General features: G+C 46.3%; 3 protein-coding genes across 3 annotated transcripts; all 3 read left to right on the plus strand.

Annotated features, from left to right (window-relative positions):
• Positions 1–10,377: 10,377 nt before the first annotated feature.
• LOC128297281 (uncharacterized) lies at positions 10,378–18,263 on the plus strand. Its single transcript, XM_053032903.1, has 2 exons — positions 10,378–10,819; positions 17,824–18,263. Exons 1-2 carry the CDS (start codon positions 10,418–10,420, stop codon positions 18,244–18,246), a joined length of 825 nt encoding a protein of 274 aa, XP_052888863.1. The 5' UTR covers positions 10,378–10,417; the 3' UTR covers positions 18,247–18,263.
• Positions 18,264–36,729: 18,466 nt separating this feature from the next.
• Positions 36,730–44,971, plus strand: LOC128297291 (histone H3-like). Its single transcript, XM_053032914.1, has 2 exons — positions 36,730–37,171; positions 44,548–44,971. Exons 1-2 carry the CDS (start codon positions 36,770–36,772, stop codon positions 44,956–44,958), a joined length of 813 nt encoding a protein of 270 aa, XP_052888874.1. The 5' UTR covers positions 36,730–36,769; the 3' UTR covers positions 44,959–44,971.
• A 12,739-nt stretch (positions 44,972–57,710) lies between these two features.
• On the plus strand, positions 57,711–65,966 carry LOC128297301 (histone H3-like). Its single transcript, XM_053032925.1, has 2 exons — positions 57,711–58,152; positions 65,541–65,966. The coding sequence occupies exons 1-2, from the start codon at positions 57,751–57,753 to the stop codon at positions 65,946–65,948; spliced, it is 810 nt and encodes a 269-aa protein (XP_052888885.1). The 5' UTR covers positions 57,711–57,750; the 3' UTR covers positions 65,949–65,966.
• Positions 65,967–72,089: the final 6,123 nt, after the last annotated feature.

Here is a 72,089-nt window from a genome sequence, read left to right on the forward strand (position 1 = left end):
CTACTGCAGCTCTCGGCCACGCATGCTTAGTGCGTGGACAAATACACTGATTGTTTTAAGGTGCTAGCTGTAGACACCTGTTCTCTTGGACACCTGTCCGCTGAATGATAGCATCGATCTGAATGAAAATTTACTTACTTACTTAATTTATTTACTTGATTGATGTTTGAACAATTATTATAACATTTGTGTGAGTTTTAGCGTTACAACGCTTTTCAAGCACTAGTACATATTTTGCCAGGAGGCAATGAGATGATAGCTAAAATAATTTAGTGATTGTTTAACAATGATTGTTGGCTTTTAAACGTAACCTAAACTTAATGCTACCTTATTACTAACTTAAAGCTAACTATGTACATTAATTTAGAAGCTCACGTATGAGCTGATATTTGGATGAGTTACATTTTGATTCCAGGCGCTCCCAGAATATTTCGCAAGTGTCTTTTAGTGAACGAGTTCTACTTAATGAATATAATATGGCACGAGATGTTCGGCGAGGTAGACTAAGCGTTAAACGTAGGATCCTATTTAATGCTACTTGTAGCTTTTTAATGTTAGATTTCGAGCAGGTACTCCAAACAGGTATGGCATAAGTTGCCACAGGTAGCACAATCTGTTTGTAGATGGCAATTTTGTTACCTGTGCACAGCCTTGATTTGTTGTTCACTAGCGGGAACAGCATTTTCAGTAAAACAGCAATCCGGTTAGCGATGTTTGAAGTATGATGATGAAACAGCATTTTGTTGTCAAATGTGACGCCTAGATATCGAACGTCTGACAGCCACGGAATGGGTGCTGTTCCTATTGTGATGTGATGTCCCTCTGGTTTTAGTAGACGCTTGTAGGGACGATGCGGGAAGATGATTGCTTGCGTCTTGGCCTCGTTGATTTTTATTTTCCAATCAGAGGCATACTTTTGGAACACATCGAGAGAACGCTGAGCACGGGCTCTGATGTGGATTAGTGTTCTTCCATTGGTGGCAATCGCTGTATCGTCAGCATATAAAAATAGTTGGGCACCATCCGGCAGACGCGGAAGATCGGCTGTGTATAGAAGATACAACAGCGGACCCAAAATGCTGCCTTGAGGTACGCCTGCAGGAATGTTGTGGACGTCTGAAGAGGTGGCCCCAAGGACAACCTGGAATGTCCGGCACTGAAGATAGTTTTGCAGAAGCTTGACTAGATGAGTCGGAAGTCCTGACAAGAGTAGCTTGTGGACAAGTCCATCATGCCACACGTTGTCAAACGCCTTCTCAACGTCAAGCAGCACAACAGCGGTGGATGTAGAGAACCTTTTGTTGCCTTTGATGGTTTTCGCAAGTCGTAGGAGCTGAGTGGTGGTAGAATGTCCGGAACGGAAGCCGAACTGCTCAGGTGGCAGGAGCTGGAGATCCTCGACGGCATCGCGTAATCTCCAGTATAAAACTTTCTCGAACAATTTGCCCAGAGCACTGAGCAGGCTAATTGGTCGATAGCTGGTGGGTGATGTTGGATCCTTACCTGGTTTGAGAATCGGGATCACCTTTGCGCATTTCCATGCCTGCGGGAAGTAGGAGAGCTCCATGCAGCAGTTAAAGATGTTGACTAGAAGATCAAGAGCTTGATGTTCAAGGTTTTTGATGAGGATGTTGAGGATGCAATCGAAACCCGGAGCCTTCATGTTTTTCATGCTTCTCAACGCATCCTTGAGTTGTCCGGCGGTGAATCGGTCACCCGTAGCTATGGGTGAATGACTACTGTTGAGCCGATTGATGTTGGCAGTTACCTCGTCGTCGAACGGGCTGGGCATGGAGAGCCCAATTTTGTGAACGTCTGCGAACTGCTGGGCAAGAGTGTTGGCCTTTTCTGCAGGAGTAATTAGCAGCGAGTTTCCTACGGAGGCCAAAGATGGAACAGGCCTCGGCTTCTTGCGAAGTACTTTAGCTACCTTCCAAAAGGAGCTCTCGTGTGGCAGGAATCGCTGGATCATCTTGTTGAAATTGTTGTTTCGAATCTCCTGTACCCGTACATGGATGAGACGAGAGATACAAGCTGCTTCGGTCTTCAGAAGAGAATCTCCGGAACGTTGGTATTGTCGTCTCAGCTGGTTTCGATGCGAGATGAGTTGACGCGTGTGATCGTCCAGGACGAGCACCTGACCGCGCACAGTCACCTCCGGAACACAAGCAGCTTCTGCAGATTTGATGGCTCCTTCAAGTCTGGCAATAGCTGCATCGATGCCTTCTCGTGATGGTTCTACATCGCTGGTGATGATGAGCTCGTCGACCAAACGGCCGAAGCGATTCCAGTCGACAAGGTGGTAGTTCTTCTTCCGTGCAGGGGGAACTAAGGTGGTGTTTAGGTCCACTTCTGTGATCACGGGGAAGTGGTCGGAATTCAGCTCATCAATGGTGGTGGGTTTCCGGATCAGCACATTGGTGAGGAATAGATCGATGGTGGATGATCCATTACGATAGATATACGTCGGACTGTCCGGAAACTCGACAATAAAATTGCCGTGTTGTGCGACGTTGGTAAGCGATATGCCGTTGGTGTTGCTACGCTTGTTGCTCCACAGGAAGTGTCGAGCGTTGAGGTCACCCCCGATCACTGTACGAGTAGGGCCGGTTGTGATGGTGTGGACGTCATGCCGGAATAGAGCCGCATCGGAACCGTTGCACTGGCGAGGGCAGTAGGCTGCAATGATGTCCAATAGTCCAGCACTGGTGGTAAGCTGGACTCCGATTGCCTCTATGACGGAAGTGTTGAGATGTGGGAGTAGCGTGTGCTGAATTCGTTTCCGAACAGCAATCGCGACACCGCCGCCGTGGTTGTTGGGCCGGTCCAACCGATGAATGGTGTAGTTGCCGAGGAAGAAACCTAGCTCAGGCTTGAGGAAGGTCTCCACGATGAGCGCTACGTCGATGTTGTGTCGCACCAGAAAGTCGCTGAGGGGGATCTGCTTAGCCCTGACGGACTGAGCATTCCAGGTGACTAAACGGAGATTACTGAAGGAAATGCCCGATGAGCTCGACCAGCACGTCCAGTTTTTCTTCGATGTTGCGGCAAGCCTTGAACTTTGGAACATACTTAACAATAATGCTAAGTAGTTCCTTTTCATTCTCCATGGAGACGGCGGGTGTTGGCTCAACTCGCTGAGCATTCTTGAGGCGCTGAGCCAGGGTCATCTGTGAACCAGATGGGCCAGCGGAATCCTGTGTCGACGCGGTACTGCGAGAAGCAGAGGGCAGGGTCGTGACAGGAGCTGAAGAGCGAGCTGGAGCTTTTGTTTTTGACGATTGAACTGGTGGCCAGTGTGATGACTGTTGTAGCTGCTGTTGCTGCTGCTTCTGTTGGTGTTGCTGCGACTGATGCTGCTGCTGCTGCGGCTGATGATTTTTTAGAGGATTGCGGAACCGGTTGAAAACCTGTTGCCTCATCTCTTTGTATTGTGCACGACGAGGGCACGACGGGTCGTTGGCGCGGTGTGGTCCTTTACAATTGACGCATGTAAACTGCGGGACCTCCTTCTGTGTTAAGGATGGACAGGAGTCCGATTGATGCTCGGCAGAGCACATGGCACATCGCGGCTTCATGTGGCAGTGGCGGGTGCCATGCCCGAAGCTCTGACAGCGAAGGCACTGCGTCAATCCTTGTTTGCCGCCACGGTAAGCTTCCCAGCGGACGATGACCTGCTGAATACTGCGGACAGTACTCAGCTTGGCGAGGGAGCAGGTCCCACGCTTGAAGTTGACGAGATACAGCTTGGATTGGATGCTCTCGTCACGCCGTTTCATTTGAAAAACACCCAGCACTTCCAGCTTGTAAATGCTGCGAAGTTCTTCAGTGATCTCATTCAGATCCATGTCCGGTAGGCCACGGATGACAGCCTTATAAGGGCGTTCGTTACGCGGAGCGTATGAGTAATACTCCGCTTTGGTGGCATCCAGGTAGCTCAAGACGCCTTCCAGCTCGGATTGGGACCGAGCAATGATGTTGGTGCCGACACCACTGAGCTTAAAGCCCGGTGTGAGGCCACGGGATTGCAGTTCTGGACGCAGAACTGCGATGGGGATGCTCTTCACGACCACTGGAGGTGGTTTGCGGGTAGCCTCCGGGGCAGAAGGTTGAGTAGCCTGCATAGACACAGAGCTGGATGCTGCAGCTGATGCGGGTTTGGTCTTTTGGCTCTTCTTCGAGAGTTCTGATAGAACAAAACTCTCATCCGATGACGAATCGCTCGATTCGTCGTAGGCCTCCTTCGGGCGCTTCGTTTCCAACTTCGTCGTTTGTCCATCGGAATCCGTCCGAGGACGTTTCTTCTTTACGCGGCTCTTTTTCTTCGACATGGCAATGCCGGAGAAAACCGCGTACACTTGGGCACTAGCGCACGATACAACAGGTGTTGTGCTCTCGCTCTCTTTGTAATGTAAGTGTTTACTCTCACTCTTACTGTTTCTACTGCAGCTCTCGGCCACGCATGCTTAGTGCGTGGACAAATACACTGATTGTTTTAAGGTGCTAGCTGTAGACACCTGTTCTCTTGGACACCTGTCCGCTGAATGATAGCATCGATCTGATGATAGAGAACTACGATTCTCAGGTTCGTTTATATTCCGGTTTTCGGATCACTCTCGGGTATTCGACTTGAGTGCGTGCAGGCAGCATAACTCGGGGTATTTAATCGCACACTGGCTCAATTTTTACTCAGAATACAAGCACTCTCCGAACAGTGAGCATCGTTGCGAACGCACTCTCATCTAAACCGAAGCTATCAACAATGTCTGGCCGTGGCAAGGGAGGCAAAGTGAAGGGAAAGGCAAAGTCCCGCTCGAACCGTGCCGGTCTGCAGTTCCCGGTTGGCCGTATCCATCGTCTGCTCCGCAAAGGCAACTATGCCGAGCGCGTCGTATTTGGCCGCCGTGATGGAATACTTGGCCGCAGAAGTGTTGGAGTTGGCAGGAAACGCTGCCCGAGACAACAAGAAAACGCGCATCATCCCGCGTCATCTGCAGCTGGCCATCCGCAACGACGAGGAATTGAACAAGCTGTTGTCCGGCGTCACCATTGCCCAAGGTGGTGTGCTGCCCAACATTCAGGCCGTGCTGCTGCCAAAGAAGACTGAGAAGAAGGCTTAAGGCTTCTCCCAATCTCTCTGCAAACCCCCCCAAAACAAACCGTCCTTTTCAGGGCGACAAATCGATTTACATAAAAGATGTTTGTTCGACCATCTCTTCTGAGCTGAAATCAAACCGGCGCAGCATTACCTAATCGGAGGTAAATCCAGTGAAAAAACACAAGCAATCGCAATATGCGGGAAACCCCCTGAGAAACGTCATCACTTTTCGTGTTTTAAAATTATTGGCCGGAGGTAGACTCCTCTGACCGTGTTGGTGGTACCGAGCAATGGATGAAAAGCTAAAAGCAGTGCCCCACCAGCAGCCTACCTGCTATCGTACCTGGAATGACCGATCCTACGAAGGAAAAATAACTTCCACTTTCCACTCAAAAGGAGCCCTGTGCAGGTACCGTACCTGGTCGAGGGTCTGAAGCGCAACAATTGTTAAGAAAATTCCCAATGCGAATGAAACAAATTAGCCCACGAATGGGCACCGAATATTTCAGTCTATTTTTAGCCCACCTGTATGCAGCCCTAATGGCAGACATTTCTTATTTTCTAAATAAACACGACGCCTACTGCGATGCATCGGGCTGAACGCTTAACGCTGATCACTACACCATCGACCCTAGCAACGAAACCCCAAACCATGCATGCAAATGAATATGGAACACAATCCTACCTTCAGTAGTGCGCAGCGCACGGCTTCACGCGCTCCTTTCAAGCAATTGCGGTGCACTCATTACAGTATTTTCACCACACACCAAGTCACTTCACTACACCGCCCCTGCTTATCTGATCTTTGCAGCAGCAGCAGCAACAACAACAACAACAACTTTGTTTTTTAAAAGAGTATTTTTTTAGCGAACCCCGCGGAGGATTTCGCTGCCCCACGCACTGGGCGCCGTCGCGGTTCGTGCATCGTTTCATGCACGCATTTCACCAGCAAAAGCCGCCTTTTTGGCGGTAATCCTGCGCAGGATGGGTCGACGCACCACGCACCGAAACACCGTCACGATTTGGATTGTCCATCGTCCTTTCCGCACACACGCATACGCACATTGCACCAGCAGTAGCAACAACAGCTATGTTTATAAAAACAATTATTTTTGGGGCGAACCCCGTGGAGGATTTCGCTGCCCCTCCGCCCGACGCACTGGGCGAGGCACCGTCGCGATTAACGCACCGTCCCGCGAAGCGCTTTTCGCACATTCACACACACACACGCGCGTTTCTTCCGCCATTTTACCACCCGCACTTTTTAATGCCAATCCTGCGCAGGATTAGCCGTACGCGCACTGCTTCTTACCTCTCTGTCTCTCGACTAAGCGTCGCACTCTTTGTTCATGCTCGACATGCTCGATGTTGCTGGTTCGCGAAGGACGACAAAATGAGCCGGCGCCATTTTGAAATTGGCCCCTGTTCAACACTACTTTTAACACTACACGCACTTACACACACTAATACATCCGGATTGACGACGCGCGCGGACCAACTGTTCCAGTTGGCTGTTCGACGAGGACTGTGCCGAGCTCGGGACATTCGGTTACTAATTACCTTCAGCATACGAACGAGAGTGCCGAAAGTGGATCTCTCTCGCTAACTACCTCCGCTACTACTACTTTTCGAGCAAATGTGGTTCTATCTCACTACTCTCGCTACACAATCGCACACAATCGTTTCAAAGCACGAAGCAATTTGAAGTCGCCAAACATTTTTGCAATTCCACTACAGACATATCCATTTGCGTATGCTATTATCACCGTACAATCAGTGAAAGCAACGAAGGATACATATGTGAATTCAGAATAGACACAGTATATGCGTACAAAAATGCAGGATTGGTGGTACATTGCATGTTAGATCTTAAAACAGAAACATATTTCGCTAGTTAGTACGACACGTAGGTGCAGAAATAGGTGCGCTGCTTAAAACTAGCCGGCCAGACACACGAACGAAGCGTGCGCTCTTCCTTTGTGTGTTGCATCGGTGACCGAAATTTCTGCGAATTGTCAATCGATGCTCCCTCTCGCTCGCACACTCGTTGGCGACAGGAGGAGACTCGTTTTAGTGGAAATTTTCACCTAACGGTACCGATCACCGTGTACGCGGTCACATTTCCGGATAATTTTTGGCACGAGCTCAGCATGCACACACACACACACACACACACACACACACACACACACACACACACACACACACACACACACACACACAGGATTACGTGCGAGAAGGAAAAAACCGACCTTTGATTTGAATACGCATGGCAACGCGAGCCCCCACCCATTTTGGAAATATTTAATCTCTATACTTCCACTAATTTACGCATTACGTTTTGTAACATTTTCAGATATTTTTTTTTTCAGGCTAGCTAATCGGCCCGGTTACAGGGCTATGCAACAGAATTTTGTTGTGTACGCAAACTCAAAGATGTTTTAAAAAGAGGTTTTCTTCACAATTGGAGGATGTTGTTAATTTTATTTTATTTAGTTTAATAAATTATCAAATTTCTCACCTCGGGCCCCTTTGGCTCTCATAAAAACCTATTTGGCAAAGCATATTCCAAGTCGCTTTGAGCTTTTGTTGTTGTTATTAGTTTTAACAGACCTTGAGCCTTGATGACTTCGTTCTTCTCTTAGTCTGATATATATATATATATATATATATTGATCTTAGTGGTTGATAAGTCCCGAACCTTGGTCATTTATCACGAATGAAATGTATCGTAAAAATATACGTCACGTCGTGTTTGCGTGCAGCTCCCATCTGGATCATATGCAACATATCATTTTAACATGAGTATTCTAAATTACAATGAAGCACTTCTTAATATTTTTGCGTCAGCTCCCCAGTTGCTTGCTATGCATTTATGCTTTTCGTAGGCATCGCACATAATTTCGTCGAAAGTCGACGTCTTTCACAATGACCGAGATAAAAGCAACTGATTGGATATATCTAAGGTTAAGTAGCCATCCACATTCAGGTACCACAGATTTCCCATGTTTTTTTTTCTAACTTTTTCCTCACAGACAGTATATTTGAGTCATGTATTTCCAGTAACAGACACACACATGTTTAAATTTCATAAGGTGCCATTTAATCAGATGTAGCGGCGCCAGTCTTCTTTAGATAGGACCGGTACAAAATTACAACCCAACCAATCCCTCGTTCCCAGGAACAACTATCCAGGTTGCGGGTAAATAAAGTTAAAAGGCCCAGAATTTGCTGGCCAATATCTCTTGATGTTGTGCTTGTGTCATGGGTTATTGAAATACAGAGGATTTGAAAAAAATATTGACCCTACTAAAAATCTTCTCGGTTACCTGGTTTGATAAAAATTTCTCTATTTAAACTGAGAAGTAAACAACATAGCACAACAACAGCAATTACTCCTGAAACAATCTCGCATTTCTTTTAGTGAAAAATAAAACATGAAAAATTGCAGCGAATCAAGCAGTAAACTTTAACTTTAAAATATTTATAAGTTACTGTAAAGCATGGTATTGTTTTAGAAAATAATGCTGCTATTTTCGTGGATTCAACGACCATTTCTGGTCTTCCTTGATTTGTATTCAGTCGTCGTCGATAGTGAGTCGCTCACTTGGCACTTGGAAGCGTTGGAGCGGCCCGGTGGTTTGATGGTAGCGACCCTAGCGATCTTCATACGATCGGACCTGACAAAAATCCCATCCGGATCAATCACCCGTACTCAGGACTGACTATCCAGCTTCGGGTAAATAAAGATACAGAAAACCAGAAATGGCAGGTTCAGACCTCTTAGAAGAAGTGAGTGCTGGGTACGGGGGTACGGCTCGAATAGGTCGTTTAAGAAACCGTTCACCGTTCTGTATCACCGACCAAAATTAAAATCTTTTTGAAAATCTTGTAAAGGATCCGACTGAAAATGCAAGAAAACGCGCGAATACCCAAGGACAACACATAAAAACATTCACAAATTGCGCGTCTGTGGACGTCGATCCGTGTAAAAAACTTCCATTTGGTAAAATCATAGTATGCATGGAAAAATAAATTGTTGGCGATGGAATCATAGAAGACGTTGAAAGATAGCAGTTTAAAGAAGAGCTGGGAAATCAAAACGCTCCACTTAAAAAAATGATCCAAGGGTGTTGGAAATAATGTTACCATGGAAACGTTATGAGTCGCCTCCAACTAAAATTTGTATAGCGATAATTTTCAGATAATTCTTCTATTTTTCGGATGAAATAAATTAAGCTCGCTGCCCAAATGCGTGAAATATTTAATGTTTGTTTTAAAAAAGACTAGCAATTGTGTGAAATGCTTCACAATTGGTTTTAAAACGGTCAATGTTTTAGCTTTGCAATAAAATGACTACATAATACAGTTGAATTTCGGATTCTTGTGCCATCACACACATTCCCGAACACCGTAGCACGTTCATCATGCTGCGGAGTATTGACGCACTCACAGTAGCTGAACCGTCCTCAGGATCGACGCGATGCTCATCGCTTCTTCTTCTTCTTCTTGGCTTCGAAGACGCTCGGCTGCGTGATACGTTTACCTCGGGACACAGTTGTACCCCATAGACGGTAGATGAGGCTAAGGATTCGACTCACAACCTTACGTTGAACGACACACTTCATAGCGATCGGAATCATAGGAAAGAATATTTTGATGCAAAGAATGTGTGGTCCTGATAAGGACCGTTTGTTGAGATGAGCGTCGAACGTGCGTCGGCTGGCGGGTTTAACCTCCGAAACCGTACAGAGTGCGACCCTGGCGCTTCAGCGCGTACACTACGTCCATCGCGGTGACGGTTTTGCGCTTGGCGTGTTCGGTATAGGTGACCGCATCGCGGATAACATTCTCCAGGAACACTTTCAGCACGCCACGCGTTTCTTCGTAGATGAGACCGGAGATACGCTTCACTCCTCCACGGCGGGCCAGACGGCGGATGGCCGGCTTGGTGATGCCCTGGATGTTGTCGCGCAGCACTTTGCGATGACGCTTGGCTCCACCTTTACCCAGACCTTTGCCTCCTTTTCCTCGTCCAGTCATTTCGATGTCGATGCGTACCGTGTGTACCAACCGTACTGTGCAAGAGTTCACGAGTAACAATAAGGCTACGCACAATGTTTCGCTCTTTTATACACTTACCCGCAGCACACGCACACGCTCTCACACCACTGGTACACGATCGGATCGGAGTATGTGTGTGCGTGGAGCGAGGTTATAAAAATGACGATCTGGCCTCGCATACCCACATTCCGAACCTATCGTCGACACAACACAGACGTCTTTACGTTCCACTAATAAAACCGCCGAACCAGTGAAATGGCCCGTACGAAGCAAACTGCCCGTAAGTCGACCGGAGGTAAGGCTCCGCGCAAGCAGCTGGCCACCAAGGCTGCTCGCAAGAGTGCCCCGGCCACCGGAGGAGTGAAGAAGCCGCATCGTTACCGTCCGGGAACCGTAGCCCTGCGTGAGATCCGTCGCTACCAGAAATCGACCGAGCTGCTGATCCGCAAGCTGCCCTTCCAGCGTCTGGTGCGTGAAATTGCCCAGGACTTCAAGACCGATCTGCGCTTCCAGAGCTCGGCCGTGATGGCCCTGCAGGAGGCCAGCGAGGCGTACCTTGTCGGCCTGTTCGAGGACACCAACTTGTGCGCCATTCATGCGAAGCGCGTCACCATCATGCCGAAAGACATTCAGCTGGCTCGTCGCATCCGCGGAGAGCGTGCCTAAATTTTCGCCCGTATCCCCCCCCGGGGCTCCTCTTCCATCGATCGTCGAGGGGCTTCACTCAAACGGTCCTTCTCAGGACCACCACAAATGTTAACCAAAAAGATATGTGTCGATTTGTCCGTACCTTCTTCCGTCCGTAGTGGCTCGTTAGTGGTGATGGTATTGAAACAATTTCGTATGCGTTTATGTCGCCCGTTCGGTGCAGAGAGCCCGTGACCGTATCCGGGTACAACAAAAGCTGCGTGTGTCGAAAAAACGTTTGTTTACGCGATGAGCAACACACCATCTTCACACGACAGGATCGACTTTCTGTCCGACGGGTAAATAAAGCCAAAGAAAGCCAGCAATGGCAGGTCTGGACGGCCGGTTAAGCAAAATGAAATAAGGGGCAGCCCAGAAAGTCAAAAGACGCGTTTTCGATTGACCGTTTGGCGATCGATCGTCAGATGTGCTTCCGATGCTGTTACACTGTGCGAGACACGGAACATTCTTCTTCTCGTGCCAACTCGTGTTTTGTACCCGCGCCCCTTTGCTTTCCGCTCACGGGTTCACATGAACGCGTCGAAAATTATGCTTTATTTTATTTAAACTTTAATCTTTTGCCCACCGTGTGAGAGGGAATGTCAAGCAGAAATATATCTTTCGTATGGATGCGTTTTGTGGTCCTGAAAAGGACCGGTTTGGGTAGATGCGAACGAACTGCGCTTCGACGCTTCGAATTACTTCGAGCTGGTGTACTTGGTGACAGCCTTCGTGCCTTCGGACACGGCGTGCTTGGCCAGCTCACCGGGCAGGAGCAGACGGACGGCCGTTTGGATTTCGCGGGACGTGATCGTCGAACGCTTGTTGTAGTGCGCCAAGCGGGATGCTTCGGCAGCGATGCGCTCGAAAATGTCGTTCACGAAGCTGTTCATGATGCTCATCGCCTTGGACGAAATGCCGGTGTCCGGGTGGACTTGCTTCAACACCTTGTAGATGTAGATAGCGTAGCTTTCCTTGCGGGTCTTCCTTTTCTTCTTCTTGTCCGACTTGGAGATATTTTTCTGGGCTTTGCCAGACTTCTTCGCGGCTTTTCCACTGGTTTTCGGGGCCATTTTGCTTCGATTCACGCACTGATGCTCACTAACGGAGAGTCAAAACCTTTCTGATAGAGAACTACGATTCTCAGGTTCGTTTATATTCCGGTTTTCGGATCACTCTCGGGTATTCGACTTGAGTGCGTGCAGGCAGCATAACTCGGGGTATTTAATCGCACACTGGCTCAATTTTTACTCAGAATACAAGCACTCTCCGAACAGTGAGCATCGTTGCGAACGCACTCTCATCTAAACCGAAGCTATCAACAATGTCTGGCCGTGGCAAGGGAGGCAAAGTGAAGGGAAAGGCAAAGTCCCGCTCGAACCGTGCCGGTCTGCAGTTCCCGGTTGGCCGTATCCATCGTCTGCTCCGCAAAGGCAACTATGCCGAGCGCGTCGGTGCTGGTGCACCGGTGTATTTGGCCGCCGTGATGGAATACTTGGCCGCAGAAGTGTTGGAGTTGGCAGGAAACGCTGCCCGAGACAACAAGAAAACGCGCATCATCCCGCGTCATCTGCAGCTGGCCATCCGCAACGACGAGGAATTCAACAAGCTGTTGTCCGGCGTCACCATTGCCCAAGGTGGTGTGCTGCCCAACATTCAGGCCGTGCTGCTGCCAAAGAAGACTGAGAAGAAGGCTTAAGGCTTCTCCCAATCTCTCTGCAAACCCCCCCAAAACAAACCGTCCTTTTCAGGGCGACAAATCGATTTACATAAAAGATGTTTGTTCGACCATCTCTTCTGAGCTGAAATCAAACCGGCGCAGCATTACCTAATCGGAGGTAAATCCAGTGAAAAAACACAAGCAATCGCAATATGCGGGAAACCCCCTGAGAAACGTCATCACTTTTCGTGTTTTAAAATTATTGGCCGGAGGTAGACTCCTCTGACCGTGTTGGTGGTACCGAGCAATGGATGAAAAGCTAAAAGCAGTGCCCCACCAGCAGCCTACCTGCTATCGTACCTGGAATGACCGATCCTACGAAGGAAAAATAACTTCCACTTTCCACTCAAAAGGAGCCCTGTGCAGGTACCGTACCTGGTCGAGGGTCTGAAGCGCAACAATTGTTAAGAAAATTCCCAATGCGAATGAAACAAATTAGCCCACGAATGGGCACCGAATATTTCAGTCTATTTTTAGCCCACCTGTATGCAGCCCTAATGGCAGACATTTCTTATTTTCTAAATAAACACGACGCCTACTGCGATGCATCGGGCTGAACGCTTAACGCTGATCACTACACCATCGACCCTAGCAACGAAACCCCAAACCATGCATGCAAATGAATATGGAACACAATCCTACCTTCAGTAGTGCGCAGCGCACGGCTTCACGCGCTCCTTTCAAGCAATTGCGGTGCACTCATTACAGTATTTTCACCACACACCAAGTCACTTCACTACACCGCCCCTGCTTATCTGATCTTTGCAGCAGCAGCAGCAACAACAACAACAACAACTTTGTTTTTTAAAAGAGTATTTTTTTAGCGAACCCCGCGGAGGATTTCGCTGCCCCACGCACTGGGCGCCGTCGCGGTTCGTGCATCGTTTCATGCACGCATTTCACCAGCAAAAGCCGCCTTTTTGGCGGTAATCCTGCGCAGGATGGGTCGACGCACCACGCACCGAAACACCGTCACGATTTGGATTGTCCATCGTCCTTTCCGCACACACGCATACGCACATTGCACCAGCAGTAGCAACAACAGCTATGTTTATAAAAACAATTATTTTTGGGGCGAACCCCGTGGAGGATTTCGCTGCCCCTCCGCCCGACGCACTGGGCGAGGCACCGTCGCGATTAACGCACCGTCCCGCGAAGCGCTTTTCGCACATTCACACACACACACGCGCGTTTCTTCCGCCATTTTACCACCCGCACTTTTTAATGCCAATCCTGCGCAGGATTAGCCGTACGCGCACTGCTTCTTACCTCTCTGTCTCTCGACTAAGCGTCGCACTCTTTGTTCATGCTCGACATGCTCGATGTTGCTGGTTCGCGAAGGACGACAAAATGAGCCGGCGCCATTTTGAAATTGGCCCCTGTTCAACACTACTTTTAACACTACACGCACTTACACACACTAATACATCCGGATTGACGACGCGCGCGGACCAACTGTTCCAGTTGGCTGTTCGACGAGGACTGTGCCGAGCTCGGGACATTCGGTTACTAATTACCTTCAGCATACGAACGAGAGTGCCGAAAGTGGATCTCTCTCGCTAACTACCTCCGCTACTACTACTTTTCGAGCAAATGTGGTTCTATCTCACTACTCTCGCTACACAATCGCACACAATCGTTTCAAAGCACGAAGCAATTTGAAGTCGCCAAACATTTTTGCAATTCCACTACAGACATATCCATTTGCGTATGCTATTATCACCGTACAATCAGTGAAAGCAACGAAGGATACATATGTGAATTCAGAATAGACACAGTATATGCGTACAAAAATGCAGGATTGGTGGTACATTGCATGTTAGATCTTAAAACAGAAACATATTTCGCTAGTTAGTACGACACGTAGGTGCAGAAATAGGTGCGCTGCTTAAAACTAGCCGGCCAGACACACGAACGAAGCGTGCGCTCTTCCTTTGTGTGTTGCATCGGTGACCGAAATTTCTGCGAATTGTCAATCGATGCTCCCTCTCGCTCGCACACTCGTTGGCGACAGGAGGAGACTCGTTTTAGTGGAAATTTTCACCTAACGGTACCGATCACCGTGTACGCGGTCACATTTCCGGATAATTTTTGGCACGAGCTCAGCATGCACACACACACACACACACACACACACACACACACACACACACACACACACACAGGATTACGTGCGAGAAGGAAAAAACCGACCTTTGATTTGAATACGCATGGCAACGCGAGCCCCCACCCATTTTGGAAATATTTAATCTCTATACTTCCACTAATTTACGCATTACGTTTTGTAACATTTTCAGATATTTTTTTTTTCAGGCTAGCTAATCGGCCCGGTTACAGGGCTATGCAACAGAATTTTGTTGTGTACGCAAACTCAAAGATGTTTTAAAAAGAGGTTTTCTTCACAATTGGAGGATGTTGTTAATTTTATTTTATTTAGTTTAATAAATTATCAAATTTCTCACCTCGGGCCCCTTTGGCTCTCATAAAAACCTATTTGGCAAAGCATATTCCAAGTCGCTTTGAGCTTTTGTTGTTGTTATTAGTTTTAACAGACCTTGAGCCTTGATGACTTCGTTCTTCTCTTAGTCTGATATATATATATATATATATATATATATTGATCTTAGTGGTTGATAAGTCCCGAACCTTGGTCATTTATCACGAATGAAATGTATCGTAAAAATATACGTCACGTCGTGTTTGCGTGCAGCTCCCATCTGGATCATATGCAACATATCATTTTAACATGAGTATTCTAAATTACAATGAAGCACTTCTTAATATTTTTGCGTCAGCTCCCCAGTTGCTTGCTATGCATTTATGCTTTTCGTAGGCATCGCACATAATTTCGTCGAAAGTCGACGTCTTTCACAATGACCGAGATAAAAGCAACTGATTGGATATATCTAAGGTTAAGTAGCCATCCACATTCAGGTACCACAGATTTCCCATGTTTTTTTTTCTAACTTTTTCCTCACAGACAGTATATTTGAGTCATGTATTTCCAGTAACAGACACACACATGTTTAAATTTCATAAGGTGCCATTTAATCAGATGTAGCGGCGCCAGTCTTCTTTAGATAGGACCGGTACAAAATTACAACCCAACCAATCCCTCGTTCCCAGGAACAACTATCCAGGTTGCGGGTAAATAAAGTTAAAAGGCCCAGAATTTGCTGGCCAATATCTCTTGATGTTGTGCTTGTGTCATGGGTTATTGAAATACAGAGGATTTGAAAAAAATATTGACCCTACTAAAAATCTTCTCGGTTACCTGGTTTGATCAAAATTTCTCTATTTAAACTGAGAAGTGTAAACAACATAGCACAACAACAGCAATTACTCCTGAAACAATCTCGCATTTCTTTTAGTGAAAAATAAAACATGAAAAATTGCAGCGAATCAAGCAGTAAACTTTAACTTTAAAATATTTATAAGTTACTGTAAAGCATGGTATTGTTTTAGAAAATAATGCTGCTATTTTCGTGGATTCAACGACCATTTCTGGTCTTCCTTGATTTGTATTCAGTCGTCGTCGATAGTGAGTCGCTCACTTGGCACTTGGAAGCGTTGGAGCGGCCCGGTGGTTTGATGGTAGCGACCCTAGCGATCTTCATACGATCGGACCTGACAAAAATCCCATCCGGATCAATCACCCGTACTCAGGACTGACTATCCAGCTTCGGGTAAATAAAGATACAGAAAACCAGAAATGGCAGGTTCAGACCTCTTAGAAGAAGTGAGTGCTGGGTACGGGGGTACGGCTCGAATAGGTCGTTTAAGAAACCGTTCACCGTTCTGTATCACCGACCAAAATTAAAATCTTTTTGAAAATCTTGTAAAGGATCCGACTGAAAATGCAAGAAAACGCGCGAATACCCAAGGACAACACATAAAAACATTCACAAATTGCGCGTCTGTGGACGTCGATCCGTGTAAAAAACTTCCATTTGGTAAAATCATAGTATGCATGGAAAAATAAATTGTTGGCGATGGAATCATAGAAGACGTTGAAAGATAGCAGTTTAAAGAAGAGCTGGGAAATCAAAACGCTCCACTTAAAAAAATGATCCAAGGGTGTTGGAAATAATGTTACCATGGAAACGTTATGAGTCGCCTCCAACTAAAATTTGTATAGCGATAATTTTCAGATAATTCTTCTATTTTTCGGATGAAATAAATTAAGCTCGCTGCCCAAATGCGTGAAATATTTAATGTTTGTTTTAAAAAAGACTAGCAATTGTGTGAAATGCTTCACAATTGGTTTTAAAACGGTCAATGTTTTAGCTTTGCAATAAAATGACTACATAATACAGTTGAATTTCGGATTCTTGTGCCATCACACACATTCCCGAACACCGTAGCACGTTCATCATGCTGCGGAGTATTGACGCACTCACAGTAGCTGAACCGTCCTCAGGATCGACGCGATGCTCATCGCTTCTTCTTCTTCTTCTTGGCTTCGAAGACGCTCGGCTGCGTGATACGTTTACCTCGGGACACAGTTGTACCCCATAGACGGTAGATGAGGCTAAGGATTCGACTCACAACCTTACGTTGAACGACACACTTCATAGCGATCGGAATCATAGGAAAGAATATTTTGATGCAAAGAATGTGTGGTCCTGATAAGGACCGTTTGTTGAGATGAGCGTCGAACGTGCGTCGGCTGGCGGGTTTAACCTCCGAAACCGTACAGAGTGCGACCCTGGCGCTTCAGCGCGTACACTACGTCCATCGCGGTGACGGTTTTGCGCTTGGCGTGTTCGGTATAGGTGACCGCATCGCGGATAACATTCTCCAGGAACACTTTCAGCACGCCACGCGTTTCTTCGTAGATGAGACCGGAGATACGCTTCACTCCTCCACGGCGGGCCAGACGGCGGATGGCCGGCTTGGTGATGCCCTGGATGTTGTCGCGCAGCACTTTGCGATGACGCTTGGCTCCACCTTTACCCAGACCTTTGCCTCCTTTTCCTCGTCCAGTCATTTCGATGTCGATGCGTACCGTGTGTACCAACCGTACTGTGCAAGAGTTCACGAGTAACAATAAGGCTACGCACAATGTTTCGCTCTTTTATACACTTACCCGCAGCACACTCACACGCTCTCACACCACTGGTACACGATCGGATCGGAGTATGTGTGTGCGTGGAGCGAGGTTATAAAAATGACGATCTGGCCTCGCATACCCACATTCCGAACCTATCGTCGACACAACACAGACGTCTTTACGTTCCACTAATAAAACCGCCGAACCAGTGAAATGGCCCGTACGAAGCAAACTGCCCGTAAGTCGACCGGAGGTAAGGCTCCGCGCAAGCAGCTGGCCACCAAGGCTGCTCGCAAGAGTGCCCCGGCCACCGGAGGAGTGAAGAAGCCGCATCGTTACCGTCCGGGAACCGTAGCCCTGCGTGAGATCCGTCGCTACCAGAAATCGACCGAGCTGCTGATCCGCAAGCTGCCCTTCCAGCGTCTGGTGCGTGAAATTGCCCAGGACTTCAAGACCGATCTGCGCTTCCAGAGCTCGGCCGTGATGGCCCTGCAGGAGGCCAGCGAGGCGTACCTTGTCGGCCTGTTCGAGGACACCAACTTGTGCGCCATTCATGCGAAGCGCGTCACCATCATGCCGAAAGACATTCAGCTGGCTCGTCGCATCCGCGGAGAGCGTGCCTAAATTTTCGCCCGTATCCCCCCCCGGGGCTCCTCTTCCATCGATCGTCGAGGGGCTTCACTCAAACGGTCCTTCTCAGGACCACCACAAATGTTAACCAAAAAGATATGTGTCGATTTGTCCGTACCTTCTTCCGTCCGTAGTGGCTCGTTAGTGGTGATGGTATTGAAACAATTTCGTATGCGTTTATGTCGCCCGTTCGGTGCAGAGAGCCCGTGACCGTATCCGGGTACAACAAAAGCTGCGTGTGTCGAAAAAACGTTTGTTTACGCGATGAGCAACACACCATCTTCACACGACAGGATCGACTTTCTGTCCGACGGGTAAATAAAGCCAAAGAAAGCCAGCAATGGCAGGTCTGGACGGCCGGTTAAGCAAAATGAAATAAGGGGCAGCCCAGAAAGTCAAAAGACGCGTTTTCGATTGACCGTTTGGCGATCGATCGTCAGAAGATGTGCTTCCGATGCTGTTACACTGTGCGAGACACGGAACATTCTTCTTCTCGTGCCAACTCGTGTTTTGTACCCGCGCCCCTTTGCTTTCCGCTCACGGGTTCACATGAACGCGTCGAAAATTATGCTTTATTTTATTTAAACTTTAATCTTTTGCCCACCGTGTGAGAGGGAATGTCAAGCAGAAATATATCTTTCGTATGGATGCGTTTTGTGGTCCTGAAAAGGACCGGTTTGGGTAGATGCGAACGAACTGCGCTTCGACGCTTCGAATTACTTCGAGCTGGTGTACTTGGTGACAGCCTTCGTGCCTTCGGACACGGCGTGCTTGGCCAGCTCACCGGGCAGGAGCAGACGGACGGCCGTTTGGATTTCGCGGGACGTGATCGTCGAACGCTTGTTGTAGTGCGCCAAGCGGGATGCTTCGGCAGCGATGCGCTCGAAAATGTCGTTCACGAAGCTGTTCATGATGCTCATCGCCTTGGACGAAATGCCGGTGTCCGGGTGGACTTGCTTCAACACCTTGTAGATGTAGATAGCGTAGCTTTCCTTGCGGGTCTTCCTTTTCTTCTTCTTGTCCGACTTGGAGATATTTTTCTGGGCTTTGCCAGACTTCTTCGCGGCTTTTCCACTGGTTTTCGGGGCCATTTTGCTTCGATTCACGCACTGATGCTCACTAACGGAGAGTCAAAACCTTTCTGATAGAGAACTACGATTCTCAGGTTCGTTTATATTCCGGTTTTCGGATCACTCTCGGGTATTCGACTTGAGTGCGTGCAGGCAGCATAACTCGGGGTATTTAATCGCACACTGGCTCAATTTTTACTCAGAATACAAGCACTCTCCGAACAGTGAGCATCGTTGCGAACGCACTCTCATCTAAACCGAAGCTATCAACAATGTCTGGCCGTGGCAAGGGAGGCAAAGTGAAGGGAAAGGCAAAGTCCCGCTCGAACCGTGCCGGTCTGCAGTTCCCGGTTGGCCGTATCCATCGTCTGCTCCGCAAAGGCAACTATGCCGAGCGCGTCGGTGCTGGTGCACCGGTGTATTTGGCCGCCGTGATGTGGCCGCTGAAGTGTTGGAGTTGGCAGGAAACGCTGCCCGAGACAACAAGAAAACGCGCATCATCCCGCGTCATCTGCAGCTGGCCATCCGCAACGACGAGGAATTGAACAAGCTGTTGTCCGGCGTCACCATTGCCCAAGGTGGTGTGCTGCCCAACATTCAGGCCGTGCTGCTGCCAAAGAAGACTGAGAAGAAGGCTTAAGGCTTCTCCCAATCTCTCTGCAAACCCCCCCAAAACAAACCGTCCTTTTCAGGGCGACAAATCGATTTACATAAAAGATGTTTGTTCGACCATCTCTTCTGAGCTGAAATCAAACCGGCGCAGCATTACCTAATCGGAGGTAAATCCAGTGAAAAAACACAAGCAATCGCAATATGCGGGAAACCCCCTGAGAAACGTCATCACTTTTCGTGTTTTAAAATTATTGGCCGGAGGTAGACTCCTCTGACCGTGTTGGTGGTACCGAGCAATGGATGAAAAGCTAAAAGCAGTGCCCCACCAGCAGCCTACCTGCTATCGTACCTGGAATGACCGATCCTACGAAGGAAAAATAACTTCCACTTTCCACTCAAAAGGAGCCCTGTGCAGGTACCGTACCTGGTCGAGGGTCTGAAGCGCAACAATTGTTAAGAAAATTCCCAATGCGAATGAAACAAATTAGCCCACGAATGGGCACCGAATATTTCAGTCTATTTTTAGCCCACCTGTATGCAGCCCTAATGGCAGACATTTCTTATTTTCTAAATAAACACGACGCCTACTGCGATGCATCGGGCTGAACGCTTAACGCTGATCACTACACCATCGACCCTAGCAACGAAACCCCAAACCATGCATGCAAATGAATATGGAACACAATCCTACCTTCAGTAGTGCGCAGCGCACGGCTTCACGCGCTCCTTTCAAGCAATTGCGGTGCACTCATTACAGTATTTTCACCACACACCAAGTCACTTCACTACACCGCCCCTGCTTATCTGATCTTTGCAGCAGCAGCAGCAACAACAACAACAACAACTTTGTTTTTTAAAAGAGTATTTTTTTAGCGAACCCCGCGGAGGATTTCGCTGCCCCACGCACTGGGCGCCGTCGCGGTTCGTGCATCGTTTCATGCACGCATTTCACCAGCAAAAGCCGCCTTTTTGGCGGTAATCCTGCGCAGGATGGGTCGACGCACCACGCACCGAAACACCGTCACGATTTGGATTGTCCATCGTCCTTTCCGCACACACGCATACGCACATTGCACCAGCAGTAGCAACAACAGCTATGTTTATAAAAACAATTATTTTTGGGGCGAACCCCGTGGAGGATTTCGCTGCCCCTCCGCCCGACGCACTGGGCGAGGCACCGTCGCGATTAACGCACCGTCCCGCGAAGCGCTTTTCGCACATTCACACACACACACGCGCGTTTCTTCCGCCATTTTACCACCCGCACTTTTTAATGCCAATCCTGCGCAGGATTAGCCGTACGCGCACTGCTTCTTACCTCTCTGTCTCTCGACTAAGCGTCGCACTCTTTGTTCATGCTCGACATGCTCGATGTTGCTGGTTCGCGAAGGACGACAAAATGAGCCGGCGCCATTTTGAAATTGGCCCCTGTTCAACACTACTTTTAACACTACACGCACTTACACACACTAATACATCCGGATTGACGACGCGCGCGGACCAACTGTTCCAGTTGGCTGTTCGACGAGGACTGTGCCGAGCTCGGGACATTCGGTTACTAATTACCTTCAGCATACGAACGAGAGTGCCGAAAGTGGATCTCTCTCGCTAACTACCTCCGCTACTACTACTTTTCGAGCAAATGTGGTTCTATCTCACTACTCTCGCTACACAATCGCACACAATCGTTTCAAAGCACGAAGCAATTTGAAGTCGCCAAACATTTTTGCAATTCCACTACAGACATATCCATTTGCGTATGCTATTATCACCGTACAATCAGTGAAAGCAACGAAGGATACATATGTGAATTCAGAATAGACACAGTATATGCGTACAAAAATGCAGGATTGGTGGTACATTGCATGTTAGATCTTAAAACAGAAACATATTTCGCTAGTTAGTACGACACGTAGGTGCAGAAATAGGTGCGCTGCTTAAAACTAGCCGGCCAGACACACGAACGAAGCGTGCGCTCTTCCTTTGTGTGTTGCATCGGTGACCGAAATTTCTGCGAATTGTCAATCGATGCTCCCTCTCGCTCGCACACTCGTTGGCGACAGGAGGAGACTCGTTTTAGTGGAAATTTTCACCTAACGGTACCGATCACCGTGTACGCGGTCACATTTCCGGATAATTTTTGGCACGAGCTCAGCATGCACACACACACACACACACACACACACACACACACAGGATTACGTGCGAGAAGGAAAAAACCGACCTTTGATTTGAATACGCATGGCAACGCGAGCCCCCACCCATTTTGGAAATATTTAATCTCTATACTTCCACTAATTTACGCATTACGTTTTGTAACATTTTCAGATATTTTTTTTTTCAGGCTAGCTAATCGGCCCGGTTACAGGGCTATGCAACAGAATTTTGTTGTGTACGCAAACTCAAAGATGTTTTAAAAAGAGGTTTTCTTCACAATTGGAGGATGTTGTTAATTTTATTTTATTTAGTTTAATAAATTATCAAATTTCTCACCTCGGGCCCCTTTGGCTCTCATAAAAACCTATTTGGCAAAGCATATTCCAAGTCGCTTTGAGCTTTTGTTGTTGTTATTAGTTTTAACAGACCTTGAGCCTTGATGACTTCGTTCTTCTCTTAGTCTGATATATATATATATATATATATATATATTGATCTTAGTGGTTGATAAGTCCCGAACCTTGGTCATTTATCACGAATGAAATGTATCGTAAAAATATACGTCACGTCGTGTTTGCGTGCAGCTCCCATCTGGATCATATGCAACATATCATTTTAACATGAGTATTCTAAATTACAATGAAGCACTTCTTAATATTTTTGCGTCAGCTCCCCAGTTGCTTGCTATGCATTTATGCTTTTCGTAGGCATCGCACATAATTTCGTCGAAAGTCGACGTCTTTCACAATCAGATAAAAGCAACTGATTGGATATATCTAAGGTTAAGTAGCCATCCACATTCAGGTACCACAGATTTCCCATGTTTTTTTTCTAACTTTTTCCTCACAGACAGTATATTTGAGTCATGTATTTCCAGTAACAGACACACACATGTTTAAATTTCATAAGGTGCCATTTAATCAGATGTAGCGGCGCCAGTCTTCTTTAGATAGGACCGGTACAAAATTACAACCCAACCAATCCCTCGTTCCCAGGAACAACTATGCAGGTTGCGGGTAAATAAAGTTAAAAGGCCCAGAATTTGCTGGCCAATATCTCTTGATGTTGTGCTTGTGTCATGGGTTATTGAAATACAGAGGATTTGAAAAAAATATTGACCCTACTAAAAATCTTCTCGGTTACCTGGTTTGATAAAAATTTCTCTATTTAAACTGAGAAGTAAACAACATAGCACAACAACAGCAATTACTCCTGAAACAATCTCGCATTTCTTTTAGTGAAAAATAAAACATGAAAAATTGCAGCGAATCAAGCAGTAAACTTTAACTTTAAAATATTTATAAGTTACTGTAAAGCATGGTATTGTTTTAGAAAATAATGCTGCTATTTTCGTGGATTCAACGACCATTTCTGGTCTTCCTTGATTTGTATTCATCAGGATAGTGAGTCGCTCACTTGGCACTTGGAAGCGTTGGAGCGGCCCGGTGGTTTGATGGTAGCGACCCTAGCGATCTTCATACGATCGGACCTGACAAAAATCCCATCCGGATCAATCACCCGTACTCAGGACTGACTATCCAGCTTCGGGTAAATAAAGATACAGAAAACCAGAAATGGCAGGTTCAGACCTCTTAGAAGAAGTGAGTGCTGGGTACGGGGGTACGGCTCGAATAGGTCGTTTAAGAAACCGTTCACCGTTCTGTATCACCGACCAAAATTAAAATCTTTTTGAAAATCTTGTAAAGGATCCGACTGAAAATGCAAGAAAACGCGCGAATACCCAAGGACAACACATAAAAACATTCACAAATTGCGCGTCTGTGGACGTCGATCCGTGTAAAAAACTTCCATTTGGTAAAATCATAGTATGCATGGAAAAATAAATTGTTGGCGATGGAATCATAGAAGACGTTGAAAGATAGCAGTTTAAAGAAGAGCTGGGAAATCAAAACGCTCCACTTAAAAAAATGATCCAAGGGTGTTGGAAATAATGTTACCATGGAAACGTTATGAGTCGCCTCCAACTAAAATTTGTATAGCGATAATTTTCAGATAATTCTTCTATTTTTCGGATGAAATAAATTAAGCTCGCTGCCCAAATGCGTGAAATATTTAATGTTTGTTTTAAAAAAGACTAGCAATTGTGTGAAATGCTTCACAATTGGTTTTAAAACGGTCAATGTTTTAGCTTTGCAATAAAATGACTACATAATACAGTTGAATTTCGGATTCTTGTGCCATCACACACATTCCCGAACACCGTAGCACGTTCATCATGCTGCGGAGTATTGACGCACTCACAGTAGCTGAACCGTCCTCAGGATCGACGCGATGCTCATCGCTTCTTCTTCTTGGCTTCGAAGACGCTCGGCTGCGTGATACGTTTACCTCGGGACACAGTTGTACCCCATAGACGGTAGATGAGGCTAAGGATTCGACTCACAACCTTACGTTGAACGACACACTTCATAGCGATCGGAATCATAGGAAAGAATATTTTGATGCAAAGAATGTGTGGTCCTGATAAGGACCGTTTGTTGAGATGAGCGTCGAACGTGCGTCGGCTGGCGGGTTTAACCTCCGAAACCGTACAGAGTGCGACCCTGGCGCTTCAGCGCGTACACTACGTCCATCGCGGTGACGGTTTTGCGCTTGGCGTGTTCGGTATAGGTGACCGCATCGCGGATAACATTCTCCAGGAACACTTTCAGCACGCCACGCGTTTCTTCGTAGATGAGACCGGAGATACGCTTCACTCCTCCACGGCGGGCCAGACGGCGGATGGCCGGCTTGGTGATGCCCTGGATGTTGTCGCGCAGCACTTTGCGATGACGCTTGGCTCCACCTTTACCCAGACCTTTGCCTCCTTTTCCTCGTCCAGTCATTTCGATGTCGATGCGTACCGTGTGTACCAACCGTACTGTGCAAGAGTTCACGAGTAACAATAAGGCTACGCACAATGTTTCGCTCTTTTATACACTTACCCGCAGCACACGCACACGCTCTCACACCACTGGTACACGATCGGATCGGAGTATGTGTGTGCGTGGAGCGAGGTTATAAAAATGACGATCTGGCCTCGCATACCCACATTCCGAACCTATCGTCGACACAACACAGACGTCTTTACGTTCCACTAATAAAACCGCCGAACCAGTGAAATGGCCCGTACGAAGCAAACTGCCCGTAAGTCGACCGGAGGTCAGTCTTGGTTTGGATTCCGACGCGGACAGACGTAGTTTGCTAACCGAATCCCTCGTGCAGACAATTACTTCCATTGTTCCCCAAAGTGCGCAGAAGGAGAAGCAGCGCAGAGAGCAATAAGCATAGAGCGCAGAAGGAGAAGTAGCGTAGAGAGCAATAAGCATAGGAGTGAGACGCTGTTTCCGACTTCCGGTCACGGATTGAAGTGTATTGGTGAGTGGTAGGCATAGCGTGGAGATTTTTGTATTGTGTGAATTCGTGGAAGACATTCATTTACCTGATTGAAACGAAAGAATATACTCAGGGTCCTACCTATGTCAGGACCCCCCGCTCCCTCCTGGGATCCTCCCCCTGCCATGAGCAGGAGGGAAAGACAAGTTCCAACATGGTTAGACGGGGAAAGCGGAGAGCTAAAATTTTTAGTTCTCGAGGCTTGTGAGGGTTCGTTGCTACCGCGTAATCCATTCATTATTGGAAAGAGCATTTCAAACGCAACTGGTCCTCTTAAAGAACCAGGTCAGTTTTTGAACAATGGGGAAAAAATCCTCCTTAAAACGCGTAATTCCTCCCAATACATGAAGCTTCAAACACTCTCAGAATTGATCGACGGAACGAAAATTAAAATCACACCCCACACCACGTTAAACTCTGTTCAATGCGTCATTTTCTCTCCCGATCTTAACGAACTTTCGGAACAAGATATCCTGGATAACCTTAAAGATCAGAAAGTCACATTCGTAAAAAGATTTACCCGAACCGTCAACAATGCAAAAGTAAACACCAACTCCTACCTACTGCGTGTAGAAGGAGCCAAAATTCCGGAATATATACGCCTTGGAGTTATACAGATACGCACAAAACCGTTTTACCCTAGACCGATGCTCTGCTATAACTGTGCCAACTTTGGTCACACGAAAATCAGATGCAAAAATGGCCAAGTTTGCTCCAAGTGTAGCATGCCAGCTCATGGGGAATGTTCTAGCGATCTTCGCTGCCTGAACTGCAAGGGTGATCATCACTCTTTCTCCCGGGACTGCCCTGCGTATATCCTCGAAGAAAAGATTATACGGTATAAAACTGACACAAACTGCTCCTACATTCAAGCACGTAGAGCTATTGTGAACGAAACAAATATTCATAGCAAAGTTCAACAAAGAATTACTTACGCACAAGCTACTCAAAACAGCGACAACCAAAACGAAATAATTAAGCAGCTTAAAGAAACAATTGAAACTTCCAACAAAATTAACGAAGAACTCCGCAAAACCATTGCTGAGATGAACAGTAGAATAGTACAACAAGAAAATATAATCAAAAGTCTAATTGCAACTCAAAATCAAAGCTCATCGGAAAATGAGAGCAATGATGATATGGAATCGACCGACACCGACAGCGTTGTCACATCTGTGTCAACCACCAAAACCCCCAACCGCAAACGTCAACACAAAGAAAACTCCTCCTCTTCTCTGGATGATACAGAACCATCCAACAACCCTTCCACCCAAATCCCAAATAACCCCCCCTCCGCCAACACCCCTCCCATCCCCTCTTCCAATCCCAACCCCTTGCCTTCACAAACGGGAAAGGCAAAAAGGTCCAAAAGAAAGAAGTAATATCCATCTTCCTTCCACTTAGCAACTTGATTTCTCTATTTCTTATCACGCAGTTATAACCTTTTCTCTTAACTTCCATGGGTTCACAAATAATCCCCAATAATAGTTTCCAAACTTTTGGTATTTCATGGAACATCAGAGGAATGAAAAACAATCTGAATGATCTACAGCTTCTTATTACTAAAATCGCTCCTCCGATTATAGCTTTACAAGAAGTGAACAAACCTCCCTTGCTCAATCACTCCCCTTTTAACTTATATAACTGGTCTTTCAAACTATCAAATAACCCATATCACAATGTTGCTATTGGAACCCTAAAAAACATTCCATTCACTCCTCTGAACATTAACTCTGACCTCCCGCTCATAGCAATAAATATCAAAATACCTTTAGATATAACGGTAGTCAGCATTTACATTCCCAACATGCTTACCGATTCAACCGTCACCACAGCTTTCAACAATATCCTTAATCAGCTTTCCCATCCCCTAATTATTTTAGGTGATCTTAACGCTCAACACTCCCAATGGGGTGGACTCCAAGATCATTACCGAGCCAAACATCTCATCAACCTTTTCCCTTTACATGACCTTACTCCTATCCATAACCCCATACCCACACGCATTAATCCTTCCACCGGAGCAGGATCTATGATAGATCACTGTATTGTTTCAACTTCCCTTTTATCACAATTTTCGCTTCACATTCACCCAGACCCACATGGCAGCGACCATCGACCTCTACAAATCAATAGTGCTTTTCTCCTCCCCATAATACAAAATAGACCACGCTGGAAGTATGAAGAAGCCGACTGGGCCGCTTATCAATCAATTTTCCTCAAAAATCTCAACCCCCTTATTCCTCCTTCTGAACCCTACCTTATCTCCCTCATCAACAAAGCCGCTTTTAAAGCTATCCCCAAAACATCTGGACTACCTGGCAAAAGAAGTGTTCACTGGTGGAACAAAAAAGTCGCAATAGTCATCAAAAATAGACGAAAAGCTCTTAGAGCATTTAGACAAGCCCACAAAAGAAACAATCATCTGTTCATTCCCACCCTTGCAGAAGAATACAGAATAGCCAACCTAATAGCCAAGGAAGAAATTAAAAAAGCCAAACGTGAGTCTTGGCACAAATTTGTTTCTGAGCTTAATCCTTCCATTTCAAATAATGATATGTGGAAAAAAGTCCACATTTTAACTGGCAAAAAACGTTACGAACCACACATCACACTTAAAATAGACAATAATGTATTACCCCCGGAACAAACTCCAGAATATTTTGCCGATCACTTTCACAAAATTTCTGCCACCCAAAACTACCCCGATAACTTTCTCAGACATAAGAACACTACAGAACAAATCAAAATTAAATTCAACAATAGCCCTGACCTGAAATATAACAAACCTTTTTCCTTGGCTGAACTCAACTGGGCCCTTAGCCAATGCAAAGGAAAATCCGCTGGTCCTGATTCCATTGGATACCCTCTCCTAAAAAACCTTCCCTCAGAAGGCATGTCAATCCTCCTGCATATCTACAATAGTATTTGGTCCTCTGGTAAAATTCCCTCACACTGGAAAAATAGTTTCGTTATTCCTATACCTAAACCCAACAAAAACAAACACGACATTGACAGCTACCGACCCATCTCCCTACTCAATTGCATTGGAAAGGTTTTAGAGAGAATGGTCAACCGTCGCCTTGCTCTTGCACTTGAAGAAGACAAGCTCCTCAGTTCACACCAACATGCCTTCCGCAGTGGACTAGGCACTGAAACGTATTTCGGCATTTTAGAGGAACATCTCTCTAAGGTCGAAACCAATAATCACCATCTGGACATTGGTATTATCGACCTCGAAAAAGCGTTTGACAGGACCTGGAGGTACAGCATTCTCGAGCAACTGGGCAGATGGGGTTTCGGGGGAAACCTCGTTGCATACCTTCAGGATTTTTTGACCGATCGGACTTTCCAAGTCATAATTGGCAATAACCTATCGAATAGGAAAAATCTGGAAAACGGAGTCCCCTAAGGAGCCATACTCTCCCCTACCCTGTTCCTAATCAGTATTGAGTCCCTCCTTCTTTCCATTCCCAACGAAATTACTACATTATTATACGCTGACGACATTATACTCATCTCAAGCCATAGTTCGATAGCACAATCCAAACTCCTACTCCAATCCGGTTTGAACAAACTTCTACAGTGGTCCAGATGGACCGGATACAATATATCCTACAAAAAATGCAAAACCCTTCATATATGCCAACACCACATCCACAAAAAACCTATTTTCCAATTGAACAAACAGAACATAGCAAACCCATCTTCCGCAACTATTCTTGGAGTTATCTTTGACCGCAATCTCACATTCTCAAACCATATCACTCTTCTTAAGAAATCATTAGCTACGAAAACAAACCTCTTTGTCATGCTTAGCACAGGTTATAGCAGAGCAACGCGCAATATCCTACTTAAAATTTTGAACTCTTGGGTACTCCCCAAAATTCTATACGGTATCGGTATCACTTCCTTGGGCAAAGACAAAATTGTTCAATCCATAGCTCCAGCATATCACACATTAGTCCGATTAGCTTCCGGCGCTTTTAAAACCAGCCCCATTGATTCCATCATTTGTGAAAGTGGACTTCTTCCATTTCACCTTCTGATTACACAAAAAATAGCATCAATAGCAATCCGACTCTTAGAGAAAAATATCCCGGCAAATAACTTCATCTTACGCGCTAGCACCGAGCTTCACACCCTTACAGGAACTACCATCCCGAATATCAAAAGTCTACTTCACCTTTACCATAAGCCATGGAACACTATACCACCACAAATAGACTGGTATTTCAAGAATAAACTGAAAGCCAAATGCAATTCCACACTTGCAAAGCAACATTTCCACCATCTTATAAACACCAAATACAACAAACACACACACATCTATACCGATGGATCTGTCAGCCAACATTCTGCAGGTTATGGAATTTACTGCACGACTAAAAACATATCACATAAGCTTCCTGATCACACGTCTATCTTCACATCAGAAGCTATAGCCATCATAACAGCAATTGAGCAATGTGCTCAAACCGACTCACAAAACATCATATTCACTGACAGTGCTAGTGTCCTTCAAGCCATAGAAAACCACTCTTGCCGTGATCCGTACATACAAACCATCCTCCATAAACTTCAGAACTGCACCAATCTAACCCTGTGTTGGATACCAGGACACTCCGGTATAAGAGGAAATGAAAGAGCCGATGAACTGGCTAACAATGGAAGAAATAAAACTCTATGCAGCGAAAATATTCTCACCAAAAGAGATGCGCTAAAACTAATCTCTCTTACAATAAATAACAAATGGGAACAAACATGGAATCATAACAACACTAGATTCCTAAGGCTCATCAAACAGAATATAGCGGCTTGGCCCGATTCTCCACATTGCAAGGAACAACGCGTACTCACGCGCCTTCGTATAGGCCACACAAACCTTACCCACGTACACCGGATCACCAAGTCATCGCCACCACTTTGTCAATATTGCGGAGTATTTATCACCGTACAACATCTTCTAAAAGACTGTCTTGGCTACTCAGATATCCGCTCCTCCTGCAAACTCAGCTACAACATTGACACCATATTATCACCAGACAATGATAAAAAACTCATTAAGTTCCTGAAAATCACCAATCTGTTCCACCAAATCTAACCAAAATCCACTGAAAAGAGACGAAAGAATCCCTCAGGGATCAAAGTCTCTATAAGCCATATAACAACAACAGAATACAAGCACTCTCCGAACAGTGAGCATCGTTGCGAACGCACTCTCATCTAAACCGAAGCTATCAACAATGTCTGGCCGTGGCAAGGGAGGCAAAGTGAAGGGAAAGGCAAAGTCCCGCTCGAACCGTGCCGGTCTGCAGTTCCCGGTTGGCCGTATCCATCGTCTGCTCCGCAAAGGCAACTATGCCGAGCGCGTCGGTGCTGGTGCACCGGTGTATTTGGCCGCCGTGATGGAATACTTGGCCGCTGAAGTGTTGGAGTTGGCAGGAAACGCTGCCCGAGACAACAAGAAAACTCGCATCATCCCGCGTCATCTGCAGCTGGCCATCCGCAACGACGAGGAATTGAACAAGCTGTTGTCCGGCGTCACCATTGCCCAAGGTGGTGTGCTGCCCAACATTCAGGCCGTGCTGCTGCCAAAGAAGACTGAGAAGAAGGCTTAAGGCTTCTCCCAATCTCTCTGCAAACCCCCCCAAAACAAACCGTCCTTTTCAGGGCGACAAATCGATTTACATAAAAGATGTTTGTTCGACCATCTCTTCTGAGCTGAAATCAAACCGGCGCAGCATTACCTAATCGAAGGTAAATCCAGTGAAAAAACACAAGCAATCGCAATATGCGGGAAACCCCCTGAGAAACGTCATCACTTTCCGTGTTTTAAAATCTTTGGTCGGAGGTAGACTCCTCTGACCGTGCTGGTGGTACCGAGCAATGGATGAAAAGCTAAAAGCAGTGCCCCACCAGCAGCCTACCTGCTATCGTACCTGGAATGACCGATCCTACGAAGGAAAAATAACTTCCACTTTCCACTTAAAAGGAGCCCTGTGCAGGTACCGTACCTGGTCGAGGGTCTGAAGCGTTGGTCTGAAACAATTGTTAAGAAATTTCCCAATGCGAATGAAACAAACTAGCCCACGAATGGGCACCGAATATTTCAGTCTATTTTTAGCCCACCTGTATGCAGCCCTAATGGCAGATATTTCTTATTTTCTAAATAAACACGACGCCTACTGCGATGCATCGGGTTGAACGCTTAACGCTGATCACTACACCATCGACCCTAGCAACGAAACCCCAAACCATGCATGCAAATGAATATGGAACACAATCCTACCTTCAGTAGTGCGCAGCGCACGGCTTCACGCGCTCCTTTCAAGCAATTGCGGTGCACTCATTACAGTATTTTCACCACACACCAAGTCACTTCACTACACCGCCCCTGCTTATCTGATCTTTGCAGCAGCAGCAGCAACAACAACAACAACAACTTTGTTTTTAAAAAGAGTATTTTTTTAGCGAACCCCGCGGAGGATTTCGCTGCCCTACGCACTGGGCGCCGTCGCAGTTCGTGCATCGTTTCACGCACGCATTTCACCAGCAAAAGCCGCCATTTTGGCGGTAATCCTGCGCAGGATGGGTCGACGCACCACGCACCGAAACACCGTCACGATTTGGATTGTCCATCGTCCTTTCCGCACACACGCATACGCACATTGCACCAGCAGTAGCAACAACAGCTATGTTTATAAAAACAATTATTTTTGGGGCGAACCCCGTGGAGGATTTCGCTGCCCCTCCGCCCGACGCCCGAAGCGTGCGCTCTTCCTTTGTGTGTCGCATCGGTGATCGAAATTTCTGCGAATTGTCAACCGATGCTCCCTCTCGCTCGCACACTCGGTGGCGACAGGAGGAGACTCGTTTTAGTGGAAATTTCCACCTAACGGTACCGATCACCGTGTACGCGGTCACATTTCCTGATAACTTTTGGCACGAGCTCAGCATGCACACACACACACACACACAGGATTATGTGCGAGAAGGAAAAAAGGCACACACGCATTCGCACATTTCACCAGCAGCAGCAGCAGCAACAGCTATGTTTATAAAAACAATTATTTTTGGGGCGAACCCCGTGGAAGATTTCGCTGCCCCTCCGCCCGACGCACTGGGCGAGGCACCGTCGCGATTAACGCACCGTCCCGCGAAGCGCTTTTCGCACATTCACACACACACACACACACGCGCGTTTCTTCCGCCATTTTACCACCCGCACTTTTTAATGCCAATCCTGCGCAGGATTAGCCGTACGCGCACTGCTTCTTACCTCTCTGTCTCTCGACTAAGCGTCGCACTCTTTGTTCATGCTCGACATGCTCGATGTTGCTGGTTCGCGAAGGACGACAAAATGAGCCGGCGCCATTTTGAAATTGGCCCCTGTTCAACACTACTTTTAACACTACACGCACTTACACACACTAATACATCCGGATTGACGACGCGCGCGGACCAACTGTTCCAGTTGGCTGTTCGACGAGGACTGTGCCGAGCTCGGGACATTCGGTTACTAATTACCTTCAGCATACGAACGAGAGTGCCGAAAGTGGATCTCTCTCGCTAACTACCTCCGCTACTACTACTTTTCGAGCAAATGTGGTTCTATCTCACTACTCTCGCTACACAATCGCACACAATCGTTTCAAAGCACGAAGCAATTTGAAGTCGCCAAACATTTTTGCAATTCCACTACAGACATATCCATTTGCGTATGCTATTATCACCGTACAATCAGTGAAAGCAACGAAGGATACGTATGTGAATTCAGAATAGATACAGTATATGCGTACAAAAATGCAGGATTGGTGGTACATTTCATGTTAGATCTTAAAACAGAAACATATTTCGCTAGTTAGTACGACACGTAGGTGCAGAAATAGGTGCGCTGCTTAAAACTAGCCGGCCAGACACACGAACGAAGCGTGCGCTCTTCCTTTGTGTGTTGCATCGGTGACCGAAATTTCTGCGAATTGTCAACCGATGCTCCCTCTCGCTCGCACACTCGGTGGCGACAGGAGGAGACTCGTTTTAGTGGAAATTTTCACCTAACGGTACCGATCACCGTGTACGCGGTCACATTTCCGGATAATTTTTGGCACGAGCTCAGCATGCACACACACACACACAGGATTACGTGCGAGAAGGAAAAAACCGACCTTTGATTTGAATACGCATGGCAACGCGAGCCCCCACCCATTTTGGAAATATTTAATCTCTATACTTCCACTAATTTACGCATTACGTTTTGTAACATTTTCAGATATTTTTTTTTCAGACTAGCTAATCGGCCCGGTTACAGGGCTATGCAACAGAATTTTGTTGTGTACGCAAACTCAAAGATGTTTTAAAAAGAGGTTTTCTTCCCAATTGGAGGATGTTGTTAATTTTATTTTATTTAGTTTAATAAATTATCAAATTTCTCACCTCGGGCCCCTTTGGCTCTCATAAAAACCTATTTGGCAAAGCATATTCCAAGTCGCTTTGAGCTTTTGTTGTTGTTATTAGTTTTAACAGACCTTGAGCCTTGATGACTTCGTTCTTCTCTTAGTCTGATATATATATATATATATATATATATATATATATATATATATATATATATATATATATATATATATATTGATCTTAGTGGTTGATAAGTCCCGAACCTTGGTCATTTATCACGAATGAAATGTATCGTAAAAATATACGTCACGTCGTGTTTGCGTGCAGCTCCCATCTGGATCATATGCAACATATCATTTTAACATGAGTATTCTAAATTACAATGAAGCACTTCTTAATATTTTTGCGTCAGCTCCCCAGTTGCTTGCTATGCATTTATGCTTTTCGTAGGCATCGCACATAATTTCGTCGAAAGTCGACGTCTTTCACAATCAGATAAAAGCAACTGATTGGATATATCTAAGGTTAAGTAGCCATCCACATTCAGGTACCACAGATTTCCCATGTTTTTTTTTCTAACTTTTTCCTCACAGACAGTATATTTTAGTCATGTATTTCCAGTAACAGACACACACATGTTTAAATTTCATAAGGTGCCATTTAATCAGATGTAGCGGCGCCAGTCTTCTTTAGATAGGACCGGTAAAAAATTACAACCCAACCAATCCCTCGTTCCCAGGAACAACTATCCAGGTTGCGGGTAAATAAAGTTAAAAGGCCCAGAATTTGCTGGCCAATATCTCTTGATGTTGTGCTTGTGTCATGGGTTATTGAAATACAGAGGATTTGAAAAAAATATTGACCCTACTAGAAATCTTCTCGGTTACCTGGTTTGATCAAAATTTCTCTATTTAAACTGAGAAGTGTAAACAACATAGCACAACAACAGCAATTACTCCTGAAACAATCTCGCATTTCTTTTAGTGAAAAATAAAACATGAAAAATTGCAGCGAATCAAGCAGTAAACTTTAACTTTAAAATATTTATAAGCTACTGTAAAGCATGGTATTGTTTTAGAAAATAATGCTGCTATTTTCGTGGATTGAACGACCATTTCTGGTCTTCCTTGATTTGTATTCATCAGGATAGTGAGTCGCTCACTTGGCACTTGGAAGCGTTGGAGCGGCCCGGTGGTTTGATGGTAGCGACCCTAGCGATCTTCACACGATCGGACCTGACAAAAATCCCATCCGGATCAATCACCCGTACTCAGGACTGACTATCCAGCTTCGGGTAAATAAAGATACAGAAAACCAGAAATGGCAGGTTCAGACCTCTTAGAAGAAGTAAGTGCTGGGTACGGGGGTACGGCTCGAATAGGTCGTTTAAGAAACCGTTCACCGTTCTGTATCACCGACCAAAATTAAAATCTTTTTGAAAATCTTGTAAAGGATCCGACTGAAAATGCAAGAAAACGCGCGAATACCCAAGGACAACACATAAAAACATTCACAAATTGCGCGTCTGTGGACGTCGATCCGTGTAAAAAACTTCCATTTGGTAAAATCATAGTATGCATGGAAAAATAAATTGTTGGCGAGGGAATCATAGAAGACGTTGAAAGATAGCAGTTTAAAGAAGAGCTGGGAAATCAAAACGCTCCACTTAAAAAAATGATCCAAGGGTGTTGGAAATAATGTTACCATGGAAACGTTATGAGTCGCCTCCAACTAAAATTTGTATAGCGATAATTTTCAGATAATTCTACTATTTTTCGGATGAAATAAATTAAGCTCGCTGCCCAAATGCGTGAAATATTTAATGTTTGTTTTAAAAAAGACTAGCAATTGTGTGAAATGCTTCACAATTGGTTTTAAAACGGTCAATGTTTAGCTTTGCAATAAAATGACTACATAATACAGTTGAATTTCGGATTCTTGTGCCATCACACACATTCCCGAACACCGTAGCACGTTCATCATGCTGCGGAGTATTGACGCACTCACAGTAGCTGAACCGTCCTCAGGATCGACGCGATGCTCATCGCTTCTTCTTCTTCTTCTTGGCTTCGAAGACGCTCGGCTGCGTGATACGTTTACCTCGGGACACAGTTGTACCCCATAGACGGTAGATGAGGCTAAGGATTCGACTCACAACCTTACGTTGAACGACACACTAGCGATAGTGTGTCATAGCGATCGGAATCATAGGAAAGAATATTTTGATGCAAAGAATGTGTGGTCCTGATAAGGACCGTTTGTTGAGATGAGCGTCGAACGTGCGTCGGCTGGCGGGTTTAACCTCCGAAACCGTACAGAGTGCGACCCTGGCGCTTCAGCGCGTACACTACGTCCATCGCGGTGACGGTTTTGCGCTTGGCGTGTTCGGTATAGGTGACCGCATCGCGGATAACATTCTCCAGGAACACTTTCAGCACGCCACGCGTTTCTTCGTAGATGAGACCGGAGATACGCTTCACTCCTCCACGGCGGGCCAGACGGCGGATGGCCGGCTTGGTGATGCCCTGGATGTTGTCGCGCAGCACTTTGCGATGACGCTTGGCTCCACCTTTACCCAGACCTTTGCCTCCTTTTCCTCGTCCAGTCATTTCGATGTCGATGCGTACCGTGTGTACCAACCGTACTGTGCAAGAGTTCACGAGTAACAATAAGGCTACGCACAATGTTTCGCTCTTTTATACACTTACCCGCAGCACACGCACACGCTCTCACACCACTGGTACACGATCGGATCGGAGTATGTGTGTGCGTGGAGCGAGGTTATAAAAATGACGATCTGGCCTCGCATACCCACATTCCGAACCTATCGTCGACACAACACAGACGTCTTTACGTTCCACTAATAAAACCGCCGAACCAGTGAAATGGCCCGTACGAAGCAAACTGCCCGTAAGTCGACCGGAGGTAAGGCTCCGCGCAAGCAGCTGGCCACCAAGGCTGCTCGCAAGAGTGCCCCGGCCACCGGAGGAGTGAAGAAGCCGCATCGTTACCGTCCGGGAACCGTAGCCCTGCGTGAGATCCGTCGCTACCAGAAATCGACCGAGCTGCTGATCCGCAAGCTGCCCTTCCAGCGTCTGGTGCGTGAAATTGCCCAGGACTTCAAGACCGATCTGCGCTTCCAGAGCTCGGCCGTGATGGCCCTGCAGGAGGCCAGCGAGGCGTACCTTGTCGGCCTGTTCGAGGACACCAACTTGTGCGCCATTCATGCGAAGCGCGTCACCATCATGCCGAAAGACATTCAGCTGGCTCGTCGCATCCGCGGAGAGCGTGCCTAAATCTTCGCCCGTATCCCCCCCGGGGCTCCTCTTCCATCAATCGTCGAGGGGCTTCACTCAAACGGTCCTTCTCAGGACCACCACAAATGTTAACCAAAAAGATATGTGTCGATATGTACCTACCTTCTTCCGTCCGTAGTGGCTCGTTAGTGGTGATGGTATTGAAACAATTTCGTATGCGTTTATGTCGCCCGTTCGGTGCAGAGAGCCCGTGACCGTATCCGGGTACAACAAAAGCTGCGTGTGTCGAAAAAACGTTTGTTTACGCGATGAGCAACACACCATCTTCACACGACAGGATCGACTTTCTGTCCGACGGGTAAATAAAGCCAAAGAAAGCCAGCAATGGCAGGCCTGGACGGCCGGTTAAGCAAAATGAAATAAGGGGCAGCCCAGAAAGTCAAAAGACGCGTTTTCGATTGACCGTTTGGCGATCGATCGTCAGATGTGCTTCCGATGCTGTTACACTGTGCGAGACACGGAACATTCTTCTTCTCGTGCCAACTCGTGTTTTGTACCCGCGCCCCTTTGCTTTCCGCTCACGGGTTCACATGAACGCGTCGAAAATTATGCTTTATTTTATTTAAACTTTAATCTTTTGCCCACCGTGTGAGAGGGAATGTCAAGCAGAAATATATCTTTCGTATGGATGCGTTTTGTGGTCCTGAAAAGGACCGGTTTGGGTAGATGCGAACGAACTGCGCTTCGACGCTTCGAATTACTTCGAGCTGGTGTACTTGGTGACAGCCTTCGTGCCTTCGGACACGGCGTGCTTGGCCAGCTCACCGGGCAGGAGCAGACGGACGGCCGTTTGGATTTCGCGGGACGTGATCGTCGAACGCTTGTTGTAGTGCGCCAAGCGGGATGCTTCGGCAGCGATGCGCTCGAAAATGTCGTTCACGAAGCTGTTCATGATGCTCATCGCCTTGGACGAAATGCCGGTGTCCGGGTGGACTTGCTTCAACACCTTGTAGATGTAGATAGCGTAGCTTTCCTTGCGGGTCTTCCTTTTCTTCTTCTTGTCCGACTTGGAGATGTTTTTCTGGGCTTTGCCAGACTTCTTCGCGGCTTTTCCACTGGTTTTCGGGGCCATTTTGCTTCGATTCACGCACTGATGCTCACTAACGGAGAGTCAAAACCTTTCTGATAGAGAACTACGATTCTCAGGTTCGTTTATATTCCGGTTTTCGGATCACTCTCGGGTATTCGACTTGAGTGCGTGCAGGCAGCATAACTCGGGGTATTTAATCGCACACTGGCTCAATTTTTACTCAGAATACAAGCACTCTCCGAACAGTGAGCATCGTTGCGAACGCACTCTCATCTAAACCGAAGCTATCAACAATGTCTGGCCGTGGCAAGGGAGGCAAAGTGAAGGGAAAGGCAAAGTCCCGCTCGAACCGTGCCGGTCTGCAGTTCCCGGTTGGCCGTATCCATCGTCTGCTCCGCAAAGGCAACTATGCCGAGCGCGTCGGTGCTGGTGCACCGGTGTATTTGGCCGCCGTGATGGAATACTTGGCCGCTGAAGTGTTGGAGTTGGCAGGAAACGCTGCCCGAGACAACAAGAAAACTCGCATCATCCCGCGTCATCTGCAGCTGGCCATCCGCAACGACGAGGAATTGAACAAGCTGTTGTCCGGCGTCACCATTGCCCAAGGTGGTGTGCTGCCCAACATTCAGGCCGTGCTGCTGCCAAAGAAGACTGAGAAGAAGGCTTAAGGCTTCTCCCAATCTCTCTGCAAACCCCCCCAAAACAAACCGTCCTTTTCAGGGCGACAAATCGATTTACATAAAAGATGTTTGTTCGACCATCTCTTCTGAGCTGAAATCAAACCGGCGCAGCATTACCTAATCGAAGGTAAATCCAGTGAAAAAACACAAGCAATCGCAATATGCGGGAAACCCCCTGAGAAACGTCATCACTTTTCGTGTTTTAAAATCTTTGGTCGGAGGTAGACTCCTCTGACCGTGCTAGTGGTACCGAGCAATGGATGAAAAGCTAAAAGCAGTGCCCCACCAGCAGCCTACCTGCTATCGTACCTGGAATGACCGATCCTACGAAGGAAAAATAACTTCCACTTTCCACTTAAAAGGAGCCCTGTGCAGGTACCGTACCTGGTCGAGGGTCTGAAGCGTTGGTCTGAAACAATTGTTAAGAAATTTCCCAATGCGAATGAAACAAACTAGCCCACGAATGGGCACCGAATATTTCAGTCTATTTTTAGCCCACCTGTATGCAGCCCTAATGGCAGATATTTCTTATTTTCTAAATAAACACGACGCCTACTGCGATGCATCGGGTTGAACGCTTAACGCTGATCACTACACCATCGACCCTAGCAACGAAACCCCAAACCATGCATGCAAATGAATATGGAACACAATCCTACCTTCAGTAGTGCGCAGCGCACGGCTTCACGCGCTCCTTTCAAGCAATTGCGGTGCACTCATTACAGTATTTTCACCACACACCAAGTCACTTCACTACACCGCCCCTGCTTATCTGATCTTTGCAGCAGCAGCAGCAACAACAACAACAACAACTTTGTTTTTAAAAAGAGTATTTTTTTAGCGAACCCCGCGGAGGATTTCGCTGCCCTACGCACTGGGCGCCGTCGCAGTTCGTGCATCGTTTCACGCACGCATTTCACCAGCAAAAGCCGCCATTTTGGCGGTAATCCTGCGCAGGATGGGTCGACGCACCACGCACCGAAACACCGTCACGATTTGGATTGTCCATCGTCCTTTCCGCACACACGCATACGCACATTGCACCAGCAGTAGCAACAACAGCTATGTTTATAAAAACAATTATTTTTGGGGCGAACCCCGTGGAGGATTTCGCTGCCCCTCCGCCCGACGCCCGAAGCGTGCGCTCTTCCTTTGTGTGTCGCATCGGTGATCGAAATTTCTGCGAATTGTCAACCGATGCTCCCTCTCGCTCGCACACTCGGTGGCGACAGGAGGAGACTCGTTTTAGTGGAAATTTCCACCTAACGGTACCGATCACCGTGTACGCGGTCACATTTCCTGATAACTTTTGGCACGAGCTCAGCATGCACACACACACACACACACAGGATTATGTGCGAGAAGGAAAAAAGGCACACACGCATTCGCACATTTCACCAGCAGCAGCAGCAGCAACAGCTATGTTTATAAAAACAATTATTTTTGGGGCGAACCCCGTGGAAGATTTCGCTGCCCCTCCGCCCGACGCACTGGGCGAGGCACCGTCGCGATTAACGCACCGTCCCGCGAAGCGCTTTTCGCACATTCACACACACACGCGCGTTTCTTCCGCCATTTTACCACCCGCACTTTTTAATGCCAATCCTGCGCAGGATTAGCCGTACGCGCAGTGCTTCTTACCTCTCTGTCTCTCGACTAAGCGTCGCACTCTTTGTTCATGCTCGACATGCTCGATGTTGCTGGTTCGCGAAGGACGACAAAATGAGCCGGCGCCATTTTGAAATTGGCCCCTGTTCAACACTACTTTTAACACTACACGCACTTACACACACTAATACATCCGGATTGACGACGCGCGCGGACCAACTGTTCCAGTTGGCTGTTCGACGAGGACTGTGCCGAGCTCGGGACATTCGGTTACTAATTACCTTCAGCATACGAACGAGAGTGCCGAAAGTGGATCTCTCTCGCTAACTACCTCCGCTAGTACTACTATCCGAGCAAATGTATGGTTTTGTCTCGCTACTCTCGCTACACAATCGCACACAATCGTTTCAAAGCACGAAGCAATTTGAAGTCGCCAAACATTTTTGCAATTCCACTACAGACATATCCATTTGCGTATGCTATTATCACCGTACAATCAGTGAAAGCAACGAAGGATACGTATGTGAATTCAGAATAGATACAGTATATGCGTACAAAAATGCAGGATTGGTGGTACATTGCATGTTAGATCTTAAAACAGAAACATATTTCGCTAGTTAGTACGACACGTAGGTGCAGAAATAGGTGCGCTGCTTAAAACTAGCCGGCCAGACACACGAACGAAGCGTGCGCTCTTCCTTTGTGTGTTGCATCGGTGACCGAAATTTCTGCGAATTGTCAACCGATGCTCCCTCTCGCTCGCACACTCGGTGGCGACAGGAGGAGACTCGTTTTAGTGGAAATTTTCACCTAACGGTACCGATCACCGTGTACGCGGTCACATTTCCGGATAATTTTTGGCACGAGCTCAGCATGCACACACACACACACAGGATTACGTGCGAGAAGGAAAAAACCGACCTTTGATTTGAATACGCATGGCAACGCGAGCCCCCACCCATTTTGGAAATATTTAATCTCTATACTTCCACTAATTTACGCATTACGTTTTGTAACATTTTCAGATATTTTTTTTTCAGACTAGCTAATCGGCCCGGTTACAGGGCTATGCAACAGAATTTTGTTGTATACGCAAACTCAAAGATGTTTTAAAAAGAGGTTTTCTTCCCAATTGGAGGATGTTGTTAATTTTATTTTATTTAGTTTAATAAATTATCAAATTTCTCACCTCGGGCCCCTTTGGCTCTCATAAAAACCTATTTGGCAAAGCATATTCCAAGTCGCTTTGAGCTTTTGTTGTTGTTATTAGTTTTAACAGACCTTGAGCCTTGATGACTTCGTTCTTCTCTTAGTCTGATATATATATATATATATATATATATATATATATATATATATATATATATATATATATTGATCTTAGTGGTTGATAAGTCCCGAACCTTGGTCATTTATCACGAATGAAATGTATCGTAAAAATATACGTCACGTCGTGTTTGCGTGCAGCTCCCATCTGGATCATATGCAACATATCATTTTAACATGAGTATTCTAAATTACAATGAAGCACTTCTTAATATTTTTGCGTCAGCTCCCCAGTTGCTTGCTATGCATTTATGCTTTTCGTAGGCATCGCACATAATTTCGTCGAAAGTCGACGTCTTTCACAATCAGATAAAAGCAACTGATTGGATATATCTAAGGTTAAGTAGCCATCCACATTCAGGTACCACAGATTTCCCATGTTTTTTTTTTTCTAACTTTTTCCTCACAGACAGTATATTTGAGTCATGTCTTTCCAGTAACAGACACACACATGTTTAAATTTCATAAGGTGCCATTTAATCAGATGTAGCGGCGCCAGTCTTCTTTAGATAGGACCGGTAAAAAATTACAACCCAACCAATCCCTCGTTCCCAGGAACAACTATCCAGGTTGCGGGTAAATAAAGTTAAAAGGCCCAGAATTTGCTGGCCAATATCTCTTGATGTTGTGCTTGTGTCATGGGTTATTGAAATACAGAGGATTTGAAAAAAATATTGACCCTACTAGAAATCTTCTCGGTTACCTGGTTTGATCAAAATTTCTCTATTTAAACTGAGAAGTGTAAACAACATAGCACAACAACAGCAATTACTCCTGAAACAATCTCGCATTTCTTTTAGTGAAAAATAAAACATGAAAAATTGCAGCGAATCAAGCAGTAAACTTTAACTTTAAAATATTTATAAGCTACTGTAAAGCATGGTATTGTTTTAGAAAATAATGCTGCTATTTTCGTGGATTGAACGACCATTTCTGGTCTTCCTTGATTTGTATTCATCAGGATAGTGAGTCGCTCACTTGGCACTTGGAAGCGTTGGAGCGGCCCGGTGGTTTGATGGTAGCGACCCTAGCGATCTTCACACGATCGGACCTGACAAAAATCCCATCCGGATCAATCACCCGTACTCAGGACTGACTATCCAGCTTCGGGTAAATAAAGATACAGAAAACCAGAAATGGCAGGTTCAGACCTCTTAGAAGAAGTAAGTGCTGGGTACGGGGGTACGGCTCGAATAGGTCGTTTAAGAAACCGTTCACCGTTCTGTATCACCGACCAAAATTAAAATCTTTTTGAAAATCTTGTAAAGGATCCGACTGAAAATGCAAGAAAACGCGCGAATACCCAAGGACAACACATAAAAACATTCACAAATTGCGCGTCTGTGGACGTCGATCCGTGTAAAAAACTTCCATTTGGTAAAATCATAGTATGCATGGAAAAATAAATTGTTGGCGAGGGAATCATAGAAGACGTTGAAAGATAGCAGTTTAAAGAAGAGCTGGGAAATCAAAACGCTCCACTTAAAAAAATGATCCAAGGGTGTTGGAAATAATGTTACCATGGAAACGTTATGAGTCGCCTCCAACTAAAATTTGTATAGCGATAATTTTCAGATAATTCTACTATTTTTCGGATGAAATAAATTAAGCTCGCTGCCCAAATGCGTGAAATATTTAATGTTTGTTTTAAAAAAGACTAGCAATTGTGTGAAATGCTTCACAATTGGTTTTAAAACGGTCAATGTTTTAGCTTTGCAATAAAATGACTACATAATACAGTTGAATTTCGGATTCTTGTGCCATCACACACATTCCCGAACACCGTAGCACGTTCATCATGCTGCGGAGTATTGACGCACTCACAGTAGCTGAACCGTCCTCAGGATCGACGCGATGCTCATCGCTTCTTCTTCTTCTTCTTGGCTTCGAAGACGCTCGGCTGCGTGATACGTTTACCTCGGGACACAGTTGTACCCCATAGACGGTAGATGAGGCTAAGGATTCGACTCACAACCTTACGTTGAACGACACACTAGCGATAGTGTGTCATAGCGATCGGAATCATAGGAAAGAATATTTTGATGCAAAGAATGTGTGGTCCTGATAAGGACCGTTTGTTGAGATGAGCGTCGAACGTGCGTCGGCTGGCGGGTTTAACCTCCGAAACCGTACAGAGTGCGACCCTGGCGCTTCAGCGCGTACACTACGTCCATCGCGGTGACGGTTTTGCGCTTGGCGTGTTCGGTATAGGTGACCGCATCGCGGATAACATTCTCCAGGAACACTTTCAGCACGCCACGCGTTTCTTCGTAGATGAGACCGGAGATACGCTTCACTCCTCCACGGCGGGCCAGACGGCGGATGGCCGGCTTGGTGATGCCCTGGATGTTGTCGCGCAGCACTTTGCGATGACGCTTGGCTCCACCTTTACCCAGACCTTTGCCTCCTTTTCCTCGTCCAGTCATTTCGATGTCGATGCGTACCGTGTGTACCAACCGTACTGTGCAAGAGTTCACGAGTAACAATAAGGCTACGCACAATGTTTCGCTCTTTTATACACTTACCCGCAGCACACGCACACGCTCTCACACCACTGGTACACGATCGGATCGGAGTATGTGTGTGCGTGGAGCGAGATTATAAAAATGACGATCTGGCCTCGCATACCCACATTCCGAACCTATCGTCGACACAACACAGACGTCTTTACGTTCCACTAATAAAACCGCCGAACCAGTGAAATGGCCCGTACGAAGCAAACTGCCCGTAAGTCGACCGGAGGTAAGGCTCCGCGCAAGCAGCTGGCCACCAAGGCTGCTCGCAAGAGTGCCCCGGCCACCGGAGGAGTGAAGAAGCCGCATCGTTACCGTCCGGGAACTGTAGCCCTGCGTGAGATCCGTCGCTACCAGAAATCGACCGAGCTGCTGATCCGCAAGCTGCCCTTCCAGCGTCTGGTGCGTGAAATTGCCCAGGACTTCAAGACCGATCTGCGCTTCCAGAGCTCGGCCGTGATGGCCCTGCAGGAGGCCAGCGAGGCGTACCTTGTCGGCCTGTTCGAGGACACCAACTTGTGCGCCATTCATGCGAAGCGCGTCACCATCATGCCGAAAGACATTCAGCTGGCTCGTCGCATCCGCGGAGAGCGTGCCTAAATCTTCGCCCGTATCCCCCCCCGGAGCTCCTCTTCCATCGATCGTCGAGGGGCTTCACTCAAACGGTCCTTCTCAGGACCACCACAAATGTTAACCAAAAAGATATGTGTCGATTTGTCCGTACCTTCTTCCGTCCGTAGTGGCTCGTTAGTGGTGATGGTATTGAAACAATTTCGTATGCGTTTATGTCGCCCGTTCGGTGCAGAGAGCCCGTGACCGTATCCGGGTACAACAAAAGCTGCGTGTGTCGAAAAAACGTTTGTTTACGCGATGAGCAACACACCATCTTCACACGACAGGATCGACTTTCTGTCCGACGGGTAAATAAAGCCAAAGAAAGCCAGCAATGGCAGGCCTGGACGGCCGGTTAAGCAAAATGAAATAAGGGGCAGCCCAGAAAGTCAAAAGACGCGTTTTCGATTGACCGTTTGGCGATCGATCGTCAGAAGATGTGCTTCCGATGCTGTTACACTGTGCGAGACACGGAACATTCTTCTTCTCGTGCCAACTCGTGTTTTGTACCCGCGCCCCTTTGCTTTCCGCTCACGGGTTCACATGAACGCGTCGAAAATTATGCTTTATTTTATTTAAACTTTAATCTTTTGCCCACCGTGTGAGAGGGAATGTCAAGCAGAAATATATCTTTCGTATGGATGCGTTTTGTGGTCCTGAAAAGGACCGGTTTGGGTAGATGCGAACGAACTGCGCTTCGACGCTTCGAATTACTTCGAGCTGGTGTACTTGGTGACAGCCTTCGTGCCTTCGGACACGGCGTGCTTGGCCAGCTCACCGGGCAGGAGCAGACGGACGGCCGTTTGGATTTCGCGGGACGTGATCGTCAAACGCTTGTTGTAGTGCGCCAAGCGGGATGCTTCGGCAGCGATGCGCTCGAAAATGTCGTTCACGAAGCTGTTCATGATGCTCATCGCCTTGGACGAAATGCCGGTGTCCGGGTGGACTTGCTTCAACACCTTGTAGATGTAGATAGCGTAGCTTTCCTTGCGGGTCTTCCTTTTCTTCTTCTTGTCCGACTTGGAGATGTTTTTCTGGGCTTTGCCAGACTTCTTCGCGGCTTTTCCACTGGTTTTCGGGGCCATTTTGCTTCGATTCACGCACTGATGCTCACTAACGGAGAGTCAAAACCTTTCTGATAGAGAACTACGATTCTCAGGTTCGTTTATATTCCGGTTTTCGGATCACTCTCGGGTATTCGACTTGAGTGCGTGCAGGCAGCATAACTCGGGGTATTTAATCGCACACTGGCTCAATTTTTACTCAGAATACAAGCACTCAGAATACAAGCACTCAGTCTTGGTTTGGATTCCGACGCGGACAGACGTAGTTTGCTAACCGAATCCCTCGTGCAGACAATTACTTCCATTGTTCCCCAAAGTGCGCAGAAGGAGAAGCAGCGCAGAGAGCAATAAGCATAGAGCGCAGAAGGAGAAGTAGCGTAGAGAGCAATAAGCATAGGAGTGAGACGCTGTTTCCGACTTCCGGTCACGGATTGAAGTGTATTGGTGAGTGGTAGGCATAGCGTGGAGATTTTTGTATTGTGTGAATTCGTGGAAGACATTCATTTACCTGATTGAAACGAAAGAATATACTCAGGGTCCTACCTATGTCAGGACCCCCCGCTCCCTCTTGGGATCCTCCCCCTGCCATGAGCAGGAGGGAAAGACAAGTTCCAACATGGTTAGACGGGGAAAGCGGAGAGCTAAAATTTTTAGTTCTCGAGGCTTGTGAGGGTTCGTTGCTACCGCGTAATCCATTCATTATTGGAAAGAGCATTTCAAACGCAACTGGTCCTCTTAAAGAACCAGGTCAGTTTTTGAACAATGGGGAAAAAATCCTCCTTAAAACGCGTAATTCCTCCCAATACATGAAGCTTCAAACACTCTCAGAATTGATCGACGGAACGAAAATTAAAATCACACCCCACACCACGTTAAACTCTGTTCAATGCGTCATTTTCTCTCCCGATCTTAACGAACTTTCGGAACAAGATATCCTGGATAACCTTAAAGATCAGAAAGTCACATTCGTAAAAAGATTTACCCGAACCGTCAACAATGCAAAAGTAAACACCAACTCTTACCTACTGCGTGTAGAAGGAGCCAAAATTCCGGAATATATACGCCTTGGAGTTATACAGATACGCACAAAACCGTTTTACCCTAGACCGATGCTCTGCTATAACTGTGCCAACTTTGGTCACACGAAAATCAGATGCAAAAATGGCCAAGTTTGCTCCAAGTGTAGCATGCCAGCTCATGGGGAATGTTCTAGCGATCTTCGCTGCCTGAACTGCAAGGGTGATCATCACTCTTTCTCCCGGGACTGCCCTGCGTATATCCTCGAAGAAAAGATTATACGGTATAAAACTGACACAAACTGCTCCTACATTCAAGCACGTAGAGCTATTGTGAACGAAACAAATATTCATAGCAAAGTTCAACAAAGAATTACTTACGCACAAGCTACTCAAAACAGCGACAACCAAAACGAAATAATTAAGCAGCTTAAAGAAACAATTGAAACTTCCAACAAAATTAACGAAGAACTCCGCAAAACCATTGCTGAGATGAACAGTAGAATAGTACAACAAGAAAATATAATCAAAAGTCTAATTGCAACTCAAAATCAAAGCTCATCGGAAAATGAGAGCAATGATGATATGGAATCGACCGACACCGACAGCGTTGTCACATCTGTGTCAACCACCAAAACCCCCAACCGCAAACGTCAACACAAAGAAAACTCCTCCTCTTCTCTGGATGATACAGAACCATCCAACAACCCTTCCACCCAAATCCCAAATAACCCCCCCTCCGCCAACACCCCTCCCATCTCCTCTTCCAATCCCAACCCCTTGCCTTCACAAACGGGAAAGGCAAAAAGGTCCAAAAGAAAGAAGTAATATCCATCTTCCTTCCACTTAGCAACTTGATTTCTCTATTTCTTATCACGCAGTTATAACCTTTTCTCTTAACTTCCATGGGTTCACAAATAATCCCCAATAATAGTTTCCAAACTTTTGGTATTTCATGGAACATCAGAGGAATGAAAAACAATCTGAATGATCTACAGCTTCTTATTACTAAAATCGCTCCTCCGATTATAGCTTTACAAGAAGTGAACAAACCTCCCTTGCTCAATCACTCCCCTTTTAACTTATATAACTGGTCTTTCAAACTATCAAATAACCCATATCACAATGTTGCTATTGGAACCCTAAAAAACATTCCATTCACTCCTCTGAACATTAACTCTGACCTCCCGCTCATAGCAATAAATATCAAAATACCTTTAGATATAACGGTAGTCAGCATTTACATTCCCAACATGCTTACCGATTCAACCGTCACCACAGCTTTCAACAATATCCTTAATCAGCTTTCCCATCCCCTAATTATTTTAGGTGATCTTAACGCTCAACACTCCCAATGGGGTGGACTCCAAGATCATTACCGAGCCAAACATCTCATCAACCTTTTCCCTTTACATGACCTTACTCCTATCCATAACCCCATACCCACACGCATTAATCCTTCCACCGGAGCAGGATCTATGATAGATCACTGTATTGTTTCAACTTCCCTTTTATCACAATTTTCGCTTCACATTCACCCAGACCCACATGGCAGCGACCATCGACCTCTACAAATCAATAGTGCTTTTCTCCTCCCCATAATACAAAATAGACCACGCTGGAAGTACGAAGAAGCCGACTGGGCCGCTTATCAATCAATTTTCCTCAAAAATCTCAACCCCCTTATTCCTCCTTCTGAACCCTACCTTATCTCCCTCATCAACAAAGCCGCTTTTAAAGCTATCCCCAAAACATCTGGACTACCTGGCAAAAGAAGTGTTCACTGGTGGAACAAAAAAGTCGCAATAGTCATCAAAAATAGACGAAAAGCTCTTAGAGCATTTAGACAAGCCCACAAAAGAAACAATCATCTGTTCATTCCCACCCTTGCAGAAGAATACAGAATAGCCAACCTAATAGCCAAGGAAGAAATTAAAAAAGCCAAACGTGAGTCTTGGCACAAATTTGTTTCTGAGCTTAATCCTTCCATTTCAAATAATGATATGTGGAAAAAAGTCCACATTTTAACTGGCAAAAAACGTTACGAACCACACATCACACTTAAAATAGACAATAATGTATTACCCCCGGAACAAACTCCAGAATATTTTGCCGATCACTTTCACAAAATTTCTGCCACCCAAAACTACCCCGATAACTTTCTCAGACATAAGAACACTACAGAACAAATCAAAATTAAATTCAACAATAGCCCTGACCTGAAATATAACAAACCTTTTTCCTTGGCTGAACTCAACTGGGCCCTTAGCCAATGCAAAGGAAAATCCGCTGGTCCTGATTCCATTGGATACCCTCTCCTAAAAAACCTTCCCTCAGAAGGCATGTCAATCCTCCTGCATATCTACAATAGTATTTGGTCCTCTGGTAAAATTCCCTCACACTGGAAAAATAGTTTCGTTATTCCTATACCTAAACCCAACAAAAACAAACACGACATTGACAGCTACCGACCCATCTCCCTACTCAATTGCATTGGAAAGGTTTTAGAGAGAATGGTCAACCGTCGCCTTGCTCTTGCACTTGAAGAAGACAAGCTCCTCAGTTCTCACCAACATGCCTTCCGCAGTGGACTAGGCACTGAAACGTATTTCGGCATTTTAGAGGAACATCTCTCTAAGGTCGAAACCAATAATCACCATCTGGACATTGGTATTATCGACCTCGAAAAAGCGTTTGACAGGACCTGGAGGTACAGCATTCTCGAGCAACTGGGCAGATGGGGTTTCGGGGGAAACCTCGTTGCATACCTTCAGGATTTTTTGACCGATCGGACTTTCCAAGTCATAATTGGCAATAACCTATCGAATAGGAAAAATCTGGAAAACGGAGTCCCCCAAGGAGCCATACTCTCCCCTACCCTGTTCCTAATCAGTATTGAGTCCCTCCTTCTTTCCATTCCCAACGAAATTACTACATTATTATACGCTGACGACATTATACTCATCTCAAGCCATAGTTCGATAGCACAATCCAAACTCCTACTCCAATCCGGTTTGAACAAACTTCTACAGTGGTCCAGATGGACCGGATACAATATATCCTACAAAAAATGCAAAACCCTTCATATATGCCAACACCACATCCACAAAAAACCTATTTTCCAATTGAACAAACAGAACATAGCAAACCCATCTTCCGCAACTATTCTTGGAGTTATCTTTGACCGCAATCTCACATTCTCAAACCATATCACTCTTCTTAAGAAATCATTAGCTACGAAAACAAACCTCTTTGTCATGCTTAGCACAGGTTATAGCAGAGCAACGCGCAATATCCTACTTAAAATTTTGAACTCTTGGGTACTCCCCAAAATTCTATACGGTATCGGTATCACTTCCTTGGGCAAAGACAAAATTGTTCAATCCATAGCTCCAGCATATCACACATTAGTCCGATTAGCTTCCGGCGCTTTTAAAACCAGCCCCATTGATTCCATCATTTGTGAAAGTGGACTTCTTCCATTTCACCTTCTGATTACACAAAAAATAGCATCAATAGCAATCCGACTCTTAGAGAAAAATATCCCGGCAAATAACTTCATCTTACGCGCTAGCACCGAGCTTCACACCCTTACAGGAACTACCATCCCGAATATCAAAAGTCTACTTCACCTTTACCATAAGCCATGGAACACTATACCACCACAAATAGACTGGTATTTCAAGAATAAACTGAAAGCCAAATGCAATTCCACACTTGCAAAGCAACATTTCCACCATCTTATAAACACCAAATACAACAAACACACACACATCTATACCGATGGATCTGTCAGCCAACATTCTGCAGGTTATGGAATTTACTGCACGACTAAAAACATATCACATAAGCTTCCTGATCACACGTCTATCTTCACATCAGAAGCTATAGCCATCATAACAGCAATTGAGCAATGTGCTCAAACCGACTCACAAAACATCATATTCACTGACAGTGCTAGTGTCCTTCAAGCCATAGAAAACCACTCTTGCCGTGATCCGTACATACAAACCATCCTCCATAAACTTCAGAACTGCACCAATCTAACCCTGTGTTGGATACCAGGACACTCCGGTATAAGAGGAAATGAAAGAGCCGATGAACTGGCTAACAATGGAAGAAATAAAACTCTATGCAGCGAAAATATTCTCACCAAAAGAGATGCGCTAAAACTAATCTCTCTTACAATAAATAACAAATGGGAACAAACATGGAATCATAACAACACTAGATTCCTAAGGCTCATCAAACAGAATATAGCGGCTTGGCCCGATTCTCCACATTGCAAGGAACAACGCGTACTCACGCGCCTTCGTATAGGCCACACAAACCTTACCCACGTACACCGGATCACCAAGTCATCGCCACCACTTTGTCAATATTGCGGAGTATTTATCACCGTACAACATCTTCTAAAAGACTGTCTTGGCTACTCAGATATCCGCTCCTCCTGCAAACTCAGCTACAACATTGACACCATATTATCACCAGACAATGATAAAAAACTCATTAAGTTCCTGAAAATCACCAATCTGTTCCACCAAATCTAACCAAAATCCACTGAAAAGAGACGAAAGAATCCCTCAGGGATCAAAGTCTCTATAAGCCATATAACAACAACAGAATACAAGCACTCTCCGAACAGTGAGCATCGTTGCGAACGCACTCTCATCTAAACCGAAGCTATCAACAATGTCTGGCCGTGGCAAGGGAGGCAAAGTGAAGGGAAAGGCAAAGTCCCGCTCGAACCGTGCCGGTCTGCAGTTCCCGGTTGGCCGTATCCATCGTCTGCTCCGCAAAGGCAACTATGCCGAGCGCGTCGGTGCTGGTGCACCGGTGTATTTGGCCGCCGTGATGGAATACTTGGCCGCTGAAGTGTTGGAGTTGGCAGGAAACGCTGCCCGAGACAACAAGAAAACTCGCATCATCCCGCGTCATCTGCAGCTGGCCATCCGCAACGACGAGGAATTGAACAAGCTGTTGTCCGGCGTCACCATTGCCCAAGGTGGTGTGCTGCCCAACATTCAGGCCGTGCTGCTGCCAAAGAAGACTGAGAAGAAGGCTTAAGGCTTCTCCCAATCTCTCTGCAAACCCCCCCAAAACAAACCGTCCTTTTCAGGGCGACAAATCGATTTACATAAAAGATGTTTGTTCGACCATCTCTTCTGAGCTGAAATCAAACCGGCGCAGCATTACCTAATCGAAGGTAAATCCAGTGAAAAAACACAAGCAATCGCAATATGCGGGAAACCCCCTGAGAAACGTCATCACTTTTCGTGTTTTAAAATCTTTGGTCGGAGGTAGACTCCTCTGACCGTGCTAGTGGTACCGAGCAATGGATGAAAAGCTAAAAGCAGTGCCCCACCAGCAGCCTACCTGCTATCGTACCTGGAATGACCGATCCTACGAAGGAAAAATAACTTCCACTTTCCACTTAAAAGGAGCCCTGTGCAGGTACCGTACCTGCTCGAGGGTCTGAAGCGTTGGTCTGAAACAATTGTTAAGAAATTTCCCAATGCGAATGAAACAAACTAGCCCACGAATGGGCACCGAATATTTCAGTCTATTTTTAGCCCACCTGTATGCAGCCCTAATGGCAGATATTTCTTATTTTCTAAATAAACACGACGCCTACTGCGATGCATCGGGTTGAACGCTTAACGCTGATCACTACACCATCGACCCTAGCAACGAAACCCCAAACCATGCATGCAAATGAATATGGAACACAATCCTACCTTCAGTAGTGCGCAGCGCACGGCTTCACGCGCTCCTTTCAAGCAATTGCGGTGCACTCATTACAGTATTTTCACCACACACCAAGTCACTTCACTACACCGCCCCTGCTTATCTGATCTTTGCAGCAGCAGCAGCAACAACAACAACAACAACTTTGTTTTTAAAAAGAGTATTTTTTTAGCGAACCCCGCGGAGGATTTCGCTGCCCTACGCACTGGGCGCCGTCGCAGTTCGTGCATCGTTTCACGCACGCATTTCACCAGCAAAAGCCGCCATTTTGGCGGTAATCCTGCGCAGGATGGGTCGACGCACCACGCACCGAAACACCGTCACGATTTGGATTGTCCATCGTCCTTTCCGCACACACGCATACGCACATTGCACAAGCAGTAGCAACAACAGCTATGTTTATAAAAACAATTATTTTTGGGGCGAACCCCGTGGAGGATTTCGCTGCCCCTCCGCCCGACGCCCGAAGCGTGCGCTCTTCCTTTGTGTGTCGCATCGGTGATCGAAATTTCTGCGAATTGTCAACCGATGCTCCCTCTCGCTCGCACACTCGGTGGCGACAGGAGGAGACTCGTTTTAGTGGAAATTTCCACCTAACGGTACCGATCACCGTGTACGCGGTCACATTTCCTGATAACTTTTGGCACGAGCTCAGCATGCACACACACACACACACACAGGATTATGTGCGAGAAGGAAAAAAGGCACACACGCATTCGCACATTTCACCAGCAGCAGCAGCAGCAACAGCTATGTTTATAAAAACAATTATTTTTGGGGCGAACCCCGTGGAAGATTTCGCTGCCCCTCCGCCCGACGCACTGGGCGAGGCACCGTCGCGATTAACGCACCGTCCCGCGAAGCGCTTTTCGCACATTCACACACACACGCGCGTTTCTTCCGCCATTTTACCACCCGCACTTTTTAATGCCAATCCTGCGCAGGATTAGCCGTACGCGCAGTGCTTCTTACCTCTCTGTCTCTCGACTAAGCGTCGCACTCTTTGTTCATGCTCGACATGCTCGATGTTGCTGGTTCGCGAAGGACGACAAAATGAGCCGGCGCCATTTTGAAATTGGCCCCTGTTCAACACTACTTTTAACACTACACGCACTTACACACACTAATACATCCGGATTGACGACGCGCGCGGACCAACTGTTCCAGTTGGCTGTTCGACGAGGACTGTGCCGAGCTCGGGACATTCGGTTACTAATTACCTTCAGCATACGAACGAGAGTGCCGAAAGTGGATCTCTCTCGCTAACTACCTCCGCTACTACTACTATCCGAGCAAATGTATGGTTTTGTCTCGCTACTCTCGCTACACAATCGCACACAATCGTTTCAAAGCACGAAGCAATTTGAAGTCGCCACACATTTTTGCAATTCCACTACAGACATATCCATTTGCGTATGCTATTATCACCGTACAATCAGTGAAAGCAACGAAGGATACATATGTGAATTCAGAATAGATACAGTATATGCGTACAAAAATGCAGGATTGGTGGTACATTTCATGTTAGATCTTAAAACAGAAACATATTTCGCTAGTTAGTACGACACGTAGGTGCAGAAATAGGTGCGCTGCTTAAAACTAGCCGGCCAGACACACGAACGAAGCGTGCGCTCTTCCTTTGTGTGTTGCATCGGTGACCGAAATTTCTGCGAATTGTCAACCGATGCTCCCTCTCGCTCGCACACTCGGTGGCGACAGGAGGAGACTCGTTTTAGTGGAAATTTTCACCTAACGGTACCGATCACCGTGTACGCGGTCACATTTCCGGATAATTTTTGGCACGAGCTCAGCATGCACACACACACACACAGGATTACGTGCGAGAAGGAAAAAACCGACCTTTGATTTGAATACGCATGGCAACGCGAGCCCCCACCCATTTTGGAAATATTTAATCTCTATACTTCCACTAATTTACGCATTACGTTTTGTAACATTTTCAGATATTTTTTTTTCAGACTAGCTAATCGGCCCGGTTACAGGGCTATGCAACAGAATTTTGTTGTGTACGCAAACTCAAAGATGTTTTAAAAAGAGGTTTTCTTCCCAATTGGAGGATGTTGTTAATTTTATTTTATTTAGTTTAATAAATTATCAAATTTCTCACCTCGGGCCCCGTGGCTCTCATAAAAACCTATTTGGCAAAGCATATTCCAAGTCGCTTTGAGCTTTTGTTGTTGTTATTAGTTTTAACAGACCTTGAGCCTTGATGACTTCGTTCTTCTCTTAGTCTGATATATATATATATATATATATATATATATATATATATATATATATATATATATATATTGATCTTAGTGGTTGATAAGTCCCGAACCTTGGTCATTTATCACGAATGAAATGTATCGTAAAAATATACGTCACGTCGTGTTTGCGTGCAGCTCCCATCTGGATCATATGCAACATATCATTTTAACATGAGTATTCTAAATTACAATGAAGCACTTCTTAATATTTTTGCGTCAGCTCCCCAGTTGCTTGCTATGCATTTATGCTTTTCGTAGGCATCGCACATAATTTCGTCGAAAGTCGACGTCTTTCACAATCAGATAAAAGCAACTGATTGGATATATCTAAGGTTAAGTAGCCATCCACATTCAGGTACCACAGATTTCCCATGTTTTTTTTTCTAACTTTTTCCTCACAGACAGTATATTTTAGTCATGTATTTCCAGTAACAGACACACACATGTTTAAATTTCATAAGGTGCCATTTAATCAGATGTAGCGGCGCCAGTCTTCTTTAGATAGGACCGGTAAAAAATTACAACCCAACCAATCCCTCGTTCCCAGGAACAACTATCCAGGTTGCGGGTAAATAAAGTTAAAAGGCCCAGAATTTGCTGGCCAATATCTCTTGATGTTGTGCTTGTGTCATGGGTTATTGAAATACAGAGGATTTGAAAAAAATATTGACCCTACTAGAAATCTTCTCGGTTACCTGGTTTGATCAAAATTTCTCTATTTAAACTGAGAAGTGTAAACAACATAGCACAACAACAGCAATTACTCCTGAAACAATCTCGCATTTCTTTTAGTGAAAAATAAAACATGAAAAATTGCAGCGAATCAAGCAGTAAACTTTAACTTTAAAATATTTATAAGCTACTGTAAAGCATGGTATTGTTTTAGAAAATAATGCTGCTATTTTCGTGGATTGAACGACCATTTCTGGTCTTCCTTGATTTGTATTCATCAGGATAGTGAGTCGCTCACTTGGCACTTGGAAGCGTTGGAGCGGCCCGGTGGTTTGATGGTAGCGACCCTAGCGATCTTCACACGATCGGACCTGACAAAAATCCCATCCGGATCAATCACCCGTACTCAGGACTGACTATCCAGCTTCGGGTAAATAAAGATACAGAAAACCAGAAATGGCAGGTTCAGACCTCTTAGAAGAAGTAAGTGCTGGGTACGGGGGTACGGCTCGAATAGGTCGTTTAAGAAACCGTTCACCGTTCTGTATCACCGACCAAAATTAAAATCTTTTTGAAAATCTTGTAAAGGATCCGACTGAAAATGCAAGAAAACGCGCGAATACCCAAGGACAACACATAAAAACATTCACAAATTGCGCGTCTGTGGACGTCGATCCGTGTAAAAAACTTCCATTTGGTAAAATCATAGTATGCATGGAAAAATAAATTGTTGGCGAGGGAATCATAGAAGACGTTGAAAGATAGCAGTTTAAAGAAGAGCTGGGAAATCAAAACGCTCCACTTAAAAAAATGATCCAAGGGTGTTGGAAATAATGTTACCATGGAAACGTTATGAGTCGCCTCCAACTAAAATTTGTATAGCGATAATTTTCAGATAATTCTACTATTTTTCGGATGAAATAAATTAAGCTCGCTGCCCAAATGCGTGAAATATTTAATGTTTGTTTTAAAAAAGACTAGCAATTGTGTGAAATGCTTCACAATTGGTTTTAAAACGGTCAATGTTTTAGCTTTGCAATAAAATGACTACATAATACAGTTGAATTTCGGATTCTTGTGCCATCACACACATTCCCGAACACCGTAGCACGTTCATCATGCTGCGGAGTATTGACGCACTCACAGTAGCTGAACCGTCCTCAGGATCGACGCGATGCTCATCGCTTCTTCTTCTTCTTCTTGGCTTCGAAGACGCTCGGCTGCGTGATACGTTTACCTCGGGACACAGTTGTACCCCATAGACGGTAGATGAGGCTAAGGATTCGACTCACAACCTTACGTTGAACGACACACTTCATAGCGATCGGAATCATAGGAAAGAATATTTTGATGCAAAGAATGTGTGGTCCTGATAAGGACCGTTTGTTGAGATGAGCGTCGAACGTGCGTCGGCTGGCGGGTTTAACCTCCGAAACCGTACAGAGTGCGACCCTGGCGCTTCAGCGCGTACACTACGTCCATCGCGGTGACGGTTTTGCGCTTGGCGTGTTCGGTATAGGTGACCGCATCGCGGATAACATTCTCCAGGAACACTTTCAGCACGCCACGCGTTTCTTCGTAGATGAGACCGGAGATACGCTTCACTCCTCCACGGCGGGCCAGACGGCGGATGGCCGGCTTGGTGATGCCCTGGATGTTGTCGCGCAGCACTTTGCGATGACGCTTGGCTCCACCTTTACCCAGACCTTTGCCTCCTTTTCCTCGTCCAGTCATTTCGATGTCGATGCGTACCGTGTGTACCAACCGTACTGTGCAAGAGTTCACGAGTAACAATAAGGCTACGCACAATGTTTCGCTCTTTTATACACTTACCCGCAGCACACGCACACGCTCTCACACCACTGGTACACGATCGGATCGGAGTATGTGTGTGCGTGGAGCGAGATTATAAAAATGACGATCTGGCCTCGCATACCCACATTCCGAACCTATCGTCGACACAACACAGACGTCTTTACGTTCCACTAATAAAACCGCCGAACCAGTGAAATGGCCCGTACGAAGCAAACTGCCCGTAAGTCGACCGGAGGTAAGGCTCCGCGCAAGCAGCTGGCCACCAAGGCTGCTCGCAAGAGTGCCCCGGCCACCGGAGGAGTGAAGAAGCCGCATCGTTACCGTCCGGGAACTGTAGCCCTGCGTGAGATCCGTCGCTACCAGAAATCGACCGAGCTGCTGATCCGCAAGCTGCCCTTCCAGCGTCTGGTGCGTGAAATTGCCCAGGACTTCAAGACCGATCTGCGCTTCCAGAGCTCGGCCGTGATGGCCCTGCAGGAGGCCAGCGAGGCGTACCTTGTCGGCCTGTTCGAGGACACCAACTTGTGCGCCATTCATGCGAAGCGCGTCACCATCATGCCGAAAGACATTCAGCTGGCTCGTCGCATCCGCGGAGAGCGTGCCTAAATCTTCGCCCGTATCCCCCCCGGGGCTCCTCTTCCATCAATCGTCGAGGGGCTTCACTCAAACGGTCCTTCTCAGGACCACCACAAATGTTAACCAAAAAGATATGTGTCGATATGTCCGTACCTTCTTCCGTCCGTAGTGGCTCGTTAGTGGTGATGGTATTGAAACAATTTCGTATGCGTTTATGTCGCCCGTTCGGTGCAGAGAGCCCGTGACCGTATCCGGGTACAACAAAAGCTGCGTGTGTCGAAAAAACGTTTGTTTACGCGATGAGCAACACACCATCTTCACACGACAGGATCGACTTTCTGTCCGACGGGTAAATAAAGCCAAAGAAAGCCAGCAATGGCAGGCCAGGACGGCCGGTTAAGCAAAATGAAATAAGGGGCAGCCCAGAAAGTCAAAAGACGCGTTTTCGATTGACCGTTTGGCGATCGATCGTCAGAAGATGTGCTTCCGATGCTGTTACACTGTGCGAGACACGGAACATTCTTCTTCTCGTGCCAACTCGTGTTTTGTACCCGCGCCCCTTTGCTTTCCGCTCACGGGTTCACATGAACGCGTCGAAAATTATGCTTTATTTTATTTAAACTTTAATCTTTTGCCCACCGTGTGAGAGGGAATGTCAAGCAGAAATATATCTTTCGTATGGATGCGTTTTGTGGTCCTGAAAAGGACCGGTTTGGGTAGATGCGAACGAACTGCGCTTCGACGCTTCGAATTACTTCGAGCTGGTGTACTTGGTGACAGCCTTCGTGCCTTCGGACACGGCGTGCTTGGCCAGCTCACCGGGCAGGAGCAGACGGACGGCCGTTTGGATTTCGCGGGACGTGATCGTCGAACGCTTGTTGTAGTGCGCCAAGCGGGATGCTTCGGCAGCGATGCGCTCGAAAATGTCGTTCACGAAGCTGTTCATGATGCTCATCGCCTTGGACGAAATGCCGGTGTCCGGGTGGACTTGCTTCAACACCTTGTAGATGTAGATAGCGTAGCTTTCCTTGCGGGTCTTCCTTTTCTTCTTCTTGTCCGACTTGGAGATGTTTTTCTGGGCTTTGCCAGACTTCTTCGCGGCTTTTCCACTGGTTTTCGGGGCCATTTTGCTTCGATTCACGCACTGATGCTCACTAACGGAGAGTTAAAACCTTTCTGATAGAGAACTACGATTCTCAGGTTCGTTTATATTCCGGTTTTCGGATCACTCTCGGGTATTCGACTTGAGTGCGTGCAGGCAGCATAACTCGGGGTATTTAATCGCACACTGGCTCAATTTTTACTCAGAATACAAGCACTCTCCGAACAGTGAGCATCGTTGCGAACGCACTCTCATCTAAACCGAAGCTATCAACAATGTCTGGCCGTGGCAAGGGAGGCAAAGTGAAGGGAAAGGCAAAGTCCCGCTCGAACCGTGCCGGTCTGCAGTTCCCGGTTGGCCGTATCCATCGTCTGCTCCGCAAAGGCAACTATGCCGAGCGCGTCGGTGCTGGTGCACCGGTGTATTTGGCCGCCGTGATGGAATACTTGGCCGCTGAAGTGTTGGAGTTGGCAGGAAACGCTGCCCGAGACAACAAGAAAACTCGCATCATCCCGCGTCATCTGCAGCTGGCCATCCGCAACGACGAGGAATTGAACAAGCTGTTGTCCGGCGTCACCATTGCCCAAGGTGGTGTGCTGCCCAACATTCAGGCCGTGCTGCTGCCAAAGAAGACTGAGAAGAAGGCTTAAGGCTTCTCCCAATCTCTCTGCAAACCCCCCCAAAACAAACCGTCCTTTTCAGGGCGACAAATCGATTTACATAAAAGATGTTTGTTCGACCATCTCTTCTGAGCTGAAATCAAACCGGCGCAGCATTACCTAATCGAAGGTAAATCCAGTGAAAAAACACAAGCAATCGCAATATGCGGGAAACCCCCTGAGAAACGTCATCACTTTTCGTGTTTTAAAATCTTTGGTCGGAGGTAGACTCCTCTGACCGTGCTAGTGGTACCGAGCAATGGATGAAAAGCTAAAAGCAGTGCCCCACCAGCAGCCTACCTGCTATCGTACCTGGAATGACCGATCCTACGAAGGAAAAATAACTTCCACTTTCCACTTAAAAGGAGCCCTGTGCAGGTACCGTACCTGGTCGAGGGTCTGAAGCGTTGGTCTGAAACAATTGTTAAGAAATTTCCCAATGCGAATGAAACAAACTAGCCCACGAATGGGCACCGAATATTTCAGTCTATTTTTAGCCCACCTGTATGCAGCCCTAATGGCAGATATTTCTTATTTTCTAAATAAACACGACGCCTACTGCGATGCATCGGGCTGAACGCTTAACGCTGATCACTACACCATCGACCCTAGCAACGAAACCCCAAACCATGCATGCAAATGAATATGGAACACAATCCTACCTTCAGTAGTGCGCAGCGCACGGCTTCACGCGCTCCTTTCAAGCAATTGCGGTGCACTCATTACAGTATTTTCACCACACACCAAGTCACTTCACTACACCGCCCCTGCTTATCTGATCTTTGCAGCAGCAGCAGCAACAACAACAACAACAACTTTGTTTTTAAAAAGAGTATTTTTTTAGCGAACCCCGCGGAGGATTTCGCTGCCCTACGCACTGGGCGCCGTCGCAGTTCGTGCATCGTTTCACGCACGCATTTCACCAGCAAAAGCCGCCATTTTGGCGGTAATCCTGCGCAGGATGGGTCGACGCACCACGCACCGAAACACCGTCACGATTTGGATTGTCCATCGTCCTTTCCGCACACACGCATACGCACATTGCACCAGCAGTAGCAACAACAGCTATGTTTATAAAAACAATTATTTTTGGGGCGAACCCCGTGGAGGATTTCGCTGCCCCTCCGCCCGACGCCCGAAGCGTGCGCTCTTCCTTTGTGTGTCGCATCGGTGATCGAAATTTCTGCGAATTGTCAACCGATGCTCCCTCTCGCTCGCACACTCGGTGGCGACAGGAGGAGACTCGTTTTAGTGGAAATTTCCACCTAACGGTACCGATCACCGTGTACGCGGTCACATTTCCTGATAACTTTTGGCACGAGCTCAGCATGCACACACACACACACACACACACAGGATTATGTGCGAGAAGGAAAAAAGGCACACACGCATTCGCACATTTCACCAGCAGCAGCAGCAGCAACAGCTATGTTTATAAAAACAATTATTTTTGGGGCGAACCCCGTGGAAGATTTCGCTGCCCCTCCGCCCGACGCACTGGGCGAGGCACCGTCGCGATTAACGCACCGTCCCGCGAAGCGCTTTTCGCACATTCACACACACACGCGCGTTTCTTCCGCCATTTTACCACCCGCACTTTTTAATGCCAATCCTGCGCAGGATTAGCCGTACGCGCAGTGCTTCTTACCTCTCTGTCTCTCGACTAAGCGTCGCACTCTTTGTTCATGCTCGACATGCTCGATGTTGCTGGTTCGCGAAGGACGACAAAATGAGCCGGCGCCATTTTGAAATTGGCCCCTGTTCAACACTACTTTTAACACTACACGCACTTACACACACTAATACATCCGGATTGACGACGCGCGCGGACCAACTGTTCCAGTTGGCTGTTCGACGAGGACTGTGCCGAGCTCGGGACATTCGGTTACTAATTACCTTCAGCATACGAACGAGAGTGCCGAAAGTGGATCTCTCTCGCTAACTACCTCCGCTACTACTACTATCCGAGCAAATGTATGGTTTTGTCTCGCTACTCTCGCTACACAATCGCACACAATCGTTTCAAAGCACGAAGCAATTTGAAGTCGCCACACATTTTTGCAATTCCACTACAGACATATCCATTTGCGTATGCTATTATCACCGTACAATCAGTGAAAGCAACGAAGGATACATATGTGAATTCAGAATAGATACAGTATATGCGTACAAAAATGCAGGATTGGTGGTACATTTCATGTTAGATCTTAAAACAGAAACATATTTCGCTAGTTAGTACGACACGTAGGTGCAGAAATAGGTGCGCTGCTTAAAACTAGCCGGCCAGACACACGAACGAAGCGTGCGCTCTTCCTTTGTGTGTTGCATCGGTGACCGAAATTTCTGCGAATTGTCAACCGATGCTCCCTCTCGCTCGCACACTCGGTGGCGACAGGAGGAGACTCGTTTTAGTGGAAATTTTCACCTAACGGTACCGATCACCGTGTACGCGGTCACATTTCCGGATAATTTTTGGCACGAGCTCAGCATGCACACACACACACACAGGATTACGTGCGAGAAGGAAAAAACCGACCTTTGATTTGAATACGCATGGCAACGCGAGCCCCCACCCATTTTGGAAATATTTAATCTCTATACTTCCACTAATTTACGCATTACGTTTTGTAACATTTTCAGATATTTTTTTTTCAGACTAGCTAATCGGCCCGGTTACAGGGCTATGCAACAGAATTTTGTTGTGTACGCAAACTCAAAGATGTTTTAAAAAGAGGTTTTCTTCCCAATTGGAGGATGTTGTTAATTTTATTTTATTTAGTTTAATAAATTATCAAATTTCTCACCTCGGGCCCCTTTGGCTCTCATAAAAACCTATTTGGCAAAGCATATTCCAAGTCGCTTTGAGCTTTTGTTGTTGTTATTAGTTTTAACAGACCTTGAGCCTTGATGACTTCGTTCTTCTCTTAGTCTGATATATATATATATATATATATATATATATATATATATATATATATATATATATATATATATATATATATATATTGATCTTAGTGGTTGATAAGTCCCGAACCTTGGTCATTTATCACGAATGAAATGTATCGTAAAAATATACGTCACGTCGTGTTTGCGTGCAGCTCCCATCTGGATCATATGCAACATATCATTTTAACATGAGTATTCTAAATTACAATGAAGCACTTCTTAATATTTTTGCGTCAGCTCCCCAGTTGCTTGCTATGCATTTATGCTTTTCGTAGGCATCGCACATAATTTCGTCGAAAGTCGACGTCTTTCACAATCAGATAAAAGCAACTGATTGGATATATCTAAGGTTAAGTAGCCATCCACATTCAGGTACCACAGATTTCCCATGTTTTTTTTTCTAACTTTTTCCTCACAGACAGTATATTTTAGTCATGTATTTCCAGTAACAGACACACACATGTTTAAATTTCATAAGGTGCCATTTAATCAGATGTAGCGGCGCCAGTCTTCTTTAGATAGGACCGGTAAAAAATTACAACCCAACCAATCCCTCGTTCCCAGGAACAACTATCCAGGTTGCGGGTAAATAAAGTTAAAAGGCCCAGAATTTGCTGGCCAATATCTCTTGATGTTGTGCTTGTGTCATGGGTTATTGAAATACAGAGGATTTGAAAAAAATATTGACCCTACTAGAAATCTTCTCGGTTACCTGGTTTGATCAAAATTTCTCTATTTAAACTGAGAAGTGTAAACAACATAGCACAACAACAGCAATTACTCCTGAAACAATCTCGCATTTCTTTTAGTGAAAAATAAAACATGAAAAATTGCAGCGAATCAAGCAGTAAACTTTAACTTTAAAATATTTATAAGCTACTGTAAAGCATGGTATTGTTTTAGAAAATAATGCTGCTATTTTCGTGGATTGAACGACCATTTCTGGTCTTCCTTGATTTGTATTCATCAGGATAGTGAGTCGCTCACTTGGCACTTGGAAGCGTTGGAGCGGCCCGGTGGTTTGATGGTAGCGACCCTAGCGATCTTCACACGATCGGACCTGACAAAAATCCCATCCGGATCAATCACCCGTACTCAGGACTGACTATCCAGCTTCGGGTAAATAAAGATACAGAAAACCAGAAATGGCAGGTTCAGACCTCTTAGAAGAAGTAAGTGCTGGGTACGGGGGTACGGCTCGAATAGGTCGTTTAAGAAACCGTTCACCGTTCTGTATCACCGACCAAAATTAAAATCTTTTTGAAAATCTTGTAAAGGATCCGACTGAAAATGCAAGAAAACGCGCGAATACCCAAGGACAACACATAAAAACATTCACAAATTGCGCGTCTGTGGACGTCGATCCGTGTAAAAAACTTCCATTTGGTAAAATCATAGTATGCATGGAAAAATAAATTGTTGGCGAGGGAATCATAGAAGACGTTGAAAGATAGCAGTTTAAAGAAGAGCTGGGAAATCAAAACGCTCCACTTAAAAAAATGATCCAAGGGTGTTGGAAATAATGTTACCATGGAAACGTTATGAGTCGCCTCCAACTAAAATTTGTATAGCGATAATTTTCAGATAATTCTACTATTTTTCGGATGAAATAAATTAAGCTCGCTGCCCAAATGCGTGAAATATTTAATGTTTGTTTTAAAAAAGACTAGCAATTGTGTGAAATGCTTCACAATTGGTTTTAAAACGGTCAATGTTTTAGCTTTGCAATAAAATGACTACATAATACAGTTGAATTTCGGATTCTTGTGCCATCACACACATTCCCGAACACCGTAGCACGTTCATCATGCTGCGGAGTATTGACGCACTCACAGTAGCTGAACCGTCCTCAGGATCGACGCGATGCTCATCGCTTCTTCTTCTTCTTCTTGGCTTCGAAGACGCTCGGCTGCGTGATACGTTTACCTCGGGACACAGTTGTACCCCATAGACGGTAGATGAGGCTAAGGATTCGACTCACAACCTTACGTTGAACGACACACTTCATAGCGATCGGAATCATAGGAAAGAATATTTTGATGCAAAGAATGTGTGGTCCTGATAAGGACCGTTTGTTGAGATGAGCGTCGAACGTGCGTCGGCTGGCGGGTTTAACCTCCGAAACCGTACAGAGTGCGACCCTGGCGCTTCAGCGCGTACACTACGTCCATCGCGGTGACGGTTTTGCGCTTGGCGTGTTCGGTATAGGTGACCGCATCGCGGATAACATTCTCCAGGAACACTTTCAGCACGCCACGCGTTTCTTCGTAGATGAGACCGGAGATACGCTTCACTCCTCCACGGCGGGCCAGACGGCGGATGGCCGGCTTGGTGATGCCCTGGATGTTGTCGCGCAGCACTTTGCGATGACGCTTGGCTCCACCTTTACCCAGACCTTTGCCTCCTTTTCCTCGTCCAGTCATTTCGATGTCGATGCGTACCGTGTGTACCAACCGTACTGTGCAAGAGTTCACGAGTAACAATAAGGCTACGCACAATGTTTCGCTCTTTTATACACTTACCCGCAGCACACGCACACGCTCTCACACCACTGGTACACGATCGGATCGGAGTATGTGTGTGCGTGGAGCGAGATTATAAAAATGACGATCTGGCCTCGCATACCCACATTCCGAACCTATCGTCGACACAACACAGACGTCTTTACGTTCCACTAATAAAACCGCCGAACCAGTGAAATGGCCCGTACGAAGCAAACTGCCCGTAAGTCGACCGGAGGTAAGGCTCCGCGCAAGCAGCTGGCCACCAAGGCTGCTCGCAAGAGTGCCCCGGCCACCGGAGGAGTGAAGAAGCCGCATCGTTACCGTCCGGGAACTGTAGCCCTGCGTGAGATCCGTCGCTACCAGAAATCGACCGAGCTGCTGATCCGCAAGCTGCCCTTCCAGCGTCTGGTGCGTGAAATTGCCCAGGACTTCAAGACCGATCTGCGCTTCCAGAGCTCGGCCGTGATGGCCCTGCAGGAGGCCAGCGAGGCGTACCTTGTCGGCCTGTTCGAGGACACCAACTTGTGCGCCATTCATGCGAAGCGCGTCACCATCATGCCGAAAGACATTCAGCTGGCTCGTCGCATCCGCGGAGAGCGTGCCTAAATCTTCGCCCGTATCCCCCCCGGGGCTCCTCTTCCATCAATCGTCGAGGGGCTTCACTCAAACGGTCCTTCTCAGGACCACCACAAATGTTAACCAAAAAGATATGTGTCGATATGTCCGTACCTTCTTCCGTCCGTAGTGGCTCGTTAGTGGTGATGGTATTGAAACAATTTCGTATGCGTTTATGTCGCCCGTTCGGTGCAGAGAGCCCGTGACCGTATCCGGGTACAACAAAAGCTGCGTGTGTCGAAAAAACGTTTGTTTACGCGATGAGCAACACACCATCTTCACACGACAGGATCGACTTTCTGTCCGACGGGTAAATAAAGCCAAAGAAAGCCAGCAATGGCAGGCCTGGACGGCCGGTTAAGCAAAATGAAATAAGGGGCAGCCCAGAAAGTCAAAAGACGCGTTTTCGATTGACCGTTTGGCGATCGATCGTCAGAAGATGTGCTTCCGATGCTGTTACACTGTGCGAGACACGGAACATTCTTCTTCTCGTGCCAACTCGTGTTTTGTACCCGCGCCCCTTTGCTTTCCGCTCACGGGTTCACATGAACGCGTCGAAAATTATGCTTTATTTTATTTAAACTTTAATCTTTTGCCCACCGTGTGAGAGGGAATGTCAAGCAGAAATATATCTTTCGTATGGATGCGTTTTGTGGTCCTGAAAAGGACCGGTTTGGGTAGATGCGAACGAACTGCGCTTCGACGCTTCGAATTACTTCGAGCTGGTGTACTTGGTGACAGCCTTCGTGCCTTCGGACACGGCGTGCTTGGCCAGCTCACCGGGCAGGAGCAGACGGACGGCCGTTTGGATTTCGCGGGACGTGATCGTCGAACGCTTGTTGTAGTGCGCCAAGCGGGATGCTTCGGCAGCGATGCGCTCGAAAATGTCGTTCACGAAGCTGTTCATGATGCTCATCGCCTTGGACGAAATGCCGGTGTCCGGGTGGACTTGCTTCAACACCTTGTAGATGTAGATAGCGTAGCTTTCCTTGCGGGTCTTCCTTTTCTTCTTCTTGTCCGACTTGGAGATGTTTTTCTGGGCTTTGCCAGACTTCTTCGCGGCTTTTCCACTGGTTTTCGGGGCCATTTTGCTTCGATTCACGCACTGATGCTCACTAACGGAGAGTTAAAACCTTTCTGATAGAGAACTACGATTCTCAGGTTCGTTTATATTCCGGTTTTCGGATCACTCTCGGGTATTCGACTTGAGTGCGTGCAGGCAGCATAACTCGGGGTATTTAATCGCACACTGGCTCAATTTTTACTCAGAATACAAGCACTCTCCGAACAGTGAGCATCGTTGCGAACGCACTCTCATCTAAACCGAAGCTATCAACAATGTCTGGCCGTGGCAAGGGAGGCAAAGTGAAGGGAAAGGCAAAGTCCCGCTCGAACCGTGCCGGTCTGCAGTTCCCGGTTGGCCGTATCCATCGTCTGCTCCGCAAAGGCAACTATGCCGAGCGCGTCGGTGCTGGTGCACCGGTGTATTTGGCCGCCGTGATGGAATACTTGGCCGCTGAAGTGTTGGAGTTGGCAGGAAACGCTGCCCGAGACAACAAGAAAACTCGCATCATCCCGCGTCATCTGCAGCTGGCCATCCGCAACGACGAGGAATTGAACAAGCTGTTGTCCGGCGTCACCATTGCCCAAGGTGGTGTGCTGCCCAACATTCAGGCCGTGCTGCTGCCAAAGAAGACTGAGAAGAAGGCTTAAGGCTTCTCCCAATCTCTCTGCAAACCCCCCCAAAACAAACCGTCCTTTTCAGGGCGACAAATCGATTTACATAAAAGATGTTTGTTCGACCATCTCTTCTGAGCTGAAATCAAACCGGCGCAGCATTACCTAATCGAAGGTAAATCCAGTGAAAAAACACAAGCAATCGCAATATGCGGGAAACCCCCTGAGAAACGTCATCACTTTTCGTGTTTTAAAATCTTTGGTCGGAGGTAGACTCCTCTGACCGTGCTGGTGGTACCGAGCAATGGATGAAAAGCTAAAAGCAGTGCCCCACCAGCAGCCTACCTGCTATCGTACCTGGAATGACCGATCCTACGAAGGAAAAATAACTTCCACTTTCCACTTAAAAGGAGCCCTGTGCAGGTACCGTACCTGGTCGAGGGTCTGAAGCGTTGGTCTGAAACAATTGTTAAGAAATTTCCCAATGCGAATGAAACAAACTAGCCCACGAATGGGCACCGAATATTTCAGTCTATTTTTAGCCCACCTGTATGCAGCCCTAATGGCAGATATTTCTTATTTTCTAAATAAACACGACGCCTACTGCGATGCATCGGGTTGAACGCTTAACGCTGATCACTACACCATCGACCCTAGCAACGAAACCCCAAACCATGCATGCAAATGAATATGGAACACAATCCTACCTTCAGTAGTGCGCAGCGCACGGCTTCACGCGCTCCTTTCAAGCAATTGCGGTGCACTCATTACAGTATTTTCACCACACACCAAGTCACTTCACTACACCGCCCCTGCTTATCTGATCTTTGCAGCAGCAGCAGCAACAACAACAACAACAACTTTGTTTTTAAAAAGAGTATTTTTTTAGCGAACCCCGCGGAGGATTTCGCTGCCCTACGCACTGGGCGCCGTCGCAGTTCGTGCATCGTTTCACGCACGCATTTCACCAGCAAAAGCCGCCATTTTGGCGGTAATCCTGCGCAGGATGGGTCGACGCACCACGCACCGAAACACCGTCACGATTTGGATTGTCCATCGTCCTTTCCGCACACACGCATACGCACATTGCACCAGCAGTAGCAACAACAGCTATGTTTATAAAAACAATTATTTTTGGGGCGAACCCCGTGGAGGATTTCGCTGCCCCTCCGCCCGACGCCCGAAGCGTGCGCTCTTCCTTTGTGTGTCGCATCGGTGATCGAAATTTCTGCGAATTGTCAACCGATGCTCCCTCTCGCTCGCACACTCGGTGGCGACAGGAGGAGACTCGTTTTAGTGGAAATTTCCACCTAACGGTACCGATCACCGTGTACGCGGTCACATTTCCTGATAACTTTTGGCACGAGCTCAGCATGCACACACACACACACACACACAGGATTATGTGCGAGAAGGAAAAAAGGCACACACGCATTCGCACATTTCACCAGCAGCAGCAGCAGCAACAGCTATGTTTATAAAAACAATTATTTTTGGGGCGAACCCCGTGGAAGATTTCGCTGCCCCTCCGCCCGACGCACTGGGCGAGGCACCGTCGCGATTAACGCACCGTCCCGCGAAGCGCTTTTCGCACATTCACACACACACGCGCGTTTCTTCCGCCATTTTACCACCCGCACTTTTTAATGCCAATCCTGCGCAGGATTAGCCGTACGCGCAGTGCTTCTTACCTCTCTGTCTCTCGACTAAGCGTCGCACTCTTTGTTCATGCTCGACATGCTCGATGTTGCTGGTTCGCGAAGGACGACAAAATGAGCCGGCGCCATTTTGAAATTGGCCCCTGTTCAACACTACTTTTAACACTACACGCACTTACACACACTAATACATCCGGATTGACGACGCGCGCGGACCAACTGTTCCAGTTGGCTGTTCGACGAGGACTGTGCCGAGCTCGGGACATTCGGTTACTAATTACCTTCAGCATACGAACGAGAGTGCCGAAAGTGGATCTCTCTCGCTAACTACCTCCGCTACTACTACTATCCGAGCAAATGTATGGTTTTGTCTCGCTACTCTCGCTACACAATCGCACACAATCGTTTCAAAGCACGAAGCAATTTGAAGTCGCCACACATTTTTGCAATTCCACTACAGACATATCCATTTGCGTATGCTATTATCACCGTACAATCAGTGAAAGCAACGAAGGATACATATGTGAATTCAGAATAGATACAGTATATGCGTACAAAAATGCAGGATTGGTGGTACATTTCATGTTAGATCTTAAAACAGAAACATATTTCGCTAGTTAGTACGACACGTAGGTGCAGAAATAGGTGCGCTGCTTAAAACTAGCCGGCCAGACACACGAACGAAGCGTGCGCTCTTCCTTTGTGTGTTGCATCGGTGACCGAAATTTCTGCGAATTGTCAACCGATGCTCCCTCTCGCTCGCACACTCGGTGGCGACAGGAGGAGACTCGTTTTAGTGGAAATTTTCACCTAACGGTACCGATCACCGTGTACGCGGTCACATTTCCGGATAATTTTTGGCACGAGCTCAGCATGCACACACACACACACAGGATTACGTGCGAGAAGGAAAAAACCGACCTTTGATTTGAATACGCATGGCAACGCGAGCCCCCACCCATTTTGGAAATATTTAATCTCTATACTTCCACTAATTTACGCATTACGTTTTGTAACATTTTCAGATATTTTTTTTTCAGACTAGCTAATCGGCCCGGTTACAGGGCTATGCAACAGAATTTTGTTGTGTACGCAAACTCAAAGATGTTTTAAAAAGAGGTTTTCTTCCCAATTGGAGGATGTTGTTAATTTTATTTTATTTAGTTTAATAAATTATCAAATTTCTCACCTCGGGCCCCTTTGGCTCTCATAAAAACCTATTTGGCAAAGCATATTCCAAGTCGCTTTGAGCTTTTGTTGTTGTTATTAGTTTTAACAGACCTTGAGCCTTGATGATTTCGTTCTTCTCTTAGTCTGATATATATATATATATATATATATATATTGATCTTAGTGGTTGATAAGTCCCGAACCTTGGTCATTTATCACGAATGAAATGTATCGTAAAAATATACGTCACGTCTGTGGTATACAGGGTACAACTGCACGAGAGACCGAGTACCGGGGCAGTCTCCTGTCAAGCGGAATAAAGAGCAGACGTGTGCTACTGAGAAGAAATGGTTTATTCCATGGGATATCACATTGGCGATCCTGCCATGCAAAGTGGAAAAGGAGGGAAAGAGTGATGAGTGTAAATGTGTGATCGAGTTGGTAACCGAGTTTAGCTCATGGTCCCTCGAAGCAAAAAGAGTACGGGTTGGTAACCGAGTTTAGCTCATGGTCCCCCGAAGGAAGTGTGTGATCGAGTTGGTAACCGAGTTTAGCTCATGGTCCCTCGAAGAAAAGAGAGTACGGGTTGGTAACCGAGTTTAGCTCATGGTCCCCCGAAGGAAGTGTGTGATCGAGTTGGTAACCGAGTTTAGCTCATGGTCCCTCGAAGAAAAGAGAGTACGGGTTGGTAACCGAGTTTAGCTCATGGTCCCCCGAAGAAAATGTGTGATCGAGTTGGTAACCGAGTTTAGCTCATGGTCCCTCGAAGAAAGGAGAGTACGGGTTGGTAACCGAGTTTAGCTCATGGTCCCCCGAAGGAGAAAAGAGGATTTGGCACAGTATCCAATAGCACAAGTTCACTAAGTTCAGAGTAATTCCTGTTTGGTTTCCCTCAAATTTTCAGAGCTAATACAATTGTAAAGAGGCAATTCTGTGGTAAAAAAAAAAAAAAAAAATTTAGAATAACACTGGGGCTGTCGAAATCGCAAACACGAAAAGGAGTTCGCGGAAAAATACAACACATTGAAACTAAAGGAACAAGCGAGCGCACGGTGAAGCGCAGACAACAATAGTTCAGGTTCAACGTAAGCAATCACATATGAGTGTTAGTGCACTGGTTGGTTCAGCGTGAGCAAACATGTTCAAGTGTGCTATCAGATTATGTGGATCGGGCTCAGTAAGGTTCAGAGTGGCAAACGATCAGCATCGTACCCGAGTGCAGACAAAAAAAGGCGCGGAAATAATTCTGAAAGAGCAGTGAGCAGTAAAGAAAAAAAAATGGCTGGTTGGACAGAAGAAGATAATTTGGAGAGTGTAACGATGAAGAGTAGTGTTGCAAAACGGCAGAAAACAAATAAAAAGAACAATTTTTTGTCCGGTGCATGGCCGCTCAAACCGTTCTGCGAGGATCTTCCTATCCAGGAGAGAAAAGCAGAGTGGGTGCGTTTCAAAGGACAATATGAGAGAATAGTTAAGTGTAAAGGACAAGTGGACGCCGATACGAAGCTAATAGGCCTAAAAGTGTTCGCAGGGAACTACCTTCTGAAGATAATAGAAATGCAAGAAAAACGCGTGGAAGATTGTGTAGAGGATCTGTACGAAGAAACAGTGAAAGGCGTTGATGGTT

This window comes from Anopheles moucheti, chromosome 2, assembly GCF_943734755.1.
Source record: "Anopheles moucheti chromosome 2, idAnoMoucSN_F20_07, whole genome shotgun sequence".
Classification (NCBI taxonomy): Eukaryota; Metazoa; Arthropoda; class Insecta; order Diptera; family Culicidae; genus Anopheles; species Anopheles moucheti.

Excerpts from the sequence above, each read along its gene's own strand:
- LOC128297301 (XM_053032925.1), top strand. The coding sequence starts at position 57,751 with ATGGCCCGTACGAAGCAAACTGCCCGTAAGTCGACCGGAGGTAAGGCT. Across the intron at positions 58,153-65,540 it reads CTCGTCGCATCCGCGGAGAG|GCCCGTACGAAGCAAACTGC; the intron begins CGTGCCTAAATC and ends ACCAGTGAAATG.
- LOC128297281 (XM_053032903.1), top strand. The coding sequence starts at position 10,418 with ATGGCCCGTACGAAGCAAACTGCCCGTAAGTCGACCGGAGGTAAGGCT. Across the intron at positions 10,820-17,823 it reads CTCGTCGCATCCGCGGAGAG|CGAACCAGTGAAATGGCCCG; the intron begins CGTGCCTAAATT and ends TAATAAAACCGC.
- LOC128297291 (XM_053032914.1), top strand. The coding sequence starts at position 36,770 with ATGGCCCGTACGAAGCAAACTGCCCGTAAGTCGACCGGAGGTAAGGCT. Across the intron at positions 37,172-44,547 it reads CTCGTCGCATCCGCGGAGAG|ATGGCCCGTACGAAGCAAAC; the intron begins CGTGCCTAAATC and ends CGAACCAGTGAA.